Raw genomic sequence first — 72,089 nt, 5'->3', positions numbered from 1 at the left:
GGCTCGCTAACTCTGGTGTCGGCAGTTTCAACCTGAATGTATTCATTTGTGTCCACTGTCTCCAGATGACTCATCAGGATCTTGCGTGCCATACTGATTTCTGCTGCACTGTCTAGCATTGTCTGTGCCCACTCCCCGTTTTTCAACTGTGTCCTCAGTATTCTCGGCATGGTTGATTACTCTAATACTGGCTACCTTCTTTTTCGGAAATTGAGATTTTTTACTCTGAGCAGGTTCCTTGTCTTTGGACTTGGTGTGCTCTCCTGGGTCTGACCGTCCTCTTCTTTCCGATTTCTGCGAAAAAGATCGAGAGGGACGTGTATCAATACTTTGATATCTATCAGGCTTCTTCAAATTATCCCTATTTCTAAGGTTATATCTTTTCTCAGAGGGCTCCCTATGGGGAGACTGGTGTTCTCGAGTCGGAGTTCTTTCCCTCCGTCGAGGAGACGTTCCTCTGGACTGGAAAACTTTTTCTTTGGGAGTGGATTGTTTATTTCCATCCCAGCTCTTTTTTGGAGTGTTCGAATTATTTTTAATAAATAATTTTTCAGGATTTTCGAGCAGTTGGGGCTTTACTGGTTTTCTACCCAAGCTGTCTCTACCTAGTTCTTCATAGCATTTTTCTATGATTCTGGCAAGCTCAATTGGTTGATCTGTTATATCTGTTTCCCTCAACTTCTGGCGGATCGCCACAGATGCTGCTTCTCCTTTTATATTGGCTAGTAATATAGCCGAGACCTGCTTGAAGTCTTTCAGTAATTTCATACCAAGAGTTAAAGCAGGTTCTGGACCGTATTCATTTTGAATCTGTTTTAGCACTTCTGGTATTACCGCCATAGACGGAACAGCATGTGTTTTTGTGTAAATGGAAGCAAAGACTGTACCCCAAGTGTCACAGTCCTCCACGTGTGGTGCGACCCCCATAGGAAGGCAGATGGTCAAGATTCTCTGTTTCTCAATAGGGGCAGTATTCGGAAATACTGCCTCTATTTGAGTAATTTTCTGCGCTAACCAGAAAGGAATTTGTTCCCGTTTTATGGGTGTTTTACCAAGACATGGCTGTATGTTCTTTGGTGTAATTTTATTAGTGTTCCCCTGATGAGGGGTCAGCTGTGGAACATTAACAGCTGTTTGGACTGTAGCAGTCCGCATTACATATTGGACTATTTGCCTATGTATTTTAATTAATGTTTTTAGCTGTGCTAAAAGTTCTTCTCTAGACATTTTATCAATGTCCGGATGTGGTGTGTATCTGGCTAGAACCGGCCACGTTGCTCCTGGTCTACCCAGTGTACCGAGCCTGGTAATATGATCATTGTGTTTTAGGGCGCCATTAAACCAGAGCAGGTGCTCTTGGAATTTTAATGGGATTTCAATCTCCTCGAAAGGAGCGTACTCTCCCGGTGGATCCCCTATTTTATAATAGTGGAACTCATGTGTTGCCGCTGGAAATTTTATCCATGAATAGAATACCTCTGTCTGCCGATATTCGTGTGCCTCTATCACGAAGACGACTGTGCCACCTCGTGTGGTCAGTCCATTTTCTATAAGTTTTAATGTTATAGATTTTCTTAAATGTACAGGGATGATTATCGTACCCGGTTCAGTAGTGCCGTCGGGACCCTGCTGAGTCGCATCTACTGCGGCATCAGTTCCGTTGTTTTCTACTGACATTTTATAAATGCAGGTTTTGCAGAGCAGGTCTCCAAGGAGACAAAGATTAGGTGCACAATATTTTGGAACACTGTATCCTTCAACGTTGAATAAACCAGAGCTTTACATAGGAATCTCTTCCTACTGAGTTCGGGCGGATTTTAACCTTTCACCCACTCCTGATGTCTATTGGAGTATTTACGGGAGAAAGGGGTCTGTGTGAAAAATGCACGACTGAGTTACTCTAACGTCTTGCATTAGTTTATCGCCTTACCAAACGTTTGGGCGCCATGTAGTGTAGTTCCTATTTTCCCAATAGGCCCTGCGCATTGGAATAACATAAACAGTAGTATCGACGTAGAAGTGCAGATCTTCCAGGCCTCTACTGACTATGCTAAACTTAATTGGGTTTGTTACCAACTAGCTCAGAGGTCACTGGAAACTTTCTTGACTAAATAGGAAGTGATCAGCTTCCCTGGCACAGACAAGAAGGGATTCAGTTTTCCAACAACCGTGCAACATGACAACTTTGCTCCTCAGATAAGAGTCAATCTCTAGAGTCGTGTGAAACAATAGACAGTTATTTTACTCAGTCAGTTGTTGTGCAGATTACTTTCACCAAAGTGCAGAGAATAGAGAGACGGGCGTTTTCAATAAAAAGGTATTATTTATTGAACAGTCTTTCTTCTCGTGCAAGAGAAATGAATTGCCACAATTGCAAGACTTGTTATTATAAAAAGTACGTACAGTAAAATGAGTATTGCGAAACAATACTGTAAAAGCATTGATATGGTTTCTTAGCCATACAATGGTTTAAAATGAATAAAACATATATATATTCATATATACATTTAGCTAACGTACTCAACTGGTGCTTCTAACTACGCCTACCCCAGTGTACCTGACCTAAGCCTAATACTTGGGAGTGGAGTAAGTAAGTAGCTTTAGTTAAGTTGGTTTTGCCAAGGTTTGCTTCAAGAATTCTCTCTAAGGGTTTAGTCAACACCATACCTCTGAAATAGAATGTTGGAGGTCTGGTATCTCCTTCCAGGGACTCGATATCCCAGTCACTCGCAAGAGTAGCCTGGCAACGCCGGAGCTGGATTTTCTCGGCAGGAGAAAAGACAGCGTCTCTCTCAGCGCGTCAAAGAGGAGGAGGAGGGGCAGTGTCCGTGGGCAGCTTGCATCTGCTGGGCTCTTGCAGGGGGACAGCTGTTCAGCTCCTATGTTCACCACACCATCGTTCGCTCGGTAGCAGCGATAGCAGTAGCGATAGCAGCGATGGTATCATCAGCAGCAGCTTCAGCATTTGCTTAAGGCAACGTTGGTAATATTTATACCTGAAAGGTGCCTTGTTTGACGTACGTTTTTGGACATAAGACGTCAATAAAGATGTCACTAGGAAGTGATCGTCTATCAGTGCTCATTAGAGTTCTATTACTAATCAAAACATAGCAAGCGGGGCTTTCCCAGGTTGCTGAGTTTTTATCTTGTTGAAGAACTCGGAGTGTTAATCTAGGAATCTTAGATAGCGTCTTCTGCTGTGTCATTTGCACTAATGAGCTGCAAAGGAAGTTGCAGAGGAAGCGATTCTGAAATGTGGCTCTGTCCGTGTGAGGTCAGAGACGAGTTTCTGAATATTGTATTTGATCGGTTATGCCAATATAGGGGTATAAAGGGATTATAGCCGTATAGGGGCATAAGGACACAGTATCGATCAGGGCCCTAGATTAGAACGCGACATAAATGTGTTTGGTGTGTTGTGTGCTGGGGGATAGTTGGTGCTGGTGTGATGGTGGTAGTGATGGTGGAAGTGGTGGTGGAAGTGGTGGTGGTGGTGGTTGTGTGTGTGCTGTGTTCTTTTGCCTCTCCTGTCAGATGTGGTGTATGGCCTTCTCTTCTGGAGTGTTGCAAAGGATTGTGGTCAGTAAAGGGGCTGGTTTTATACTCAGCTGTGTGGGTGTGTCCAAATGGGATTTTGATGTCAGGTGTGTTGCGGGTGTTGTACATGGAACAGTATATATTTTTGGGCATTTGTTTTTTCATTGATATGTGTTTTGGGTAGTTGGAGGTCATGGCTACTTTGATTTGTGCAAACTTTGGCATTGTTGCAGTGTTTTGGCATAGTCCGCCATGTTTTTCGTTCACCATCTGCTGCGGTGGCTATGCTGCAGCTCTTCCGCTGTCTCTCCCATTCACTCCTGTGTGCGACCACGGCGGTCGTAACAGCGGATCGTACCGCGGGACCATCGGGGATATCCTAATTTCCAGTGTGGTGTCTCTGCTTTGATTTCGGCGGGTTGTAGCTTTTCCGAGCCGTTTCTGCTGCGGTCGGTTTTTGGATGTCACCGTACACGTCAGGCGGTTTTGGTTTGCCCGCTACCGCAGCGGACGGTCTTTTTTGGTGGTTGATCCTAATTTGATTTCCGGTTTACCCGCGGTACAGGCGGGCGGTTGTTTCCCGCGTCCATGTCCGTCGGGGTGGTTTTCCGCCCGCTATCCTAATGGGGCCCTTAATTCTTGTGCACTTAAAGTTAGTTTATCACTAGGATTAAACTCCATCCATTTTATTAGTGATTATGGATAAACTTGTCAATCATTGCTTCTTTTGATAAGTAGTTTGAGTTAGGTTATTCTGTTGAATAATTCTATCAGCATATTCCTCACCTTTAGAATATTCCCCAGACTCCAGACTGAATCCAGCCTTTTTACAACAGTGCTCCTGCTAAGTGGAGTCTTCTAGCTCCACTTGCACCTGATTTTGCCCCAGAAATGATGGAGTGAAGTCACATAAAGGCATCAACCCCGTGCGCCAACGTCAATTCCTTTCTTTTCTGCAATCTAAATTACTTGACAAAAATAAAATATCAAGAAAGCTTACCACAATAAGCCACAGAAAGCATCATCATATCAATGAAGATCACAAAATGCCAACAATTACCTCCCATATGGCAGACTGAGCATTATGCCAGACGAGAGAATCATTATGTCAATATTGCCACAGTGTGGCAATATTACAACCATTGCACAGGTGCAAACATTATGGTGATGAGGGTTCAATTATGTCATGGATGTCCACAAATGCAATGCAGAACCCTGTTATGGAGGTGGCAGCATTAGGAAGGGACCGACATGCTTTGGAGAGCAAAAATGAGGCAAGTATGGCCAGCATTATGTCAGGGTGTCTTGAGTGTGCCCATAATATGCCAAAAAGTACTACGGTAATGCCAGCACATATTTGTACCAGTTGTGGGTACTATAATGACAATGATGCCCACAATATAACAGGTATAACAGGTATGCCAACCGTATCGCCAGGTTGCCCATACCGTCCTGAAGAAGACCCGCAGGCTGAGGCTCCCACTCACCCTTGAGCCCCAAGCTGGGTCAAAACATCGACACCTTCCTAAACCTTACCTGGACCACCCTTTTTCTTTCAAAATCGTGCCACATAAGAATCCAATTATGTACTGTATAAAATGCAATCAATGATATTAAATTGATACTGAAACCTAAGTGGCCATGTTCAAATAGGGCTGAGATTTTATGATCAGTAATTTTTCAAACAGTCAATTGTTTCTTCTTCACTACTCTTGAAATCTTCACTTCACTTATTCATCACCCGAGCACCCACCTCCTTGCATGCTCTCTGTCCCCTTGTACCGCAAACTGTTTGTTAAACAGGGGAATGTAATTTTGAAATACGATGGAGTAAATTATTAAACCCCATCTGCAAAAACGTTTTCCCTTTGGTTGTTGCACTTTTTAAAGAAAATTAAGTATTAATACAAGTGAGTCTTAAAAAGTTTTGAGGCTCGGAAGTAGTTCAAATGACGATTATAGGTATATGTTTCAATCATGCATGATCTCCAGTCTAGGACCATTGTTTTTCATACTACTTTCGACAACGCCAGCACGTGGTACCGAAAAAATATACCACAACGAAAATAAACAACCGTCACAAAAACACGGAGTACAAAACAGCGAATCTGCTACACTAAAGAGTGAGTTATGATAAAAGAAATAAGTTGCTGTTTCATTTGGAAATGCGCAAATCAAACTTTGCAAAATACAACGGAAAAGCTAAAACGGAACCACCTAAACAAGCACATCAGAAAAAATATAGTGTACCGGTTAAGAGAAAAAAATGCTACAAGTTGCATAAAAAGGAATAACTTGTGTCATCGTACATTCAGCGCGGGCAGACTCAGTTCAAAGTTCTACTAAACGTTCCCACTATTTTAATTCGACAGGAAAATGATCTAATTTTAGACCCAGAGATACTTTTTTTCCTTTGACTCTTATCCAGTGTTTGGCACGGTTTAAAACAATACTATTTATGAAAGGTTTTTATTTTTTACTTGCTTGTCATTTACTATGGCAAGACACTGCGAGACGAGGTTGACAAGACCACCGAGTGTCGTAATCAAAAATAACTTGTTAAAAAGACTAATGGAGAATCACCAGAGAAGGCACAATAAACGTATCCCCCATTATCGTGTGCCTGGCTGGAAGCTCGTGTGTTTCACACTGGCATTCCCTGTGCAGTGACCTCTCTCTTAGCACTCTAGAAACCCTCATTACCACATGTTAACAAAAGCTATAATTAGCATGTCAGTGACGAGCGGCTGCGCAAGGGTTACACACTTCACAAAACAGAGATAAACACGTTGACCTGAAGCTGGAGTCGTGTTATACTGTAGTTATCATCTTGATAAAAAATAGGACACGCACCCTGTAACAACCAGGTATATGGGCCAGTAGCCATGGGAGGATAAAAACGACAACATGGCGGTACTAAGGAGGGACTAACAAGCCTCATAAAGAATCAGAAGACAGCATTTACAAGGGCGAACACACAAGCCAATAAAAAATAAGGGCGGTGAGTGGGCGAAGCTTCTCTCCGTACTGAACTACCACAGCTCTTCGCAGAGCAGGGCTTGCACGCTGGCTCATGCTCCACCTAAAAACGATCTCACTGTTGGAAAAATGGTTGGATGAGATTTTTAAATGGCTCAATTGAATTTTCTGTCTACTTTCCAAAAAAGATTTGGGCCTGATTTGCCGTGATTTTGCTATGTCTAATCTTGGTGAAACAGGCCCTTACTGTAAACAAAACAAAAATCCTGAAATTAATGTAGCACAGTTTTATGGCCGATTTACTTGTCCATGGGAAGGTGCAACAACAGCCATGTTTTTTAAGATGGTTGTTCAATGAAAGTTCTAATCAAGTCTCAAAGTTGCCCTCTGTGAGTTGGAATGCATTTCTGTCCTTGAGGGCCTATGCTGGCAATGTGCCTGTATGATGACAGGGATATTCCCAGCATGCTGGGCGTAGGTCATGGTAGAAGGTCCAAGTTCACATTTACAAAATCATGCGTTTTCTTCAGTGCATCCTCCATATTAGGATACGCCGGAGCAGTTAAGAAAATGTCCTCTATTAAGGGATGTGGCATTTCTTCCACTCACCCATTATTGTCTAAGCTCAACAAGGTGACCCTACCCAGTGGGGGAGCCGCTGGGGGAGGGCATGTCCACGGTATGGCTAGGGCTGACCCTACATGGGGCAATGCCTCACACTGGCTCCCATCTGTAAATACACCAGAGGAAATTCCTGGCTTTATGATAAACACTAGCGTTTTTTCTGCAGTGTAGTCACTGCCCACCTGCATGGTCTGTGTATATTTAATTGTTGTCACCTTTTCTCATGTCATGAGCTTTAAGATGGTTTTGGTTGTTAACCCAAAAGTTCTCAACAAGTCGTGACTTTTAGGCCCAAACTTGAAAATGAAAAGGCAAAACTGCAGGTCCCAACATGCTACATTCTGCATGCTTTATGCTATTAGCGGGAAAATGAGGACTGGCCTGGTTATATTTATCAGGAAACCCACTTGATGAAAATATGAGCGGGCAGAACACTGTGGTGGTAAAAACCACAAGGATGGGGTGGTTGGAAATCATACAAACAACAACATGTCACGCTAAAATCACCGTCTTCAACTTCTTGGATGTGGTGGGTGCACTCCAAAGTACAATAGTGATTTAGAACTCCCATGTTAGATACCAGATATCTGACAAATTAGCTAGGTCAAGAGGTAAAAAGTGCAGCGTACACAGGTGTGATTCCCTTTAACCTCATCGCTGCGGATGACGAGCTCAGCTTGTCATCCGCCACGGTGGTCGTGTGCGGATACAACGCAGCTTTTTAAAAATTGCCGCACACAGCTGGAAAAGCCGCCACAGCGATGCGGTTAATGTGTGACTCGTAGTATCAGTTGGTCTCTTACTGGCAGGGAGACGGTTAAACTATTCTGTGAACGGATATTAAGATGGGAACAACAAAAAGGAACCCCTGTCCCCAGCGCTTTCCGGGCTAGTTGTCACCAAGGCTGTACCAAAACAAGAAAGAAACGCATTAAAAAGCCACGTGCAGGGAGCTGCCACTTACAATGGATGGTGCCACTGCCAACGTGTACGAATGTAATCTCTGAAGGTAACCCTTGCGTGCTGCCTTTGTAAACACACAACAAGCGTCTGCAATGCAACAGGCCTCGCATTTACGCAAGTTTCACTTATTGGCATTGTAAATGACAATGGATTTTTTTTATCTTTTGGTTTTTGAAACATAAATAAAACGCATTGTCATTTACAATGCCAATAGCTTAAACTTGCGTAAATGAGAGACTTATTGCATTGCAAATGCTTTTTGTTGTTGAAGTTTTTATATAGCGAGCACTCGACCCAAAGGCATCAGAGCGCTTACATGAGCACTATGGGTGGGTGTAGTGTGCGTAGTGGGGCTACGCGAAGCTTTGTGAGGTGGGCAGTAAGCTATGCCCACCCACACACTTCGCGTAGCCCCACTATGCGCCACCCGCCTTCCACCCGCCTCCCTCCCGCCCTCTTCTACATGCCTAATTTTGATTTAAAATAGAGTAAGAGTAAATTCAAATCACTTACCTGATATGCGGCGTCCCGGGGCTCCCTCTTCTGTTTCACGCTGACTACTTCCAACCAAATGCGCATTCACTATATATGCACTATTTTAAATCAAAGTTAGGCATGTAGAAGAGGGCGGGAGGGAGGCGGGTGGCGGGCAACTTCGCTCCGTCCACGGGGTGTGCGTAGTGTTGCCTACTACGCCTACTTTGCGAATAGCGAAGTAGGCAACACTACGTGCCCTCCGTGGACGGAGCGAAGCACTGTGCCCAGGGTTAATGAGCACCAGTTGTGTTACAGACAGACACATTCATTGTCTTAGCAGGGGGAGATTAAGTGACTTGCCCAGAATCACAAGATGTTGAGCTTCCCACCAGACTTGAACCCGGTTCCCAGCTTCGAGGTCGACCGCTACCGCCGTTAGGCCACATCCTTCCTAGAGTGCTACTAAATGTGGAGACATGGTGAGTGTTGTAGATAGCAGACACAGTAGGCTTCTGATTTAACCACACGTCGTTACCAACGCAACACCCCTACATGTCATCGCATGGTCCTTGCGCCGTATCCTTCTTTTCTTCACCCCATCTCCCGCTCACCCCGATGACCACATGTCGCTGATACAAACTACAATTCTCCTACATATTCTCACCCCTGATACACGCCACCCAATGTTACCTCCACTCAGTAGTTACTATAGATGTAGTATTGGTTTTATCGTTATACTTTCCTATCTACCCTTCTGGTGGGCAGGACACATAGCAGCGACTTAAAATGGCCCTGGATTTCGCTGCTACGACTTGGTCCATTCTTAATATGCTTGTACTTTGTTATCAATCGCTTACATTGTTGTAGTTCTCGTATGTACTCGGCTGTTGAAGTTACCTGAAATGCAACAGTACCTATTTATGACTGGTAAGGGATCCCTGGCTGTCCTCGGTCAGCTGTGAGCAGCTCAGCCAGTCCCGTCTTCCTACTTTGCATCCTGGTACTTGAAGTCCGGCGGAATAATCCAATAAGCAAAATACATGCTCCTAAAAACAAAGAATTAAAAAAACGCGGACTGGAACGACTGCTGTTTTGGTTTAAAACAACAATCATCGAATAGATCCAGCAAGTTTGCCTCCCTGATTTTATGGAGTCGCTGGTGGACCTTCGACCTTCCGATGAACTGATTTGTTCTCCTACAGAGTGCAGAGGGCAATGAATCATCAGCTGGGGACGCCTTTCTTTTTCTGTGGCAGCTAGCGCGAGGACGGAGTGACCATTAGAGCCCATCTGCACCAGCACCAGCACCAGCCTACCTCTCGCGGTACCCGCTTCGCGGGTCCCGCTTCGCGCTGGGTGGATTCTGTGCCTTTGACGTGGGACTAGCGTTTGGAGAAGGAGACTGTCAGGCGGGGCTGCGAGTGAAGAGCAGGCGCAGGAGCGGGACTACAGCTCCCAGGAGCGCCTGCCTGCCCAAATTGTGACCACCTGGGCCGCTCTCCCTGTCTGCTCCTCCCCCTCCCTTGGATTTTAAAACTCCTGTGCCCTGGACTCGCATTGGGACGCCTTTCTTTTTCTGTGGCAGCTAGCGCGAGGACGGAGTGACCATTAGAGCCCATCTGCACCAGCACCAGCCTACCTCTCGCGGTACCCGCTTCGCGGGTCCCGCTTCGCGCTGGGTGGATTCTGTGCCTTTGACGTGGGACCAGCGTTTGGAGAAGGAGACTGTCAGGCGGGGCTGCGAGTGAAGAGCAGGCGCAGGAGCGGGACTACAGCTCCCAGGAGCGCCTGCCTGCCCAAATTGTGACCACCTGGGCCGCTCTCCCTGTCTGCTCCTCCCCCTCCCATTACATTGTACATAAATTGACATTGCCATCACCGCTGCGCGGTAGCGCGCGGTAGCGCCGGGAGAAGCCCGGGACAAGGGCGGGACCGTCCAAGGCCGTCATCGGCCGGAGTAGGCCGGGCCCACTCTCTTGGTTTCCCATTTGTGCAGGTATTTATTGGACTTATTAATTTGCTACACCCGCCCTGGGAGGCATAACTGACTGACCCTCCCGGAGCTTAATCATGCCCTCACCGACAAGGGAGAGTACCCCCCAGAAGCCGGGTGGAGTGAAAAGCGGGACTCTTGAAAACTATTTTGCACGGGCTGTGGGGGAGGTGGACAAAGAGGGAAATTTGTCAAGGTTAAGGGCGGAACGGAGACGATCAGTGGACAACTTGAAAAACACCCCCATGGGAGAACAATCTATTACATTAAGGGAGGAGTTAACTCGAATTGAGGATATTCCACTCCTGTTAAGGGAGGGTACGAACACCTCCCCAGTTGAAATTACGAGCACAGCTCTACCTATTAGTTCCAGTCCCGTTAGGGGGATTATGGATTTAACTTCACAACCGCCCACAGCACATAAAGATAGGCAGCCCAAATTGAAAGTAGTCACTACACAAGTAATCCCGGGACCACCCCCAAAAAAACGCAGGAGAAGGGCAAGGGGAGTGCAGGGTGGTAGTAAACCCAAGATTCTACACCTAGACTTTGGTAAATCTCAAAAACATTCTGTATCCACAGTAAAACCACTGGCAGTGTCACCCCCAAAATCTAATGTGCAGGAAGTTATAGTTCCCGCCTTGAGCACAGATGCAGGAACTAGCAGTATTAATGTCCCCCTCTCTGTTGTGCCGCTGGGAAACTTGGAATTTCTCTTAAGGTCACTGTTACTCCCGATCAGTGAAAGCGTAAAAAAGATCGAGATTAGACTAACCATACTGGAGGCCACATTGGGAAGTCTGAAAACTCGCGGTGGCCGACAGGAAAGCGATTTAGCACCCATCACCACCCCTGTTGCCTCGCAAGGGTCAAAACCCAGGGTAGATAACCCAGCGCCAGTTCCATCTCAGGCTGTAAATGGGGTAGTCCCCCAAAAATCCCTAAAATCAAATCCTGTAGCTACCAATTCACTTCATACTAACACGCTTAACTCCCCCCTTGTATCAGTACCTCAGGCACATACGATAGACAATAACATTCCGGACCACCTAAAAATGCCCCCCGCAAGACCCCGTCGCCCTAACCTACCCCCCGAGACTAATGATCTTACAGTAGTTATGGCAGGGGTCCCGCCACTTGATGAAGGAGAAGTAGAGGATTTTTGTGCCCTAAAAACTAGGGTTATTAAGTGGCTAAATAAAAATAGACCCCTCCCGAGACACCTTAACAATGAGATTATAATGGTAAGAAGGGTCCCATGGGTGGGGAGAACCCGGAAATCCATCACAGGGGACTGTGTTCTGGTGAGTTTCAGGGACAGGGGTACGGTGTCGCATATATGCCAAGGGGAAAACATATCAAGGGAATCTACCATCCATACCCTCCGTGTGTCTTTCTTCTTCCCTATTACCCCAGGCCCACATCACCCACCCCCAAATCATGATAGATGGGAGAGAGTCAGAAGTAGTGGGCGTCACCAGGCTTCTCATCCCTGGCCACTCTTGGGTAGACCGGCACCTTTTCTCCCAATTTATAATCGGTTCAACTGTCTAAACGGCCTAGAGGGGGTGGATTGACAAACAGATAAGGCCTCTAAGGTGATCACAGAAAAGGGCGCCCAAGCAGAAACACTAGAGGGGCAAAGACATTCGGCCCTGCAAACCCAAATAGATAGGGCGGAGGATCCTATGCTTGTAGTTAATAAACAACCAACACATACTCAGTCACCGCCTTTAGCTTCCTTAGGGGAGGTGGAACTCACTCCATGTCGGTTCCTTAGCTGGAACGTGGCGGGCACTAGAGCTAAAAGACCAGATCCCACATGGGTAGACTTCATAGCCAGTAACCACGTAATCGCCCTCCAAGAAACATGGGACACCTCACCAACTTTCTGGTTGGATGGGTTCACAAGTTTTACTACACCTGCAACCCCAAGTAGTGCAGGAAGAGCTAAGGGTGGACTAGTTCTCCTCTTCTCACTTAAACTGGCAGGGACGTTTAAACAACTAGAGTCTGGTTCCCCAAACATTTTAATGGTAGAGTGGACTATCTCACCAGGGCGGGTCCTAGTGGTCTCAAATTTCTATAATTCCTGGGTTAGACAAACAGACACAGCCCATGTGGATCACTTGGAAAATGTTCTTAACGATTACAGTCAAAAATCTTGCACTAATTTCGATCTCATAATTTTAGGTGATTTTAACATTCAAAAATGTGTTTTAAAATGTAACTTAGGCAACCTGGAGGGTCAGACTGAAAGTGGCAATCTGCACTTTGTTCACACCAAAGCGGGGGAGGCGCTTGAATTTTTCCTTGCTAGCCTTAATATGTTTGAACCCCTCAGCACTGGTAGTGACGAATCTTTGCCCACTTATAAAGGGTCTGAAAGTGGGTCTGTGATAGATTTCATTTTTGTTTCTCAGGGCTTAACCTCTAAGATGGGGATATATGAGGTAACTGCCTCCCCACATAGTGACCACAATCCAGTCTCTGCACAGGTTCACTGGAGTGACTTATGGAGCAAACACCTGGGTTCTCCTAGGGCTTGCACATCGACGGTGCCCAGTGACCAGGGCAGACGGCTTAAGTGGGGTAAGGCGGTCCAGGAAACCTTCATGGCTTCCCTGTGCCCAAAGATAGAGGAACCCATGTGTATTTGTCTAGACCAAAATGCCACTAGTAAAGAGACTGTTTTAGCTTTTAACTCTATTTGCTCACAAATAGCTAAAGAACTCACAGTTCCCAAATCCAATTTGCCACCCAAGCCTCATAAATGGTTTGACAGAAATTGTTCTAAAGCCCATAAAGACCTGAAAAATGCACTTAAAGCAAAGCCAAGGGATAAAACCTTAATCTCTAAATTAAGACGGGAGTACAAATTGGCTATCAAAAATAGGAAAAACACAATTAAAAAAAATGCCTGGAATGACTTGCTTGACGTGGATATACTACGTAATAGTAAGAGATTCTGGGACATTATAAATAACCAATTCTTCTCTGGGGAGATTAACACTATCTCGGACTGCATTATCAGTGATGAGAAATGGGTTGATCATTTTAAAAACATATACGGCGGTAATGACTCTGTGAATGGAAACGATATAGGACTGACCAGTGGGCTAGCGGCAGTAGAATTCTGCGAGGAGGAGGTATATAAAGCTATAACGGACTCCACGAAGAATAAGGCTCCGGGACCAGATGGAGTCCCGGTAGACTTTTTTATATACGCCCCAACCACCTGGTCTAAAGTCCTCACAAATGTTTTTAGGGCAACAAATGATGGATGTTTTCCAGAAACTTGGAATACATCTGTCATAGTACCCATTTTTAAAAAAGGAGATAGGGAGAATCCGGGATGCTACCGCCCAATTTCTTTAATAGACTCTGCCTTTAAGATCCTGGGCAGAGTACTACTGACCAAATTGAGATCAAACCTGGAGCTCTGTGGGGGCCTCGCAGAGATTCAATATGGCTTTAGGGAAAAACGGGGAACCTTAGAGCAATGCTCAAATTTACATCTCCTAATATCTAAGTACACGGTGGCCGGGGAGGGCTCACTATATTTAGCCTTTATGGACCTCTCCTCGGCCTTCGACTTGGTTAATAGGGCCAAGCTCTGGGCTATACTCCGTGAGCTTGGTATCGAGGACTCCTTGGTGGCCCTCATAGCAAGTTTGCACCAAGGACTTACTGCGAAGGTCCGGGTAACCAGGGAAGGGCGATGTTCTGACAGCTTTAGGTCAAATAAGGGTGTCCGACAAGGCTGCATTTTGGCCCCACTTTTATTCACCATTTATATTAATGATCTAGGAAAGTCCCTGTTAGCAGGCAACGCTGATGTCCCGCGGGTAGGTGGGAAGCAGATTCCGGCTCTCCTATATGCGGATGATGCTGTTCTCATCGCCCGCACGGGCACTGGTCTACAGACCCTTTTGGAGCTTTTTGGTTCCTTTATGGCTAAATTAGATTTAAAAATCAATGTGACCAAATCACACACAATGATCGTGGGTCCACAGAAAAATAAATCACACACAAAAACTTTTTTCTGTAAAGGCGAGGTTCTCTCCAGGGTCCCTGTTTTTCCATACTTAGGGGTCCTGTTTGATGAGAAGGGCTCCTGGGTCCCGCAAATTAAGGCCAAGCATATTTCTTTAGCCCGGTCCACAGCAGCCCTGATGGATTTCACTAAAAGACTAGGGGCTAAACCAATGGAAGCTGTGTTAAAAGTTTACAAAAGTAAATGCATTTCTATAGCCTCATATGGTGCAGCATTGTGGGGTTACACCAACCTGGACAGTATGCAGAGGGTAGAGAATAAGATTATTAGAAGAATCTTGTCGGTTCCAAACTCCACACCTACTTACTCCATACATGAAGAAGTTGGCCTACCCTATATTATAGATGGATTGAAATTGGCCCCTTTCCTTTTTTGGGCCAATACCTGGTTAAATACTGAGCTGTCTTTAAACCATACAATTCTTAAAGATGTGACTGCAAGGGAGGGGGCAATGAACATACCCTGGTTGAGATACATAAAGTCATCATTCACTGCCCTCGGGAGACCTGACCTATATACAACACCGTCAATAATTAGGAAAGCAGACATTGCATGGATTAAGAAGGAATTCCAGGGGAGGACACGCTTAGAGAGAGAGGAGTCTGAAGTTAACAAACCATTAGTAAGAGCACACTTGGTTTTGTCCTCTTCCCCCTCGATGGAACCATACCTGCAATACGTTTCTAAACCCTTGCACAGATTTTTGCTAACCAGATTTAGAATGAACCTGATCCACTATTCACTAGGCACCTTCCCCACGTGGGGTAAACCGGAGCATGCACCACCGTGTGAGTGTGACCAGTTTTCTAATCAGGACACTCTCCATTTTCTGTTTTTTTGTGCATTTCATAACACGGAGAGGAGAAAATATCTAATTCCCCTCCTGAAAATTCTTGGCTTCATACAAGTGAGACCAGCCTTGCTTTATCTTCAGAGATTACCGGATGCACACGTCACTTTTTGTGTAGCAAGTTTTCTAACAGCCGCATACAGAGGAAGAAACAAAAGAATCCCTAGAACTGTACTGTTTTAAACTAAAAACCAATATATTAACTGTAACTTTATTTTATATAGCATGGTGATTAATTAAGTGACTCTTTTACGGACACTGTGTAAAAACAAAATGAATTGTGGGTATTTTTGAAATGTTTTTAATGTATGTATTTCTCTTGTCTTTTATGATTTTAACAAAAATCGAATAAAGTGTATTTTGACTGACTGACTGACTGGTATACACCATTTACATATGATGTTTAAAACATTTTTTAAATAGTCTGAAAAGAAAGAAAGAAAGATGCTTTAAACGTGTTTGGCAATTGCCTGGTAGTGGTGTATTTTGAAAGGTTAGGGGTACAATAGTGAATGGAGCAACGTTCGTGCAGGTGAGAGTGGTGTTATGTGCACAGAGGAGAAATGGGGCTAAGTGAGAGATGGGCCTAGATGACCTCAGAAATCTCAAGTAGGGCAATTCCAGCCCAGTAGCTAAGGTTGCCAGTGTGCAAACAGGCAACTGGGGCTAAATGCACATATGTGAGAGCAAGCAATGTACAGAGGTGAAGCGATGGTGCAAATGAGTGCAGGAACTTAAGGTGCATATCAGTAAGAGGTATTAAGTGAATGCAGGTGATATGAATGGTTGCACGCAGGTAAAAGGGTGAAGGTGTAAAGAGGTTAGGTGCACTCATCATAGGTGAGAGAGTGAGAGAGTGATATATGGGCAGACATAGGAGACAGGGGCAGTGCATGTACACGCATGAAATATGGCTTAATGATTGCAGATGCCAGAGAGCTAGATTCACATGAGATGCAAAAATAATGACATGGTTTGTTGTTTGTACACAAGGTTCAAAGTTGCAAGCAGCAGCTACGTACACACAGATTTTAAAAATAATTAAATGTGTTCTGTGAATAGCACCTATTAATAAAGTTCCAAGAAGCAACTTGGTTTATGGTATGTGCTGCATACTAGGCTAACATATTTGGCACAGATGGATGTGTCTAACACAGTTCCAGGCAGGCCACATCGGGACCATGTTTTTATGATAACCACAAAAACTAAAACGAATTAATCTAAATGTAATTCAGTTATCAGGTCAGAGGTTGTCCTATAAAATCTGCAATAGATCAAACACTCTTGGGACTATATGACATTATTTTAGTGTATATCAAACACAACCATTATGGTTATAATGAATTAGCTAGGTATATGTCACATGAATTATTTAATAAACTAAACTTCTTCTTCCCAAAATAGATGTCAGGGCAATTGCGAAGAAAAAGGGCAAAATATTGGAATTTATGTATATAAGGAATGTCTGTATTTTTGATACAGGGTTTGTTCAGCGTGTGTACACATTGCCTTTAATAAGAAGAGACTAGAGAGCTTCTGTTGAATTGTGATGATGGTCTTACGAGACAATAGTGAGACAGTGAGCATGTGGGGTTAGCCATGGGCCTATGTTGGCTTCGTTTGCCCTACCACATGGTGGTTCTGGCTTGGCCTTTGGGGCTGTATATCATCATTTGAGGCCATGTTTTGCATATTGTGATTGTGGCTAGGCAAACAATTGTTGTGGTTAGCAAATGATGGCTATAGGTGGACATGAGAGGATGTACCAGAGCGTTTGAAGCAATACTTAGGAACATGATGGCCCTAGTTGCCCTATCATGGCTGTACCTATTGTCTATAAAGGTTATTTTCCAGGCTTTATGTGGTTGTGCCCTGGCATATTATGAAAACAGCCTCCGATTACAAAAAAAAAAATTACAGATGCATCCCATTTCTTATGCTCACCTATTACAGATCTTTTAACTTCATTTACTTTGCTTCCAGTAATGCCAAGAGTCAAAGATCACTGAAATCAACCTTCTGTGAAGTCAACAGGCTCAAAGTTAATTTGATGTCACTTCCTGTCATGTCATCTGCCAGGGTGAAAAGGGCAAGTGATGTCAAGTCCGTACCCCTTGCAGATATGTAAATCAACATCCATAGAGGAAGGGAGGGGCTTTTTACCAGGATTGTTTTGGTTCCCCAGTCCAGCCTTGCCTGTTTCTTTGATTTTTCATCGAGCGGCCGCGGATTAAAAACACAGGAAGAGTGCAGATAGATACTCTGCAGGAAACATATTCCTCATTCTGCACAGTGAGGAATTCAAGGATTAAGGAATATTTGTGCTGTATCCAGCACTGCAAGGGGCTTAATAACATTGATCTTAGTGGTAATTGCAATAGGTTGATTATAGTGGCTGGGTCCTACAATGCGTGAAAGCAAGTAATTTCAGCAGGAGAACCGGTGTGGGGTGACTACCAACTAAACTGAGGTGCCAGGAGGAAACTGCAGCGGGGCACTACACGCAGGCTACCTTGCTGAGAGTAGTTTTCAATTGCACTGTCAGCGCCATAGCAATGTCCTTACTTTAATGGAATTAGTATAAAGGAAATTAAAGCGCCCACTGACGTATTTCTATGTTGTGTCAGCATAGAGCGCCGTTTATCTATAAATATGTATTTGACAATGGGAAGTGTTTCTAAATAAATAAAGCAGTAACCCTTATTTGGTACTTCGTGAATCGCCGCACTCTGAAATTCGTTGCACAGTGAGCTAGGGACTGAATCAGAGCTCTGGGCTGATGGAAGACGTGCATTAAATCACATTGCAAAACACACACAGGAAAGCCGACAAACACACACAGAAAGAATCAATGCATGTTCAGCACGTCTTAGGGCATAGACAAGTTAACACAACTGCAAAGACGAACTAAGTGAAGAAAGGCAATATTTTTCTGATGCATTTGAAGAGAATTTGCGTGAAACCTGAAACATACTCCTTGTAGTTGGCAAACTGATATTTAACTTAAATGCCCCAAAGTTCAAATCCATCCAGACTAAATGATTCGACTTTTCGTGTGAAAGAAAGTCTTCATATGTTTGCCAGCTTTGTGAAAAGTCCTCACCTAAATGAGACACGCTGTCAGACCACACTCCCACCCCCTCCGAACACACACAGGGTGCTCTATCCTTCGGACACAGATCCTGGGACAATATTAGCAACAATGGTGCCCACAGATTTCTTGATTTAACACGGCACCCGCTTCGCGCATCCTCCGTGCAGCGGGGTATGGGGAGCATATTTAACGGAAAGCGCGCGTAGGGCGCGTATAAAACAAAAAACTTTAAGGTAAATACAGCGAGCTGTACATATAGAAAGGCATCGCTCGCCTTGAAACTGAAAGCGCGGGTTAGAAAAAATAAATACATTTGATCCCATAATTGGAAAAAAAAACTAGTGGGTGGCACAGCAATCAGAACGGCGGACTCGGGAGGGGGATGGGGGGGGGCAGTATTCGAGTCTTCGCCTTGACTCAACATTCTGTTAATCTGGCAAATCATTTACTCTGATGAAACAACAATAGATAACACTCAGCATGTGCGTTGCTGCTGGTTCCTGAGGCAATACTCCAACTCCATGGCAGTTACCTTGTGAAAAAAGGTGAGACATGCACCGACCATTAACGATCTGAGGCCATCCTTTTTGAATGACACAGACAGCAGCCAGTCCAATGGGTGGGAGGAGTCAGACCCAACAAAGTAAAGGTAACAGATCACCTAACAGCACAAGCGCTGTTTAGAGCGACCTAAAAAGGAGGTGTAACAAATTAAATAGCTAATGCAATGTTCCCAAATTGTATGTGGTGACTGTTTACAATTAAGCAGAACATAACGTATTTGTTACTCAAGCCCCATTTACACCACCTCTTAAAAGATCAGCTAAAAAATAGGATTGTATCATCTACTCTTTTAAAACAAGTTTAAAACTGTGAATAGACATAGAAAGATTACAGACTACATTTTGGCCTAACCTCTTCAATTATGTTGTTCAGATACATCATCCATGCTATATATATAAACGAGTCTATGTAACCTTGACAGTTCTATTCATCACCATGACTTTAGAGAACCATTCACGGCTTTGCAAAAACAGTAGGTGATGAATAAAGAGGTCTATGCTCACAAATTCTAATCAAAGTTGACCGAGGGAGCATGCTTTACCTAGACTGAAAACAAACTTTACACGCCTCGTTGTGGCCTATCCAGACACAGTGCCAGCTTATCTCTAAATGTCAGTATGCCATATAATCAGAGGGGGAACTAATTTAGTCTTAACAATGGTTAATAGAGAAAGGATTGCTGGGTATAGATATTCATGAAAAATGTTCCTAAGAATATTGAACAAAGATAGATTTCAAATTGAGATCATTCAAGAAAGTCTCTAGGTGGCCCTTCTTGTCACACTCCTAGATATTTATATATCAGCTTCTTCTAAACTCATACCAGCCACTGTTCAGCAACAAGTGTTTTCAACCGACCATATGAGAATAATTTGGGTTTATTAACTTTTACTACAAACGATTTGCATGGTTCTTCACATTCATTGCCAATAATGTCCACTGAAAGCCAGTAGCAACAGTGCATAATATGCCAACGTTAATAGCACATGGTAGCAAGGTAAAGGGCTCGTACTCCAGTTTTGCTTGAAAATTATGATACTCTTTATATTATCACCCATTTCTGCTTTTTCTTCGCCATTTTCTTTTAAAAGCCTAAACTAACTAGATAACCACGGTTTGATATAGCATGAACATGGTACATACTACACATATATTACATGTGGTTTAGCCATACGTGCCTCTATCATACTACCCTGCAAGGGAAACAGTCAGAACACCACGGCCTCAGCCACGCATTTTCTGATATCACAAGCACAACCATGCTTATGCTTTAACCATGCATATGCCTCAACCACTCATGCATTGTGAAGGAATGCATGGTTAAGGTACATTCGTGGTTTAGGCTATGTGGTAGAGACATGCGTGGTGTAGCCATGCATTCCTCTATCATACAACCTACACAGGGAAACAGTTGAAACACTGCAGCCTTAGCAACACATGTTCTGACATCGCAAGCGCAGCCATGCTTGCCTTATCCACGCATATGCCTTTTAAAGCAAATCTATCTGCTGGCTGCTGCAGGGACGGAAGAATGGAAGACCATGCCAGGAAGAAAGCTGCAGTGAGGTAAGTGGGGATCGCCTGGGCGAGTAGTTTTCTTAACTGGGGGGATCAGGGGTAGTTTTCTGGGCTGGGGGTGGTTAGGGAGTAGTATTCAGTGCTGGGGGTCAGGGTACATTTTCAGGGCTGGTGGTCGGTCTAGTTTTCAGGGCTGCGGGTCTGGCATTATTTTTCAGTGCTGGGGGATCAGATGGATTTCAGGGCTGGGTCGTCTGTTGTAGTTTACAGGGCTGGCGATGATAGGGGTAGTTCACGGGGCAGGGGTAGGGTTGAGGTAGTTTTGGTTTTTAAATTCAGGGTTAGGGTAATAGGCCTAAGCGCAGTGAAAGTGGTTGGATCGATTTAGGGACAGCACAGGTGTGGGAGAGATTCGGGGAAGTGTATGTTGATATACAGGGTTTTAGGCCTAGGGACAGGGGAAGGGAATGGGTAGCGGGGATAGTTTGTAGGGCTTAGGGGAGGGTGGGGTAATTTTTAGGGTTTGGGGACGGTGGGAGTAGTCTTTTAAAATAGGGTTTTGGGTTTTAGGCATAAGGGCAGTGGAAGGGGTTGGGGCAGTTTTAGGAACAGAGCAAGGGGGTGGGATGGGGTTCTGTTTGTTAAGGGTTGGGGATAGCATGGAGGTTTGGAATGGTCAGGGTATTTTGACCTCTGGGCGGGGGGCAGGTAGGGAGTTTGTAGCCTAGGGCATGGGGAGGGGACTCATTACCTTAGCCATGCATACCACTTTCCCATTCATGCCTTTACCACAAAATTAAGTGGTTTAGGTTGGGTGGTAGATGCATGATTTTTTAGCCATGCGTGTTGCTCTCATATAATCCTTCAAAATGTTTATTGTTTTCTTGTAAAATGTTTGTGTCTTGAACATCCAGCTAATCAAATAAAGGTACACTTTCATGTGTCTAAAAGTGATTCTATAGATGCCTTTCTGCAAGGAACACATTGTCATCCCCTTGAATCCATGAAATTGAAGAGACAATAGGTTGGTCAGGTATTTCTCTCTCCCGCAGTTGACCATAAAGGTGGTGTTGCTATTCTTTGTGACAAATCCTTGAAAATACATGCTGTGTCTACCGAATGTGATACTGCTGAAAGATGGGGCTTGGTCAATGCTATTCTTGAAAACAAGCTAGTTACTTTGCCGGATTGTTACAGACCTGATAAATCAGAATCTGAATTTGTGAACTCCAATAAGGCGAAACTTGCTTTTATCTTTAATTCTAATATCATCTATATGGGTGATGACTTTAAGAAATTGTTGGATCTTTTTACTGACATAAAATCTGAATAAAGTACATAAAGCATTTCATTCAGCAATTACTTCTAGGCCATTATTTGATCATTGGAGGACTTTTAACCTGACAAACTGGAATGTTCTTTCCTTTCTAATGTCCATAATACTAAGTCCCAAATTGATTATATTTTCATCACTAAATCACTTCTCCCTAGTCTCCAATCTGCTGAAATTGGCTCCATCTTCATCTCTGAATATGCTCCAGTATTGACTTCCTTAGATGGCTTTAATGTTAACTTAAATAACTTCTAGTAATATGATACTCGGTTTATTACTGAAGCCAATGCTTTTATTCACAAGTTTTTCCATTTTAACAATCTTAATGACACGTCCTTGCCAATTTTCAAGTTAATTTTAGCCTTTACTATTGCTTATTCAAATAGAAAGAAAAAGGTCTAAATGCTTAGTATGCTCTATTAGTGCAACAAATTAAGATACTTGAACATGCTTACTTTAACACCAAATCTTCGTTCATGTTACATCATTTGATTAAAGCTAAAACAGACCTTCACAAACTTGCTATTGCTGAGGCTTGTAATATCATACTTAAAATGATATATACATTTAATAGGGGGGCATAATAAAGCTGGTACAGTGCTTGCTAATTTTGAAAATGGAGCATACATCTGTTGGATTCATTATCATGAATTGGCTACTTATGGATCTATCTCCAATGCTGACATTTCAAATTCATTTAAAATCATTTATAAAACAATATATACCTTAAAATTTAAATTATTTTCTTTTAGGAACTTACTATAGTCTAATACCCGGGCTACTGTTTTCGCCAATGGTTGTTTTTCTCCCTATTTTGGTATACATAGAGAGACCAGACAATGTTGTCCTCTCTCGCCTTTATTATTTGTCCTATGTTAGGAACCTTTTCTGGAATTAATTAGTTGTAATCCTCTCATATCTGGCTTCAAACATGGTTCATGGAAGCTGAGTTATCGGCATATGTGGAAGATAACCTTAAGCATATATGTAAATTCCCCTAACTTTTTACAGTCAGTTTTTACAAGAAACATCCTTATTATCTTATCCTGTCTCGAGATATAAACTTAATCTCAATAAAACTGAGATTTTACCCCCCTGTTTGCTAATACTAAATATACATGGTGTTCCTCAAAGATTAAATATTTTAGTATTTCGATTTCCACTACCATCGAGAAACACTTTGTCACAACTTTGCTCTGTTAAAAATCCAAAGTTCGGGTTTTGGTATCAACCTGGACTCTTTATATCTCTCATGATGGGGAAGACTCATCACTATTAAAATGATGACTGTACCGCACATTCTCTACACTATTTCCTTACCCTTTAAACATCCTAACTACTGTTTTAAGCAATTTGACTCTATTTGAACGAAACTTATGTGGAATAATAAAAATCTGTATATTGCTATTGCTAAACTCAAATGCCCAAAACCTGAGTTGATGTTAGATTCCCAGATTGTAACTTATCTCATTCCTCTTTTTTCAGCAGTTTTGTGCTATGGTTAATGATTCTCAGTATCAACTGACACCAATGTAGATTCTGTTTAAAGATTCTTTATTTCTGAATTTATATTTTAAAGATATTTTTCCTATGTCACACTGTACCTTTGTGTCCAAAATACAATTTTAAAATACTTCAATTTTTAATGAAATAAAATAGTCTTTGGTAAGTTTACATTTAAGCACTGTTTCTTGTATTGCTCCGTTTGGAACAATACATTTCTTAAACTTATAAATATAATCAATTACCTGATTCCCTTTTAGAGGAAAATAAATTATGTTTCTCCTCTAGTCAGTCTTTTTTCTCCAAGTTCCAAATTCATTACTACCTATCAAATCTGTACCTCTCGATAATGTTCTCTGTGACACTATTGCTAAAGCTGCCCTCATTTACAAAACCTTATTTCGTTTGGAGTTGGTATGGAAAAAGGATTTATTAATCTTATTCTCTCCCAAATTTTGTAATACATTTTGGCTTAAAATATTCACAACCTCTAAAGCTGCATGTATTACATAGTCAGTCTTTTTATCTATTGCAGCGCTCTTGCTACACCAGAAACTATTGCCAAATTTGATGCCTATATTTCTCCTCTATGCTGGCCTTGTTCTAAATATAATGGCTCTTTAATTCAGATGATATATCTGTTCTCACGTCAAAATGTTTTAACTCGTTTTGACTTAATGTTAAAAAATGTACACTGTCATATTTCTTTAAACCTATAGCACATTTTCTGTAGGTTTTACAAGCACCTAAAATGCATTTCTTTACTTATCAAGCCTCTACTGTTAGATTTTCTCATTGCACTTGCTTTTAAAGCAGTTGCTTTAAAAGAACATTTTTCTAAGTTATCTGTATTTAAATGGTGGAATTTTGTCTGTGATGAACATAAAAATGCACGGTATCATTTTATAACTTACATCAAAATTTAATTCTGATTTATATTGGCTACCATTTACTTCTTTTCTTTCATTGCACTCCTAGTTTCTTAAACTATTTTTCTCACATCTATACCTTTCTCTTTTCTTCTTTCTCCTTTTTTCCATTCTTTCTGTTCCCTTTCTCACTCTTTTTCACCTTTTGTTTTATATAACAATAACAAATTGTCAGATTATTTTAATATTTTTTCTTCACTTGAAATTCTTTCAATACGAATCACATTATTTTGTTGTCATTCTAATGTTACAATTGCATTGAGGAGGAACCGCTGGCTCCGGACAGCATGGTACACAATTTGGGGGTTCTGATTGATGACAATCTTCAAATGGAGTCACAGGCAAATAAGACCGCCAGCGTGTTCTTCTCCCTGATGCGCATGTTACATCATATACTCCCAGTATTACCAAAAGACTTGCGCTCCCTTGTAGTGAGAAGCACAGTGATAAACATGCTGCACTATTGCAACTCCCTGTATCTGGGAGCACCACAGTACATCTTTCGGGGGTTTCAAAAAAGGACAGGGAGGTCTCCTTTTAAACCAATGCGGGACAAGGAGTAATGAACTGTGAAAATATGGAGCTTAGGACACTATATAACTTCCTTGATAGTGTACAGGACTTATCAATTAGGAGTGCTGAAAAACGAAGAGTTTCAAGAGGAGCAGGGAGGCCGACTTGAAGCTTGAAGCACACGATAAGGCGTGAGGCACACTGGAGTGAAGTTAAGCCAATTCAAAAAAGGCAATGAACAAACGGTACAAGTATTGAGGCATTCAACCATATGCTGCAACGACTGGCCCAATTCCCCATATTTGAGGGTTAATTTTTTAACCATTCATTCAACTTCGGTGGCTCCCTTGACTCTAAAAGAGCACTCCTAATTGATAAGTCCTGTACACTATCAAGTAAGTTATATAGTGTCCTAAGCTCCACATCAAGGAAGAGTTTGGATTCACTATTAAACAATGTGGAGGTAACTTGGTACCTTCCACGTAACACTAACTCTATAAGAACCTTGTCCTGATGAAGGTCCAATCGATATACCGAAACGCTGCGTCGACAACTTTTGTAACAAATGTGCTTTTTAATGTCTTGCAAATGTAATGATACTTTTTTTAAAATTGTGTGTTTGTGGCACTCAAACATTTTTAAAGTAAAAGGATTTTATGATTGTATCATCTTCTAAATAAATTGTACAATTTTTCTAGTATATGTTCTTCTATTATTGTTTTATTTCTTATTGAATGTTCATTTGTGATTCATTATTCATGTGGCTATGGTCTGTTTCTTAGGGCAACTAGAATCTCCTCTCCCAAAGTATATGCTTTGTTTTGCCTACCCCATGGCAAGTTAGGGACTCATACACATCATCTTTCAGGGGTTGCAAAGAGTCTAATATGCAGCAGCAAAACTGGTGCTAAATATGCAGCATCGTTCATCTACCACCCAGGCCTTGAGAGATTTACACTGGCTGCCGGTCAAGGAAAGGGTCCATTTGAAATTACTCTGCTTGATGTACAGAGCTGTACACGATCTGGTTCCAATCCCACTGCAGGAAAAATTTACCTGGTACCAGCCCAAGAGGCCGCTTCACTCCTTTAGCGCCAGTCTGCTGGCAATTCCCAGATTTAAACGTTCTAGGATGGGAGGGAGGGCACTTAATGTGGCTGGTGCCCGTCTGTGGAACGAGTTACCCCAGAGTATCAGACAAATTAACTCCCTGACCGAGTTTGGAAAGAATCTTAAAACCTGGCTCTTTCCTAGGGTTTGATCTCCTTCTCCCTCTGATATCCTGATTTATTTATACTCTGGTACATTTTCTCAGTCTAAAGCTCCAGGATACGTGTAGGGTGGCAGTCTGCGCTATATAAGAATCTCTTTCATTTCATTTCATTTCAAATTACAACCAAAACAATATTAAAAGCCTAAACTGATAGCAGAATTATTTCACTTGGAAAACCCAGGACTGGCTTCTCATTCTGAACATCTCTCACCAGAAAAACTAGGGTGGCAGTAAACTAAACAGCTATAAATGGCTCAGAAGAGGTGCAATCTCTCAAAGTGCAATCTCTGTGTCTTGAACGAGAGATAAACTCTATTTGCCTCACTAGGAGTCCTGAATATGTAACACACTCTGCCAGGTCTCAAACGGCTGCCATGATTCACTTCTCAATCAAAACCCCATTTAAGCAGTGCAATCTGTCATTGTTAAGACACATACCGTATGTATGAATGTCACTGGAAATGGTAAAGAAGTACTGCAATTTGTGTGTGCTCTACTTCCTGATTAATACAGAGAACCTTCCAGGCATATAGGCAGCCTAAAAAGGATGAGCAGATTCATTATCTATTTTTGCTAAAGCCCTTAAATATACATCTCAGCTATAGGCAAGGTTAAGATGTCCTGGAGAATTCATAGATGACTTACACAATTATAGATCAGTTGTATGATAGAGGCACACATGCCTAGACTACAAATGTGTCTTAACCACGCAATCCTTTACCATGCATGCCATTGTGGTAAAGGCATGAATTGTAAAGGGGTATGTGTGGCTAAGGTCATGACCCCCTCCCCTACCATAAGCTACAAACTCCCTACCAGCCTGCCTGCTCTCAGGTCCAAATACTCTGACCCCTCCCTCACCCCACGCTGTCCCTAACACTTAACAAACACTACCCCTATGCTGTTGCTAAAAGTCCCCCAACTCCTTCCACTGTCCTTGGCCCTAAAACCCAAACCCCTGTTTTAAAAAAACTACCCGACCCTCCCTCCCCTAAGCCCTAGAAAACTACCCCGACTACCCATTCCCCTTCCCTGTCCTGAGCCCTGAAACTCTTGCCCTTAACATACACTACTCCATCCATCCCGACCCGCAACAAGCCCTGTAAACTACCCCGACCCCACTAGTCCTAAAAACTACCCGGACCCCCAGCCCTAAAAACCTATCCCTGAAAACTATCCCGACCCCCAGCCCCGAACGATGTCCCTGACCCAAGCCCTGAAAACTACTCATGATCCCCAAACCCAGAAAACTACCCTTAACTCCCCCAGCCCTGAACCCTACCCCTGATCCTGAGCCCTGAAAACTACTCCCGATCCACTAGCCCAGAAAACGACCATTTACTCCCCTTGCCCAGACAACTATCCCCAACCCCCATCCCCAAAAACGACATCCCTGCCCAGCCCCACTTACCTCACCACAGCTCTCTTCCTGGCGAGGTCTTCCTGCTTTCGTCCCTGCAGCAGCCAACAGCTAGACCGTGCCATGCCTTAACCACACATATGCGTAGTTAAGGCATATGCATGGTTAAGGTAAGCTCGGTTACGCTTCTGATGCCAGAACATGCGTGGCTGAGGTTGTGGTGTTCCAGCTGTTTTCCATATTGAAGACATGGGGAGAAAACTGCAGAAACATGTGGGAGCGAAAGCATCCCTATAGAAGTCTATAAAGAACTTACTGTGCAACTTCTACCTTTTTTGATAGAATTGTTTAATCAAATACTGGAGACTTTAGAGGTTTCTAAATCCTTCACTAAGCACTAATAGTCATTTATTTTAAAAAAAAAAAGTTACCTCTGGATGTTAGCTTATATAAACCTTCTAGTTTATTAAACTTTGACTACAAGCCTTTTTACTACAGTGATGGCATCACGATTTATGCCAGTGGTGCAAATAATGATTGGGAAAGACCAAAATGGATTTATATTAAACAGATTAATGAAGGAAAATACAAGCTACCTGATTCAGGCAATTGATTATTTTTCTATGAATAATCTTAAAGTAGGGCGATTTTAATTGATGCTGGGAAAGCCTTCAATGTTGTTACCTGAAAGCATTGTTTGCCATTTTATCTACATTTGGTTTAAGCAAGAATTTTTAAACAATTCTTCACAATGTTTACCAGAAGGCAGAAGTTAGGATTCTAGTTAATGTGGAAGACATCCACGAAGTATCAATCAGGAGGGGTACCCGCCAGGGTTGCCCAATGTCTCTGCTTCTGTTTACTTTCTTTATCGAGCGCTTGTTAAGCTACAAAATGCATCTTTGATCTATACATCTGTAGATAGAATGGCGAAAACTAAACTCTTCTCAGATGATAACGTTTTATATCAAGTCGCGATCAAAAGAACATCCAAGGAGTGCTCAGTTTAGTTTCCGAATTTCACTACTACATTAACCACACAAATTCAGACATTCCACTGTTTCAGGCAGAAGCAAGTAATATTCCCCAATGTTTGCAGCAACAGTTGGATATGAAGGGTCCAGTATTGTATTCGGGATTTTTTGCCACCTGAAACTTTGCAGACCTGTTTCATTTAAATTATGTGCTTATACGGAGAAAAATTAAGGATTTGCTAAATAGATAGGATTTACTTCCACTTTCAATAATAGGTCTAGTTTCTCTGATAAAATAGAAATTCTACTTTTCTTTATTTTTTTTGGCTAATATTCAAATTAGAATGAATATTTCGTATTTTTATTAAATAGACTCACTTTTTAGTAAGTTTATTTTGATGTATAAGCGGTTGAGAATCTGCTTGGCTGCATTGAAACTCAATCAGGACAGGAACAAGAGGAACTAATGATATCCCAGCTACTGAATTATCATCTTATTTATTTTTATTTATTTTATTTATTTACTTCAAAGGTTTTATATTGCGCTACTGGACCCAGGAGTATCAGAGCGCTTTATAGACAGATAAACATCATGATGCAAATTAAACCAATTACAAAGAGTGAGTAACAACTCGCAATGGGAAAAACTGTCTTTAGTTAGACGAGGGAACTGAGGAAAGAGAGTAATTAGGTATGAATGAGGGAGAAGGGGAACGGATAGAAGATAGGAGAGAGAGGGGTAGAGGGAGAGACAGGTCTGCTGACCATTTTGAAAACTACTAAACTACCAAAAGAAACTGATACAAGGTGGTTCATGATATGCTTTGAAGTGGACAGTTTCTTAAAAAATGTAATGCTCCGTTCTATTGCCAAGCATTTATAACATTAAAGGAGTGTAAGTATATGGGTTTAAAGATTCCTTGTACTCTTTTGGAAAAATGGACCGTTGGTGGGTTTCTTCTAGTCTGACATTTCTTCGCTAACCAGAGACTGAAATCCTGGGCCAAATTTGAATTAGAGTTAGAGACCAGTGAGAATACTTAATCCTTTATCCACAGGATTTTACAAATAAAAAACTTTTAGAACAATAAATGTTCGATAGTGAATGAGGGCCATTTTATGTTGGTAAAGTTAGTGTTAAGAACAGGTTTTTAGGGGTGGGAAATTGGAACAGAGTCCTACAGCAAAATTGTAAGTTTCCCAGCATCCTATATCGAATCTCAAAGAATATTAGATGTATTATTACACTTGAGGAATGGCGGTCAACAGCAGAAATGGGGCATAAAACTCAGTGAGCATCCAATTTTTAGAGAATGGCTTTTTTGTCTAGGTTGCATGCATACTACGCTTCTAGCATTCTGCACAAGATAAATCCTGGGGTTTCAGACAAGAGCTTTAGGTGCCAGCGCAATGATCCAGGGGATTGACCCCATATGTTCTTTACTTATCAGATTTCTGAGATCAGATTTTCTACAGATTAAGTAAAATAGTTTGAGTGAACATTCAGCCAGACACTACCTTGGCCCTATTTGGTTTGTCTAAACAGACTAAAGCATTTCCCGGGGCAGGCCTGTGTTGTATTAGAATGCACATCCTTTTGGTACTTCATGCTCTGCCAGACTGGTTTAACTGCCTGGTTTTGAGTGAGGGAAGCAGGTTACACCCTACCATAATACACTACTTGTCATTTCAAATTAGGGAAGCTGTTAGACCTAGGGTGGTCTTTCCTTAGACTTTTTTTTTCTTCCACCTCCTATTTTTGCAGATTTTTTGCTGGCCTTAGAACTCTGAACACTTTACCACTGCCAACCGGTTAATGTTAGGAGGAGTGGACGAAGAATTCCGCTCCCCCTGCGGAGTTTTTTTCTCGAAGGGCTCATCAACGGTAAATTGACGAATGCTTGTGTGAAAACATAAAGCACCTCACCTCCTCCTGGTGAGATTTCTCATTGGAGAAGTGTAGTAATTTGACAATACACCAACAGTTAAGTCTCAAGTTTTGTTTATTGTTTCAGTGAGAAAACGGAGGTCTTTGCTGATCACGACTGCTTGCACTGAGAAATCTGCCATTTGTTTTGAGGAATCTGCCACTTGAGTAGAGTGTCTACTCGAGCGGTAGAAACCGCAGCGCCCTCTGGCATGATGCGTAGTGATGTTCACGCTGATTTTGCAATGTTGGAAAAACTCCTGGTGATAAAAATCAGTGCGAGCAGCATAATTCAACAGACTCCACTGCTGGCAGGACTCTGTGGAGTGTAGCGGAATTTTTTGGCAAATTAAAACTCTGTGAACTTCGCCCAGGCTTAGTTAACGTGCATGTGCTTCTCCCATAAACATGGTGATATTGGTGTCAGAGACTTCACCTGCCCATCAGCCACAGAAAACTCAATCCCTCCCTCACAGGAACTCTGCGTCTCCCTTGCCAACCACGTCCACAACAAGATAGCACCCATATACAGAAACTTTGATCCCCAACCCTTCAACCTGTTCTGCAACCCTTCAACCACAACCACAACCACCAGCTCATCTCATGGAAACAGCCAGGTCACCAATAACTACTACCCTGATTAACTCCATCCTTTCAGGAGCACCCACCGACCTATGCCCTCACCAACTCTTCAACCTTGGTAGCAATGACATCAGCCACCAGCTCACCACCATTGTCAATGCCACTATAACCACAGACACCTTTCCCGATGCATGGAACCATGCAGCGGTCAGACCCCTTCCTCAAGAAACCCTCGGGAGACTCCAGAAAATTGCTGAGATATCATCTGCTCATCAACCTCTTATTCCCTGCCAAAGTCCTGGAGAAGGATATCAACCTCCAACTCACTGACCATCTGTAAAGAAACAAGCTGCTGGAACAATCAAAATCAGGTTTCAGAGCCAGCCACAGCACTGACACAACCCTGACCGCAGCAACAGACAACTTCCACACCCTACTCGACAGAGGAGAATCAGCCGCCCTGGTCCTCCTGTATATCTTTGCAGCCTTCAACACCATCTCCCATCACACACTCATCGTTCGACTTCAGCAGATTGGAATCGCAGACAATGCAGTTAAATAAATGGGAGAGCTCCTCACAGGATGTACCCAGAAAGTGTGCCTCCTTCCCTTTACCTTGCAAATCAAACACACCTTTCTGCTCTGTGTGCCTGAAAGCCTGTCTCCTATGCACTTCTGAGGTGGGTGACGGCTACACTTTGTGCATTCCCTCTAGAGAGCCCCAACACAGTAAGGGTAGGTGTGTCTGAATACCCATCTACACACATTTGCATTCTGATGGCCTTGCCTGGGCAGGATTAAAGGGGGGGCTAACACTTCACTTGAATAGGCTGTGTACTGTCCCCACACGAAGGACTGATTACCCCCCACAGATAGCCTGGCATACAGGACTAGGTTGAAAGCGATACTTGTGCACTTCAGAGAGCTGCTTTGAAGTTACCTGCACATCAAATGCAATTTTGGGTATAATGAGTGGGTCTCTGAAACCCTAACATCAGACACTACTGGATTTGTAACTGAATCTCTGCCAGAAGAACTGTTGTGCTGTTTAAAGCACTCAACTGGACTGCTGGTCTGGACGGCCTGCTTTTCTGTTTGTTGTACTGCTGCCTGCTCTTCTCTGAATCTTCTAAAGGAGAGCTGGACTCCAAGTGCTTGTTGGTTTGCTTCCTGCTATTTGAGGCTCACGCATATCAAAATCTCTACCCCTGCTCCTTTGCGTGGCTCACTGGAAGGGGCATAAGTACTTTAAAAAATGTTGAAGCAACTCCTGTCTGCGAACGATCAACCCGGCTGTGAAAGTGAAAACGCTTTGCACAATGAGATTGACGAAACAGACAGCATATCACCACCGCTGCAGGTTGGTGAGAGTAACGCTTCCCCTCGACTGCATCGCACAATCCGGCGCATCGCTCAGTGCCTCTTGATTGGTTCTCTGAACTGACACATTGCCTTCCCTGCATGAACAAGTTTGACGCATCCTACACCTGCAAGCCTTGACATTGTTGCATCTCGCCGTTTGTGACTAGGAAAGGTACTTTGTTCTGCGGGGCCTGCGTGTGTCCTGTAGCTAACCGGTGCTCCATCGCAGTCGGCCAAAACTGTGACTTTGTCCTGGTCACGTGTGGTCTAAAGTATCCTTTTAGTAATACTAGCTTCAAAGCGCTTTACTGCATTTATGACTTTAAAATTCTGTGTCTCCGCTTCTATATTTTGGATTTTTGTTGTTTCAATCTCGCTTTGTTCAGAATATAATAATCTATGTTTCTAAACCTGTGTGGGGTCTTTTTGTAGCGTACTCATTGTGGTACTGTGTGAGTGTTTTGCAAAAATACTTTACACTTTGCCTCTTTGTAAAAGCCTGACTGCTCTGTGCCAAGCTACCAGTGAGTAAGCACAGGTTCTCTCTTAATGTCTATCTAGTTTACCCTGACAAGAGTGTTGTTTCCAGCCTGGCATGGGTGCATCCCTTAGTCAACCAGGAATCCCATTTCTAACAGAACCCATCCTGTTAACACTTACACCCCAGTGCACTACCTGTCAAAAAATGTTATTAAGGGAAGTGCCTCTTGCCCTGGATTCAGGTCTACTACAGACAGTGCAACCTGTCTGACCTTTCAAGTTAAGGAAGAGCATTCTGTCAGCACTTAAATTCCTCACAGAGTGGGCTATCTGTCTATCATTTCAAAAGAAGAAAGTCCAGTCTGTCAACAAGTCCTCTTCTGGAAGACTGTGCTCATGCCTCGCATTTTAGGTGAGAAAAGAAGAGAAACGCCTGCCAGATGTTCCTACCAGGTGCTATGTGCCTTGTATTCGAACCAAAGGAAGCTCATCATCTCAGTGCTTCAGCACCCACCAAACCCTGCCATTTGCATGATATTTGAAGCAAGGTTTGCACTTTTTACCTGTGTTTCACTCCCTGACATCCCTGTAGTTTATGCCCTGGCAGACTACACTCTGTCTGGTATTTCAAATGATGGAAGTGCATCCTGCCAAAGCTTCCTGCCTGACAAATTATGTGATTTGTGTGGAATGTCAAGCAAAGGAAACACACTTTGGCATCCTCTGACAGACAGCACTACCTGCTTAGCATTTCTGGTGAGCATATCAGAGCTTCACCTTCTGACAAACTGTGCACACTCCCTAACATTACAGACGAGGGAAGCATACTCTGTTAGACGTTCACATCCTAACAAGCTATGCAGGCTGACAAGCTATGCTCGATGTCTGGCATGTCAAGAAAGGGAATTGCATCCTGTCAGCAGAACACACCTATCAGACTGCAGTACCAGCCTGATATTTCAAGCAAAGGAAGAGCATCCTTTCAGATGGTCACTCACATTTTGACTGTTCTTCCTGCCTGTCATTTCAAGCTAGGAAAACACAACCTTTCAGATATTCACACTCAAAATAACAGGGCTAACTGCCAGGATTTTTAAGCCAGCAATTCATGGTCCAAAGTCTGTGCTTCCTGCTTGGACCTTCCACCGAGGGACATACATTCTGTCAGTATCTCATGCCCCGAACGGCCATGCTCCATGACTGGATTTAATTCAGAAGAAAAGGTGGACCCGGTCACTGTTTTTTGTTCTGCTATCTTTTTTATTTAGAGCAGAATCATACACTAAGGTGTTTAATCCTTAGATGCATATTTTGTTTGGATAGTTCAGAAAAATACACCGATTTTTACATAATTATGACAGTCCGAAGATATACTTGCTGTCCTACACCTAGACACATATATTTACAAGTGACTACAAGCATACATTACTGTGAAAACAAGAAAGAAATTGAACATTTGTAACAATTCAAAACAAAAACATTCAACAAACAATTACATTTTTGTGAAAGTAGTGAAAGTATAGCGCAAAGGCAAGTATCGCAAAAACATTCAATTATGTTTGGTTGTTTGAAAGAAGGCCTTATGCGCAACAAAAAAACATTCGGAATTAAGACGAAGGAATAATAATAAGCCAATGAGCCGACGAGTTTCTGAGCCTGTCTCTCTAATTTTTCAGGCTCTTCTTCAGGGCTTCGGGGCTGGGTACCTGTGTGAATATAAGTGAAGGGCATATTTAGTTTGGGACCCTTACCTATGTTGTCACTAGCTTAGTTAAGCGTCTGCATTGTTTTTACCTTATTTTCAGGTTAACAATTATCTTGATCGTGTTTCTGATTTCTTGGAGGACTCGTTGTATTCTGCAAGGGAAACAGTGGTATAATGTCTGTTTCCTAGTGGTATTATGTAACACTATTTAGTAAGAATCATGGTACGCTTCACTCACGTGATTTCCAGGCAGAGCGTTTTCGACTAAGTTGTAGATTTCGGTTTGTTAGGTTGACTGTCGCTAAGGCTGCAAAGTTAACAAACATGTTTTTTAAAAATAATCGATTTTCTTTGGAGCGAGAACTTCACAATGATCGACAGGCAACTGCTTTTGTCAGCACTTACTTCTTGGTGTTCAGTTAGGCGCGGAGCACCTGGCTTATCAAACGTGGGACGCCACCTCTTGTCTTTTAAATGGTGTTTGTGCTGAAAAGTTTAAATTAAGTTGCGTTTTAATAGGACATATATCTAATCGTCCTGTGTATCCAGCGTTTTTTGATAGAGTAAAAACACCTACTTGGTCTCTGTTTCAGGGCGTGCCGGACGCCAAGCCTTTGCTGAACAGGGTGTTACTCGTTTTCTTGTTTGTTCCGTAAGGGCCGTTAGTGCTACAAGTAATAAACGGAACATGAGTATTAGGATTTTGGTTGCCACGTTTTTGAATACTATCTGATTGAGGCGCATGAAGCCATTTACCTGTGGAGTCATTGTGAGACGCTGCTGTCTGCTTCGTAGTTCCTCAAGTGAGTGAATGTTCAAGTCACGAGGGGGTTTAAAGCTTGAACATGTGACTTAGTGCTTCTGGGACTTGTAGTCCAGAGCATGCGTAATGATTGTTAGATTTATGCGGTGGTCTATGCTACATTCAACCCAGTTACTGGTTCTGGCATTCAGTGTGTTCGTTCAATCCAGCACCCACGCAGTCATATTTTAAAATTTGATACGCTTCCCTTTTTGATAACAGTGCTTCTACATTACCCTCTCTTGCAGGGACCTTGATTTTCGATAACACTGACCACTTCAATTCTTTTTCTGTGTGACCAAGGTCTATGCAGTGTTGTACCATTGGTGCATTGAGAACCTTTTGTTTTATCCTAGATCTGTGCTGAGCCAATCTTTGTGAGACCTGTTGTGTAGTTTTTCCGATGTAAAGCTTGTCGCATGGACTCGTTTAGACAATTGGTCACACAGTGTCTCTGCATGTATTGTATAGTCCTCTTTCCTCGAGCAATTGCGCCTGACTCGTAACAATTGGCTGTAGGGTAAGTTGGCTTTCAGGCTTTTAGGATGGAAGCTTTGGTAATGCAGAATTGTGTTTTTGTCAGTCTGTTTTCGGTATAGGGTGGTGGCTAGCTCACCTTCTTGTTGGAACACTTCTACGTCTAAAAAGGTTAAGCGGGTGTTACTGCTGGTCATGCTGAATTTTATGTCAGGGTGTCTGTTGTTCAGCCATTCATAAAATTCATTTAGTTGTACCTCAGTTCCTCTCCACTGACACCAGATGTCATCGATATAGCGATACCATCTAATGATGTGTATGCTATATGGGTTTTGATGGTAAATGAATCGTTCTTCATACAGTGCCATGAAGAGCACCGCCATTTCTGGGGCATAAGGACACCCCATGGCGGTGCCCTTCACTTGCATGTAAAAAGTGTCCATAAATCTGAAGTAGTTGCGTTTGAGTGCCAAGCTTGCCAATTCTATGATGAATTTGGTTGGAACTCTATGGGGTCTGGGCCGTGTTTCTAGAAAAAATTCTATGGCTTCTAATCCCTCCTCCTCGGGGATTTGTGTGTATAAAGAGTTGACGTCAAAGGTGACCATCAACTCTTTCTTGTCGTCAAACAGAGTGGTTTCTATTTTAGTGATGAAATCAGTTGTGTCTTTTATGTATGACTTCACCTCACACATGAATGGTTTTAGGAACACGTCGACGTATTTGGCCAGCGGTTCCAGGATCGAATCACACCCGAGACTATCGGTCTTCCGGGTGGATGTAGTAGGTTTTTATGAACTTTCGGTAAGAAATAGATTACCGGAGTTCGGGGATTTCGCTTATTCAAATAGTCGAATTCTTTTGGGCCCAGAATTCCATCATCTAATCCCTGTTTAATTTTGTTTGAATTTCATTTTGGATTGTCAAAGTGGGATCTTCTGTTAGTTTCCTGTACCATTCTGTGTTTCCAATCTGACTGTTTGCCTCATCAATGTATTTTTCTTTTTGCCACAACACTAGGGCTCCCCCCTTGTCGGCCGGCTTGACCACTATAGTTGTGTCAGTGCTGAGTTGTTTAATGGCTGACTGTTGTTCTTTTGTGATATTTCGTCTGAGATAGTTCTCCTGTTTGCCCAACTGCGTGAGTGATGACAGAACGACTTGTTCGAATGCCAAAACTTGTTTGGCTACCATTTGGGATGTAGGGGTAAAAGACGACTTATTTGATAGATTGGATGGTTCTGGAGTTCGATTGTTTTCTCTATCATGAAAGAAAGCCTTTAATCTCACCTTTCTGAAAAGGTCTTGTGCCTCTATTTTTAGGTTGACTATGTTTGTATTTACACTAGGTACAAATTTAATCCCAAGCTCCAAGACTGATCGTTCATGGGTGGTTAATATTTTGGGAGAGAGGTTAATTATGGATGACTCTTCTATTGTTTGTAGTAGTTTTTGTTGCGGGTTCTCATGTCCCATGTTGGTGCTGGGGGTTTGAACCTGACTCTGCCTCTCCCTTCGCCTTTCTCTAAAAAAGGATTTTGGCGTTTAGATGTTCCTTCTCTTGGATCTGATTCGCCCCAGGTCTCAGAGGATGAACTTTCTGAAAATGTCAGAAAACGATTTTTAGATCTTCCCTGATACTGTGACAGGGCACGGTGGGATTCTTGTTGAGTGTAATAGTCTTCCCTTAAATATGGATATACTGTTTCTATGTTAAACAATTTCAGGTCTTTCTCAAATTTATTAACTCTATAGTTGATTGTATTGTCCTTGAAAGTTTGAAGATCTTTCTCTATTTTTTCTAGTTGGTCTTTTGCTTCCTGGCTATTATGATTGTCGTTAATGGCCTTGGTCAAAGCGTCTATTTACTCCTTTTCTTTTGCACAAATCCTTTGGGCTGTTTCAACAGTATGGACCATCAGGTCCCGACTGCATTTTGTGGCTATAAAGCTGAAACCTTTTTTGTAGACTGGGTCGTCTGTAAAGACCACCGGTACGTTTTTCACTTGGAGTCCCCAAGGTATTGTTCCTGTTTTTAAATGCAGGAACAAAAAATGTCCGTGTAGTTCAGTGCGAACGTTTTTTTTGCTCAAGCGCATTAACTTGTCTGTTTCATTTTGTTGTTGAGCATTGGTGCTCAATTTTAGTGACGCGAAGGGTGAGGGTCCTGCGGTTAGGTTTTTAATATATGCCTCTGTGAAGGACAGGGTTTCTTCTTCGGACATATCTAAACAGACTGTGGAACAGTCTGTTATCAGAGTTAATCGGTGCTTTTATTTTGTTGCACTTATTTAGGTGTTGTGACCCTCGCAGAGAGATTACCTCTCATGAAACTCTTTTACAAGTGGGGTTTTGTCCGATACTATGGCCGGGTAGGACAATGTTTAATTCAGAAGAAAAGGAGGACCCGGTCACTGTTTTTTGTTCTGCTATCTTTTTTATTTAGAGCAGAATCATACACTAAGGTGTTTAATCCTTAGATGTATATTTTGTTTGGATAGTTCAGAAAAATACACCGATTTTTACATAATTATGACAGTCTGACTGGATTTAGACATCTCAGTAGGTAAGAGAAGGCAATTTTACTATTGAGACTCCACAGATGCCTGATTCAATACTGTAATATGATGGTTATGATACCTCACCGACCGTAAATTAAAAACTTCAAAACAAAGAGATATTTTGACCAAAATGTCCTGGTCCCAGAATATGGCTTGCAGCCTTTTTACCATCTAGACTACAACCCAGGACATTTTGCCACCTGCACCACGCCGACTATAAACATAATGCAGCAATAGCAAGCGGCCTCATATGAGATGCCAAAGCGCAAGGGAATGGAGAGGACAAACATCCCCAGTAAAAAATAGAAGGGTCATGGGAGACACTCCCCCTCAAAAGAAAACAAATTCAGACCACTGAAGCCTGATGGAACCTCTACGGTGCGGTCCATAAAGAAAATGTAGAAACAAAAAAGCTGTTGTTCCAGTGAAAACCAGGAAGGGTAAATTGAGAAATTGAGGAGGGAAGCAGAAATGGTGACTGAAATAGAGAAATCTCCTAGGACAATCGCCAGCAGTAAGAGTGAATCGGTGTGAACTCAGTCCTGCCAAGTAGCAGGCATCAAGTATTAGACTAACACATTTTAGTGTGGTGGTCTGCATCATTGCACTAAAATTAACTAGTCATGCATTTTAGCACTTTGAAATCAACTGTGCACTGTGAGAGAGAAGCTGTGAGTGACTGCAAGTGTTAAATAGGAACTGCATGAACAGCAGCGTGGTCTGCGAGTGCTGTGCTAACCCTTCAGCAAGAATCATACTGGCCTCATTCAATCAGGTCTGTGAGTAAAAATTCACTTTGAACATTAGCAGCCTGCGCTCACCTCGGCCCAGAGTGCCGTGGGTTGGGCTCAGCTGACAGCATGATTTGTGAAGAGCTGAGACTTGCCGTGGCTCTCTCAGAGGCGGGACCATGTCATCTGGCTTGTAGTGCCATCTTGCCAGTAGAAGTGAGTGTTGCCAGCCGTTAAAGTGAATCTAGGGGGTAGCGCCACCCCACCTGCCGTTACTGCCACTGACGCCTTTTGGCAGCCGCAGCTGAATTATAAGTAGATGATCATGGGCACCGACTGATTTTCACTCCTCGGGGCCGGGACAAACTCTGTCTCACTATAATGCTATAGGATCCTGCAGCATGATACTTTTTTATTTCAGTTTTCTGCCCATAGACCTCAGCCCCCAGGAATTGTTATGCTCAGTAAAATTATAGGACAACCTGTCCTCCCTGACCTCGTTACACATGCTATTGCCCTGTCGATTATGCGTATGTAGGGGTGGGGGGCCCGTGGGGTAAATCTGTGCCCGGCCACAGTCAGAGCAGAGCCATTGATTGCCTTTGAAAGGCACATGGTACAGCTCTTAAGTCAAGACAGCAGTGCTAACACTCCATGGGCTTCTCACTACGACATACTTCAATCGTGACATCTACAGCAGCTGTCTGCAGTCGTGTCTCACTGAAACTACAGTGGCAGTTTGAGGCAGCATGCAGCCGCAGCACAAAGTTGTCATTCTGAGAAACCCAGTACGTTAAATAATGCGGGTGAAAATAATGTTCCTAATGAGAGAGGTCGATGTTTTGTCTACTTGCAGTTTTGACTCACGAGCAGGGCTAGTGCTGAGGGTTAATTATCCTGAAACCTTGACAGCTATGTGATGTCTATTAATCCAAGAATAGAGTGGACATACAAACATAAAATGTCAGACAAGTCCCATAGGGCTTTAAGAGATGTTACCCAGCATACCATACTACGTTTCCCAATACTGTAGCCATATTCAACTGCCCAAACCTCAATTGATATATTTGCCTTCCCTCACAAGGAGACTAGATCTAGACTAAACACCTTGCAAAGACTCTTCACAAAACATACATTCATCGAACCTCCGGAACAAACTAGCGACTTTTAAAACATAAGAAAGAATAACATACTTTGTAATAGTTATATAGATTCAGGAATGTAAATACAAATGTTGGTGGCTGCTTCCATATGGAAAATCCTGATTCACAGGATAAGAATTTCTGAGTGGAAAAATACTGAAACAAGTGCAAATGTCTGCACAGCCAGATGATTTTTCCACCTCCATATAAAGATCACATGCTTTGAGACTGACGTTCTATCTCTGAGTTTGAACTCCAGTTTCGGAGGAACATTTTCAAACAGAAAACAACAGGGTTAACCACAGGTTAATTTAGTGAGTGTTGTGCTTCAACCTGCTTAGGATTGTGGCAGTTGTTTGAGAAGGGCTGACACCCAGTGAACCAGCAACCAAATTTCTCAAAGCACTGTAGGCGAAAGTTGTGCTGACCCTAAATTAAGAAGACAATTTGTGAGGGAGAAAAACTCGCTCCCCCAAAACTATGAGAACTGTAGTTTTACAAGAGTAATGTATGGCTGCGAGATGTAGGATAAACAGAATTCTAAGACCAGCTGAAAAGGAAGACTCCAAGTACCACAGATAAGTGGACATGTAGATTTAATCATCTGACGACACCGGGAGTCGACAGCAACTGCCAGCCCCCCAGCATGCAACCAGCATCGCATGTCGGCATGCCGTACAGACATGTTCTGGAATGTAACACGCGATCCGCAGATGTCCCCTTCCCTTATAATAAATGCAAAATATTATAAACAATACAGTTTACAAAAGTACAAAGTTCAGATGATAATAAACAACACACTGCAACAAAGAAAGATCCAGCGTGCAATGAATGTCAAAAGAAAGAAGAAACAAATGTCACAAGCACATAAATCAAAGCCACACATCTACTTGTGTACCACATAATCAAACTTTTTAGTTACAGATCACCTCCTTACTGATGCAGAACGACAAACATCTGTGTTCTCAAGTTGCATGAAACTCATCAAACTCCTGGGAGCTTCCTTCGCCATTTTTCCACACACATAGCTCACTTTAGAGTTAGGCACGACTACCAAACACGCTCTTGTTTCACACCTTACCATTCTCCAACACCACTGCGTGATCCTTTACCTCATGCAACAACAAGGAAAGCGATAATCTCAACTTTCCCATACGAACATGATGAGGAACAACAACTCTCACAACATCACCTTAACAAACATCAATTTTCCTCCTGGATCCAACATCACACATAGGGACATACTTCTCCTGAGCACGACTCTGCACATCCAACACTCTTCCTACTTTTTCACAATCCAAACTTTTCCTACCCATCCATTGTTCAAATGCATACCCACAACTCTGCCTCTCATCAAAGAGAAGGGAGCCATACCAGTGCTGACATGGGGAGTAACTCTCATAACCCACAACATGTCCTGAATGCCCTTTTCCCAGTCCAATCCATTGACTAATGCTAATCCTTAATAAAAACGGTTGACTATCTCCACAACATCATTGCTATGGGGATTGTACAAAGAAGTCTTTACATGTTTGATGCCATTCTTCTCCAGAAAATCACTCTTTTCTGTGGACACCAATTGGGTGCCATTATATGTCACCAAAACCTCCAGAAAGCTGTCACTAATGAAATTCTACCAAACAATGTTATGACAACCCTCAGTCTACTTAGACCTATAATCAATTAATACCAGGGCATATTTGGGTGTCAACCCTAGAATTCCAAATGGTCTAGATATGTAGAACATCAATGTATGCCATGGTATTCCACTACTGACCACCTCTAATACAGGAGAAGGCACTGTAACCTGTGATTTCTCCTTTAAAACACACTCCTTATGTTCTCTCACAAAATGTTCAATTGACCTGTTCACCCAAGGCCACCAGAAATCCTCTCTGACCCTGTGCTTCTTCGCTCGCATTCCAATTTGTCCTTTTTTAGTATGTTCAAGAATCATGGACTTCATACTCCCAGGAACCACAAACCGCTCACCCCTCAATAAGATTCCATTGATGATAAACAAATCATTAACCTGCCTCCAAAAGGGAACCATGCCCTCACTCAACTCCTGTACCCATGGGTGATGTCCCATCACATACTTGAGCCCCTGCTGTAGGACTTTATCACCCTTGACAGCTGCACACCATGCCACTTCTGATAACACCCCATCAGAAACTGCATCAACTGCACAAACAAAATTCAAAACTTTTGTCACATTCAACATCCGCATCCCCATCAACCCCTAACAGCAATAGTGACAATCAGCTGCACAATTTCGAACACCAAGAACAAATTATAACTTATACTGAAAATCCTGCATGCAGTATTGCCACTTAACAATGCACAAGGTTGCCCTAGCACCATTGCTAGTACTGAATACATCCACCAATGATTTGTGATCAGTATGGATGATGAATTGATTTCCCCACACAAAATTCCTGAAATAATGAAAACCTCACCACAATCCCATAGTTTCTTTCTCTATGGTGGAGTAATTTGGCTCAGCTCCATGTAGTGCTCTAGATGCAAAAGCAATACTCTCCTCTTTACCACTACTTCTTCTCTGCATACACACTGCACCTAAACCATGGGATTTGCGGAAATAATCTAAATATTGATCATATCAAAAACTCCTTGACACTCCTCAGTCCAGACATACTTAGTGCTTTTTTTCAACAATTTGAACAAACATGCAGTTGTTCCTGCAAACTTCATCACAAATTTCACACAGTACTTGGCCAGACCCAGGAAAGACCATTCCGATCCCTCGATTGGTTCTACTTGCATAACTTATCCAATTCTGACTTCAGCTCGTTCCTCAGGTTGATTGGTACTCATCTCACGTTATGCACCTTAGGTACTGCATTTTCTTTTACCACAATGGGATGCCTAAATCCTATCAAATTCCCAGGAGTTTTGGTGAAAACATTAGGATATTTAGATACCCACCTACACTCATCCACGTTGCACATATCATTATTATTCCATTCTAACAGGCGTTGATTTGACTTGGGATTTATATAGCGCATGGCTACCCTAAGGCTTCCCCGTGCTGATGATGAGAGCTGTGGTAAGAGACAGAGCCCATTAGTGGTTTACAGGAAATAGGCAGGTCTTCGGTTTTTTTCTGAATGCCAGTGCATTTTGCAACCCTCTTAGGTCCAGAGGTAGCTCATTCCACAGTTTAGGAATCAGGTGTGAAAAGGATCTGCCTTCACATCTAGATTTTTTTATTCTGGTGGTACGGAGGAGGTGTGAATGGGAAGAGATTAATAGCCTGATGATGGGGGCATGTGCAGAAATCAGATGTCTGAGTTTTTCTGGGCCTCTATTATTTCAGCCATCAGGGTGGAGGGTCAAGGGGTGCTCAGGTATGAGGAAAGGGAGATAGAGAAAGCCTTCAAAGAGTTCTTCCAGACATTATGCACAGAGGAGGCAAATGTGTCAAATTAGAAGTAGAGAGGTATTTACAAGACATGCATATACCTATATTGTCAGAGGAGCAGAGGAAATGGTTAAATGCCAAAATAACAATGGAAGAGGTAGCAAGTTCAATAGGAAAGTTGAGAATGGGCAAGGCAGCTGGCCCACATTCTCTTCCAAACGAGATTTACCTGTCCATTAGTGAAGAGATTTCACCCTTCTTGACAGGTATGTTTAATTTAATTTTGCTTGGTGGTGAGAATATTCCAACATCCTGGGAGGAAGCCACCACCTGCCTATTACATAATACAGGAAAAGACCCCGAGCTCTGAGAGTCTTATAGACCTACCTCATTATTGAATACAGACTACATGATTTTCACCCAGATTTTGGCAACGAGATTAGGGGTGGTTGTAGGAGATTTAATTCATCTGGATCAGAAGGGTTTCGTTAGGGGCAGGTAGTTGTAGGAGTTAACACATGAACTGTAGATATGGCAACACAGAATGTCCTCCCTTTGGCAATTATAACCTTAGGGGTGCAAAGGCGTTTGATAGGGTTAGGTGGTTCTTCCTGCATAGAGCTACAGAGAGGTGCTGTCTGAGTACAGCTTTTTGTAGAGTTCTGGAAACAATCCATAAGTACCCTTCTGCCAGGATATTGGTGAATGGGAATCTCACTCAAAAGATAGCTATCTCAAGAGGAACAAGGCAGGGGTGTCCCCTCTCCCCTCTCATTTTTTAAATATACATTGAGTCTCTTGCAAATAAACTCAGAGCTAGACAAGGAATTTCCCCTTTTATATTTCAGGGATCGGAGAAGAGGGTAGCTCTTTATGCAGATGACTTGATGGTATTCACAACTAATTTGGCGATCTCACTACCAACAATTTTGGAGATTATGGGGAAATTCGGTGAGGTCTCTGCCTATCAGATTAATTGGCAGAAAACGGAGGTGAGGGAGTGGAATTCATGGAGTAATAATTCCTTGGTAAAAAACTCAATGAAATATTTAGGCATTATGGTGTACAATAATCTCGAAGAAGTACCATGCCTGAATATTGAGAAGGCAGTGGGTGAGATTAAGAAGCTACTAAGATTTTGGGAAGGACTCCCGCTCTCCTTCTTAGGTAGGTCAAACATCTTTAAGATGTCCATATTACCCAATTTTACCTTCCTTTTTGCATCCATACCCCTAGAATTCAAGAAGCCTCGGTTTGATAAATTACAGCGGGCGCTGATCAGCTTTATCTGGGCCTCTAAGACTCATAGAATGCATGGAAGAAGCTTCACAGGGGGAAATATTGGGGGAATGTCTAGCCCAGACATGCTTCAGTACTGTAAGGCCTTTCAATTTAAAACAATGAGAGTTCTAATGAAGGACTACTGTAAGTACCCCAGGTATTTACAAGCCATAACTAAGGCAGAGGGGGATGGATTACTATTTAAATTTGGTCACCCGAAATATTTAAAAAAAATTAAAACTTAAGATCCTGCTGAAGCTAGTAAGCTAGGGTATCGAATTAGAAGGGCAGCACGGATTTCCTACTATAGCCGCTACGCTCCAATCTGGGCCTCCCCAGGAACTCCTGAGTGCCCAAGAGATAAACTCTCAACCTCATTGGCAGAAGCAGGGATAACAAGATGGAACCAGCTACATGATGGGCAAATTTTGGTGGACTGGAAACAAATATCAGCTCTGACAAATGGGAACATTTCCAGATTTAAGTTTTATCAATTGACTAGCTGGTAAAATTTGCTGACAGAAGGAGAGGTAGGAAACATAGACCTCAAAAAGAAATTCTTACAGAATCCTGGACAAAAAGGAGGTGTAGGAGTGGTTATTGCTGTTCATTCTAGCGGGAGAGGAGGAATTTTTTCTTCTCAAGAAAATTTGGAGGACAGAGTTTCATCAGGAGACTTACAGACCCTCTGGAAAGTATCAATGTCTACGCTATGGCATGTTGTTAGTGCTGCCCCTTTTTTTTACAATACATAGGGCCTACTGGTCACCAAAAAAGCTGACAAGGATGAACAGGCAAGTGATCAAATGTTGTCACAGGTGCGCGGAGAAAGAAGCAGATGATCTCCATATGATTTTCAGCTGCGAAAGCCTTCAGGTATTCAGGCATGATATAACTTTGGTCCTCACAACAACCTTGGGAATAAATCTGGAGGTGAGCATGTCTTTATGTATTTTTGGGGTTCTGAATGAGGATGAGAAGGTAAGGGTTAGCTTGGAAAGGAAACAGAAACATCTACTATTCATGTTGATACTTTTAGCTAGGTGGGAGATCTGTACCAAGTGCATAACTCCACTTTTCCCATCCAAGAGTGAATGGCTGGATTCAATACAGAGGATGCGAAAGCTGGATACGAACCGGGTGGGACTAAAGAGGCTTGTTTTTTGGGACATATGGGATCTGGTATTTTAGTTTAGTTAACTTTCACAGGTGGTTTAAGATACTTAATTTGTGTATGATCAGTCTCAAAATGTCCAATGATTAAGCAACTCCACAATAATTCCCGGATCCATGGAGTGGGTTTGGAGCTCCCGGTGTTCCCTCTTCAACTCCATAACTGATAGGATTCCAAGGGACAGTAAGTTTGGGTGAGCGTGTTTCGCCAAGAAAAATCCTGAGTGGGAAACTTGAAAACCCTCTCATGTTCTTCCTAGTAAATTATTGCACAAATGAGGACAAAAAAAAACACACAAAAAAAGAGACGGAGCCCATTAGTGGTTTCCAGGAAATCGGCAGGTCTTCATTTTTTTTCTGAATGCAAGTACATTTTGCAGCCCTCTTGGGTCCAGAGGTACGTCATTCCACAGTTTAGGAATCAGGTGTGAAAAGGATCTGCCTCCCCATCTAGTTTTTTAATTCTGGTGGTACCAAGGAGGTGTGAATGGGAGGAGCTTAGTAGCCTGATGGGTGCATGTGCAGAAATCGGATATCTGAGTTTTTCTGGGCCTTTATTATTTACTGTCCTGTGAGCGATGCAATGGGATTTGAACTTTACTCTCGCAGCAATTGGCAGCCAGTGTATTTGTTTCAGGGATTCTCTTGCTGAAGTGTGTCTATGGAGCTTGAGCAGGAGCCTAGCCGCCATGTTCTGCACCATCCTGGAGCCTCTTAATCGCATACTTAGGTGAGCCCAAGTAGAGAGAGTTCCCATAGTCCAGACGGGAGACTATCAAAGACTGCATGGCGGTTTTCCTAAGCTGCTCCGGGATAAGTTTCAGTATCTTTCTGAGCATTCTCATAAGTCCAAAGCAGATACCAGATAATTTGTTTGTCTGTTGGTTCATTGAGAGGGAGCGATCCATCAATCAATCAATCAATCTAAGCATTTATATAGCGCACTACTCACCCAGAGGGTCTCAAGGCGTTGGGGGAGGGGGGTCCGCTACTGCTCGAACAGCCAGGTCTTGAGTTGCTTCCTGAAGGCGAGTTTGTCCTGGTTCAGGCGGAGGTGGGTCGGGAGGGAGTTCCATGTCTTGGCGGCGAGGTAGGAGAAGGACCGTCCCCCTGTGGTGGATCATCGGATGCGGGGGACGGCGGCGAGGGCGTGGCCGGTCGATCTAAGCTGGCGTTTGGGAGCGTAGAAGTTGAGGCAGCTGTTGAGGTATCCTGGGCCTTAGTTGTGTAGGGCTTTGTGTGCGTGGGTGAGGAGTCGGAAGGTGATTCTCTTGTTGACCGGGAGCCAGTGCAGGTCTCTCAGGTGTCCGGATATGTGGCTGCGACGGGGGATGTCCAGGATGAGTCGTGCTGAGGCGTTCTGGATCCGCTGGAGTCTCTTCTGGAGTTTGGCGGTGGTTCCGGCGTAGAGGGAGTTGCCGTAGTCCAGCCGGCTCGTGACGAGGGCCTGGGTGACCGTCTTCCTGGTCTCGGTGGGGATCCACCGGAAGATCTTACGTAGCATGCGCAGGATGTTGAAGCACGACGAGGAGACGGCGTTGACTTGTCTGGTCATGGAGAGGGAGGAGTCCAGGATGAAGCCCAGGTTGCGTGCGTGGTCTGTTGGTTTGGGTGCGCTGCCTAGGGCGGGGTGCCACCAGGAGTCGTCCCAGGCGGAGGGTGAGGATCCCAGGATGAGGACTTCCGTCTTGTCCGAGTTCAGTTTCAGGCGGCTGTTCTTCATCCATTTGGCTACCTCTTTCATCCCTTCGTGAAGGTTGGCTCTGGCGGTGGCGGGGTCGTTGGTGAGGGAGAGAATCAGCTGGGGGTCGTCGGCGTAGGAGATGATGTTGAGGTTGTGCTGGCGTGCGATGTCTGCGAGGGGGCTCATGTAGACTTTGAAGAGGGTTGGACTGAGCGAGGAGCCTTGAGAAACCCCGCAGATGACTTCGGTGGCTTCAGATCTGAACGGGGGGAGGCGGACTCTCTGTTTCCTTCCGGCATCCAGATGCCTACATTTTTTACCACCAGTTTAGGAACTGGTGGGTCTCCTGTACAGATGGCCACTTATTCAGTGGCCTGGGAATGGCCCTATTCCCTAGAATCAGGAGCTCTGTCCTTTCACTGTTCAGTTTTAGGTAACAGTTTGACATCAAGTGGGCCAGTTTGTTCAGGCAGGACCCAATTGAATGTTACTTAGGTTGTGATCTTGGGACAGAGAAATGGTCAGCTGGGTGTTGTTAGCATACAATACCACTAGGATGCCAAACTCCTGCATGATAGTGGCTAGATGTCGTACATATATATTGAATTGGGTGGGGCTAAGGTAGGAGCCCTGTGGCACTCTGAATTTTATAGGCAGGCTATCTTAGAGACAGTCCTGCTCCATCACTTGGAGGGAATGGTCATCCAGAAAGGAGCAAAGCCACTCGATTGCTTTGTCCCAGATACCTATTTCCCTCAATCAATTATTTAGTATGGCGTGATTAACGGTATCAAAAGCCGCACTAAGATATAGCAGTATGATGGCGGCTGACCTTTTGTTGTCTAGTATGGCTTTAAGTTCCTCAGTGATTACCATCAGTGCTGTGTCTGTGCTCCGAAGGGCAAGGAAACCCATCTGCATAGGATGGAGTAGCTTGTTCTCCTCCAGATAGTTGACTAAAGTATGATTGACATGCCTTTCCAGGAGCTTGCCAAGGAGAGGGAGAAGGGATATGGGTCATAGGTTGCCAAGTATGTCAGGATCAGGATAGGATATATTTAGGAGTGGTCTTATTATGGCATGCTTCCAGGCTAGGGGAACCAACCCTGACTCGAGTGACTTATTAAGAATCTTCACTAGACAGAGAAGTATAGCCTCAGTCATCTTGAGAATAGCGTGCAGAGGTGCAGAGTCTAACAGGGAGCCTAATTTGATGGACTTGAGCAGCTTGAGGGTAGCTTCTTCCTCAAGCCCAGGGAATTGTGTTAGACTAGGGGCAGAAGCTGGTACAAGGGCTCTTCTTGAGCAGGCTGAGTGGCGTTCTGAAAGAGACCATAAATCTCTTTCACTTTCTTGTGAAATGAAAGAAACTATTTGGTTGCATCTTTCCATCATGGCCTTCAGAGAACCGTTCGTTTCTTGGGGATTAGTCAAAATTTTGACTACTCTGAAGAATTCCTTTGGGGAGTTGAGTGCCTGGTTGATTTTCTCCTCGTAGTATTCAGCCAATTTTAGTTCTTTATAATAGAATCTGATAGAGGTTTTGTAATTGATTTTTTTCAGGGTTGAACTCTTTTCTCCAATCCCATTCCAATCTCTTGCAGTGCTTCTTTAATGATAGCAAACATTTATTGAGCCATTGGGCTTTTCTGGTCTGATGTTTTTGTTGAGGCATTTTTTTCAGTGGGGCACAAATCTCCGGCAACCCACTGATCCAGTTTTCCCATAGCTTAAAGTCCTCCTATGGACTGTCGTCAAGGTTGGGCAATCTGTTTCTCGGGCCTCCCACTTGGAGAACTCTAGCCTGGCGCTGACGGAGGGAAGCGCTGATCCCACGGCGCTTTGGAGGGATGCGGTTGTGGGAGGTTTGTAGACTGCCTTCTCTCCCACTCTTGCCCCCGAACGCACTGGATCGGTGGGGTGGCCACGAACAATTGAACTGGCCGCCCCACTATCGGCGTTTAGGGATAGCGTGGCAACGCTGGCCGCGACGCTGAAGCTATTGCTCCCTGCGGACTGCCTGCACCCAGCAAGAGGGCTATTACCGCGTTACCAGTGGAGAGTGGGGGGGGGGCTTGCACGAGTCTTGGGACAGACTGCTGTCTTGCAGCAAGCCTAGAATCTTCTGGCTGCATATGCTATAATTCTGGTTTAGGGAGAACACCATTGGGAGCCATTCTGTGGAGGGGAAGGCTGTGCAGTGAAGCAGGGGACACTGCCTGTGAAACCCCATTCCAGGAGACGGTGGAAAGGCTGATCTTCACTGCGGCAGAGGTGAGGAGAGAGGCAACCTCCTACGGGACCGACACTCCCTGGATAGTTTGATGCCCCCTCCACATGAAAGACGAAGAGCAGGCTGCACCAACTAGCATTGCGCTGCAACAGGCACACATCGGCACTGGTGTGTGACAGAACTCATGCCCTGGAAGCCTGATAATAGGACTGCTTGGTAGGAGTGAATTGATCTCCCTGGTTGGTCTCGATGACTGGGAGTGAGGCTAGATCGCTATAGATTGGACTGGGGGACCACGCCATCTGAGCGCTGCTACAGCACTCTGCCTACAGACACTGGGGATGGAGCAGTACCGGAGGTGACCACGCGATCGCCTTGCACTGTGAAGAGTGTTGGGAGCCTGAAGGATGCACGTCTCTGTAATAACAGACCTGGAGGCAAGATGGGCACGCCTGACACCAGGCAGCCGAAACACAACTTTGAAGCAGTCGGGAAAAAAGGTGCCCTAAGCAGGCAGGAAGACCAGGAACAGTCTGGGCGGAATGAAGCCCAGGAAGGGGCTGCAGGACAGTCTACTGATGTGCAGGATATCCTCCGAGAAGTCCGGCAGGGGTTTGCCACTATAGTGGACAAAGTTGGTAGACTGTCGTCCAGGATGGATGCTATTGCGCACAAACTGAAGGGCCATGAGGACAGGATCAAAGAGGTGGAGAGGCACATCTCTGACTCTGAGGACGTGACCACTGGTCGCACAACATAACTAGCCCATATGGATAATCTCTTGAGGGTCGTAGCCGCCAGAAATGAGGATTTGGAAGCGCGCAGCAGGTGCAATAATATACGCATTTCAGGCATACCAGAGTAGACTAACACTGGGCGGATGGAGGAATATGTGGAGAAAATGCTGCTGACCGCAATTAGTTCTGAATCCTTCTCTAATCAATTTATTGTTGAGCCTGCACACAGATAATTGGGGCCGCGTCCTCAGCCTGGCAATACTCCGAGACCCATAATAGCGAGGCTCCTGAATTATAGGGACTGTGATGTGGCCCTAAGATCAGCGAGGACCAAGCAGACCCTGACGTTTGACGGTAACTCATTTTCCATCCACCCAGACTTCACGCCTTTGGTACAGGAAGAACGGAGGAAATTCTTGAACGTCAAGGCGAAATTGCGAAAGGCACAAATTGACTATGCGCTTTTATATCCTGCTCGACTGAGGGTCACGCACCAAGGCAGACAAAGGTTCTCCACTAAACCGCAACAGGTGGAAGATTTTCTTGAACAGGTAAAAAAGATTAACAGATCGGAGGGTGGTGTAGCGAACTCTTAGCGGTCCCTAATGGATGGAGCTGATGGTGGCTCCCAATGAGTCTATAACAGCGGACTATGGACACTCTAACTATATGTTGGGATACGTGAGTTGTGTAATTATGGGCAGTGCTACAGGAGAATGTTTATGTTAATTGCATGATGACCCATACTGTGCTATAGTGATAGCTTGCCGGGCACCCTCTGCCCTGACTGGCCTAGTGGCTCTGGCTGCTAGGGGCTCTATGGGTGGAGGGTTGCTGTGACGCCACCTATACTTGGTCCCCAAAGGGAAAGACCCCATGATTGTCCACTGCATGCAGAATGCAGGGACTGTAATGGTTCTATTGTTGATAGGGGGGATGGGGAGGTGTGGTCAGGTACACATTTCTGGCGATTTAGCGATGTTTCAGTGGGGGAGTGGAGGTTCTAGGGGTATGTTTTGTTCTCTGTATGCCGAGTTTTCAGAAGCATGCTATCTTTTTTGATGTAGTGAGATTGCTAAACAATTTGGTGATTGAGCACCCTCGGAGCTACCTAGTGGCAGACAATATAGAGGAGCGTTACCTACACCACGCTAGTTGGATGGTAGGCACATTGATGACTGACATCCAGGGGTATGGCTAATTGCGAGGTAGGGAAACTGAATATACTCACATGAAATGCCAGGGGCTTAGGGGATGCGAGGAAAAAGCGGCACATTCTGACTTATCTAGAGAGACAAGGGATGCACATTGCTATGCTACAGGAAACACACTTCTCCCCACAAAGCACCAATACCTTTGTGAGTAAATGGGCAGCGCACAGAATTTTCTCCTCATACTCCACCTATGCAAGGGGGACAGCAATACTGATTAAAAAACAGGTGCCATTGCACTTGGCGGGGGCGTCAGGGGACGCGCATGGCCGTTACTGTCTGGTGTGGGAGAGAATGGGATCTGTGTCCATTACGCTGGCCTACTGCTATGGACCCAATATTGATGACCTGCATTTCTACACTACACTCTGGGCTAAGATATTTGAAGCTGGTTCCAGTCACGTCATCTGGGGTGGTGATTTTAATGTAACACTTAACCTAGGTCTGGATAGATCATACCCGGCCCATCATCATTACTCTAGAGCCCGCAAAACATTGGAGGGCACTATTACCAACTTTCAATTGATAGATGCTTGGTGACACACCCATCCACACCTGCGGGAAGGTACACATTACACGGCGCATGCTGCGCCATGGGCAAGGTTGGACGACTATTGGCTGCTGTACCGTGGGTTGGGCCCGACAATAGACCAAGTGCCGCATTTGGCCAGGATGTACTCGGATCATGCCTCAGTCAAGCTCACCCTGTTCTCATCTGACTTTAATGTGCTGCGTAGTCCTTGGTGTCTGCACGCCCCATGCTTGTTGGATGCTGCATTTCAGGAAGAATTCTTTTCAAGCAATAAAGGACTGGTAAATAATGTAGAAAACATATGGGTGCCCTTTAAGGTAACACTCTGTGGTTTCCGCACAGCTAAGGGGTTAGGGGTGCTTAAGGACATCACCAGCCAAGTATGAAGGCTTGAGGCAGAACTTAAGTTGTTGGAAGCTGACCTAGGCGCGGTACCGACCAATGCTGCCCAAATCAAGCTTAGCGAGGCGCTCACAGAATACATGGACGCAGCCCAGAGTGAAGCGTGGTTTCGGTGTAAACACTGGGTGGCACGAAGCTATGGTGAGGGGGAACGGCCGGGTAAGATGTTGGCGCATATGGCCAGGAACCCTTGCTATGCTAATTTTATACTGGAGATTGAGGACCTAGAGGGGAGGGTATACCGGGACACAGCCAATATACTGAATGCCCTTACAAGGCATTACCACTGGGGTGAATGAATTAGATCTAGAAGACTACCTGGAGGATGTGGCACTGGGATGGCTCAGTGATGTGAAAAGAACCTTTTTAAGTGCCTCATTTGAGCTGGACGAGGTCAGGGAAGCCCTTATGAATATGCAATCAGGGAAAGCCACGGGAACGGATGGAATCCCGATAGAATTTTACAAAACATATATTGACCACATGGCCCCTATTTTGCGAGTAGTGTACGACAAAGCTCTAGTAGTTGGCTGCCTCCCTGCCTCTATGAGGGAAGCTCTGATTATCTCATTATTGAAGCCGGGGAAACCGCCCCAGCACTGTGACTCCTACAGGCCCCTCTCCCTCCTAAATTGTGATGCCAAGATCTTGGCCAAGCTGATGGCTACCCGACTGAGCCTTTTGATGGAAAACCTGATCCTTCCCGATCAGTCGGGCTTAGTGCCTGGACGAGCTCCGTCCCACAACCTGAGAACACTTTTTACAGCCCTGAGTAATATATTGCCCAAACTTCCTATGGCTGCTATCTTTTTAGATGCCACTAAGGATTTTGATTCCATTGAATGGGATTACATATTTGGAGTGCTGCTGAGAATGGGATTTTCCCCTCTCTTCCTCTCATGGATTCAGTTGCTGTACGAAATGCTAGTGGCCAAAGTGTTCGTTAATGGGTGAACGTCTCGGGTGAATCCTATTACTCGGAGCACTTGACAGGGGTGCCCTTTGTCCCCCCTGCTTTTTGCAAGTGCGATCGAACATCTGGTGGCAAAACTAATACAGCGCCACAACAACAAGGTCCTACAGTGTAACATGTAGCAGGTACTCGTGCCCCTCTATGCGGATGATATCACACTCTGTATCCGGAACCCGCAGGAAAATCTGAATCAGATCCTAGGGGAGTTTATTGTATTCGGGAAGCTATCAGGAATCCAAATTAATTGGGGAAAATCTTGTTTCTTTCCACTGACGGCGGTTACAGTTCAGTTCCCGCTGGATTATCCCCTGGGGTGGTCCGAGGACGACCTGCGTTACTTGGGGATTCACGTAACCAGGGACAGGGAAGAACATATGTGATTGAATTATGGCACTGCGATGACTCGAATAGCAGATTCGGTGACACGCTGGATTGCATTGCCCCTGTCTCCGGCAGGCCGGGCCTCATTGATCAAAATGGTGATCCTACCAAAACTACTTTACTTGTTTTTAAATATCCCTTATCACCCGAGAATATTTTTTTTCAAGACACTCAGATCGGAAATGACGTGTCTAGTTTGGGGGGGAAACAGCCGAGGTTCCAATCGAATATACTTACCAAGTCATATGCCCAGGGAGGGTTCGGCATACCAAACTTCGAACTTTACTACCTCAGCGCACAAGCACATTATGCATGGTTCTGGGTTAAGCAGCCGAGGTATATGCCGCAGGTTGCGGCGGAATATTGGCTCTCACACCCACTTCCCTTGGATGGAGTTATTCATGAACCACCCAGCCGTAGGGAATGAATGCCGACCACGGGTACATGCACAGTGGCGGCATGGAATCGCATAGGGAGCATATTACAATTACCTTTGCCATACTCCTCATTGATTCCACTCACATATCACCTGAGAATTCCCCTTCTCCAGGAAACACTGTTCCACGACTTCAGAAAACGCACTCACATCCACACATGGGGGGATCTATATCATGTAGGTTAACTCCGCACGATGGAACAGATATTTCAAGGATTGAGACAAACCTCCCTTGATGTCTTTTTGTATATCCGTCTCAGGCAGGGCCTTAGATCTCTCACCCCAAACTTCCCTGAGGGACCACAGGAATTAGCCCCATTACAATTGCAACTCGAGACCACGACAGCTAGACGCACACAGAGAAAAGTGCCGAAAGCACCTGCTCGCGCGCGATGGGGTGAGGAACTGGGCCGCGCCTTAAGGGACGATAGTGGGAATATTGTTGCCTACAAACTGAGAGAGTGTCGTCCAGTAGTAGGCTCCATATCATACATTATAAATTCCTACATTGGCTATATTATACACCAGCTAGAATGCACCAATACCATTTGAGAGACTCAGATAGATGTGACAGGTGTAAAGCACCTGGAGCGGACTTTCTACATCTTGCCTGGGCCTGTCCGGGAGTGGGAGGATATTGGACAAAGGTATTTGAGGTGCTGACGTTAATGATAAATACTCTCTTGGAACCCACATCACTGACGGCTGTGCTTGGCTATGTCCAGACAGTACAGACGGTACACTGCAAATATTTGGCACTTGCTCTGCTGGTTGCTAAGAGACGGGTGGCATGCCAGTGGGGCAGGGGCAGGTGCCCAAATTCAAGGACTGGATTGCTGATCTGGTGAACTGCCAGGAGAATCTTAACACATACGCTGAAATGCTACCCAGCGCCTTGAGGCCTAGGGACATTTGGGCACGCTGACCTGCTATTTACTAGAACACCCACAGGAGGAAGGGACAGATGGCATGGAGGCCACCATGCATTAGCAGCACTGAGGCGCACATGTTAGGTGATAGTGATGAGTACAGGCCTCAGCAAGGCCTGCAAATGCAAAGGGTTCGCCCTTCTGTGCACGGAGTCCTCAGACTGCACAAGGAATTTGGCACGGAAACTGGAAATACAAAGACATAGTTTAATAAACCTTTAAAGGTGGTACTACATCCCACACAACACTCTACAGTATTGTACAAGGTAGCACAAAGAACTCAGACACACAGTCCCCTTTTATACACAAAGAATGGGCTCATAAATAGACGGATGCAACTCAAGACATGATTTACAACCATATATGGACATTTCTTCAACATGATCGATACATGGGTGGAGTTGACGGTTCTTGAGACCCGCCGAAATACACATTCCTATCTACGCTAATCAAAGACAGATGTGACTCCTACTGACCATGCGCTAGATGCACAAAGAACTATTTATAGCTTGTTGCTGGGCAAACTTCAGAGGTGACTAGCAGAGAGGTAGGACTCGCCACATGTCGGGCACATGGCAATGTATGGCACACAAGATGGAGGCCCGAAAACAAAATGGAGTCTGGCCGTATTTAAAGTACGAGCGGGAAAATGAGCAAAAAGACACAATATAATGTCTTCAGCTAATGCTTAATACTATCGCTGTTTTATTTACAACAATAGGATGCCCTTCGCTGTGTAGGGGGTAAAGGGTGAGAGAGATCTGATGTTGCATATGGTAGTGTTAGCTCTGGGATACTTGCAAATTGGCGGAGATACTGATGCGCGATGTGACAAACTTGATAAGAACTACTACTAGAGATGACAGCACTAATCTCCACCAACTTTGGTGGAACACTCCAGCAAAATACCAAGTAAGCGCACACTGCAAACTGCATTTACCATAATGCTAAGGGGCGAACTGTGCTGGGAGGTCAGCAGTGTGCTCCCACCCTTTCCTGTTTCAAAAGACTTCCTTGAGCCATGTAGCTGACACGCTAGTGGAGATGCACCTGTGCACCTCTGAGAGGTACTGATACCTGTAAGAATTGTGGCAGCTTGCTCAGCAACCCCATAATAGAGATGATAGCACTAATCTGCACCAACTTGGGTGGAACACTCCAGCAAAATACCAAGTAAGCGCGCACTGCAAACTGCATTTACCATAATGCTAAGGGGCAAACTGTGCTGGGTGGTCAGCAGTGTGCTCCTACCCCTTCCCCTTACTGCATGCCAAGAGCCGCAACCCTTTGTACAAGAGCATGTATTGGCAATCCAGCATGTGAAGGGCGCTTTTCCCTTTGAGATATTGCATACACGCAGTGTAATGCTGAAGTAATGTACAATTGACATCCTTGTGACAACTACCAAATAAGCAAGAGTAATGACTGTATATAGAATATGTATGTAATTAAAATGTAGCTGTTTTTTTGTTTGAAAAATCAATAAACAGACTTTAAAAAAAAAAGTATTTTGAGCACACTTCTGCCTTCCGCACCCAGATTATATACAAGTAAGGCTCTTTTCTTTTTAGAAGGAAATGTATCCCCATCAATGGATTCCAAATAAGCTTCAAGTGCTACACACAATCGTTCCAATGCCATGGATGGAGTGTCAGGAACAGAGAAAAATGATGGAAGTGTGAAACTTTTTCCATATTGCGCCGTAAACTTACCAAAGAGATCAGTAACCCTTTAATAACCTGCAGTTATGATGATGCCACTAACCTTGCCACTCTATTAGATACCTGCAAATTTCTTTGAAAAAGTTCCTACTCCATGAACGATGTCCAGAAGTCCATGAGGTGTGCCTGTCACTGTGAAGACAAACACCCAAAATCGCCATCTGATTATGATTCTGTACAAAACGACATAGTCACCAATGTACAAACACTGAGGACGCACTTCATCCCAACTACTCGCCATGGTACTCGTAAACACAGAACTACTGCTGCTCGCTCCACACCAGTCACGGACCTCGCTCAACAGAATAGCTACCACTCACACCACAACAGTGGCACCACCAAAAACCAGCCTCACCAATGCTGAAGGGAAGGAGGGAAATCTGACACCTAGCCACTGGTCAAAGCGGTACACCTCCTATGTGATGCACCATGAACTGCTGCAATAACAGTTCACATATCACGGTTCTCCAGAAACTTGCCACCCGGAGCACAGGCAAAATGGAATACCGCTAATGGGTAGGTACCTTGGTGTCATCCCATCACAACTAAAATGGAAGAATCTAAGTACAACAGGTAAGTGAGCATGAAAACGCATTCATCCGACAACACTGGACGCCACCAGCACGTAACCAGCATCGCGATTCAGAATTCCATCCAGATACATTTTGAATTGTAACACGCAATCCCTACACTAGCATGGACTGCAATCATTTTTGTTTTTTTAAATCAAACTAGATTGTTTTTTAGAGGTTACTGATGAAGAAGGCATGCAATAACCTAGAAGTAATAATTAAGAACATATTTTGTTCCTTCAAGTGACCCATGTGGATCTAAATGATTGCTGCAATCCTTTCCCACCTCAGTCTGCAAATTGAACTTACCTACCTACCAGAAAAAAAAGATGTGCCAGACCCACAGGCGGCCTTCAGCATTTTGAACAGATGCAGCACCAATGCTCAGAATTCAATACACCTGGGGTCATATTACCAACAGGTGTTTGCGCTCGCTTTGCGTGCCCCTGTGGCACTTTGGGATTACAGAATGGGCCATAGACTCTTCTGCGTCCCCTTCTGTAATGCCAATAGCGCTGGCACACATAATGCTCCAGTGCTATCATCAGAGGGCCTGGCCCCATGCAAATGAGGGAATCCCTTTATCTCTGTGCCCATGCCATATTACAGAAATGGGCGCCAGCAGTGGCTGAGCCAAAATAAAATGGTGGGCAGCGCATGGGCAAGCAGCAAAAAGAACACACTTACCTGCTTCTCCCGCTGCCACTCAGTCTGCTGGATGCCTCGTGCTCCTCTTCTGATAAGTCCTGGTGCAGCTCAGGCTCCCAGACTCCCTACCCAATCCAGACTCTGCTCTCATGCTGTGAGAGCAGCTCCTGGACTGATCCTCCTTGATTGGTCTGAGAGGCCTGGTTAGGCGCTCACAAAGGGACTGGGAGCCTGTGCCAAATTCTAAGCATGCATGTCTGTTTGGCTGGTCTAAAATGGCCGGCCGAACAGACATGCGCACTTACAAGTGCTCAGAGTCAGAGAAGCTGTCAGGAGGCAGACTGACTGCGCCACCTTAAAGGTGGTTACTGTTAGTTTGCACCTAGATGGCAGCCCCCTGGAGGCCGGAAAGAGGGTTGCATGGACCCCGAGACACCCTCTTGCAGGTGTGTGTAGTCACTCACTGCACCCGCCTGCAAGGGGATCTCTAATCCCCCTTCAAAGTGCAGGCGTGCTGCCACCTGCAAAGTGAAATGCAGAGCGGCTTCAAAGCAGCTTCTCCATTTGTCACCTGAATGCACGGCCTACGGGGAATCGGGAGTTTGTGGCTGCCCTGGGTCCAGCTCATTAACTACAATAAGGCACATTTTCCTGGTTAGCGCTGGGCTCGCCTTAAGAAAGGAAAATGTGCCCCATACGGAATACGGTTCCTGGTGAGCATGCACTTAATACCTTTTCGAAAAGGTTGCCACCTGTGTGCCTGTGTAGCCTAGGCCATCAGCCGTTCAATCTGCACGGGGATATATAGCTGCACTTTAATGCAGCACAACGGACGCTCCAACAGTAACACAAAATCACTGTCAAGGTTTCTGCAGGCGGATAAGTGTGATAAGGAATGCACCACTTGTCATTTAGAAGCATTCGCTTCTAAATTTACAGGATGCTCACAATTTTTATCCTACAGATAAACCATGCAGCGCTCAAGATCCATTTGCTGTAACTCAAATCAGCAAGCTGAAATATATATTTTGCCCCAGTGTAGAAGACATGAGAGAAGTGCAGAATGTTCACTAAATTTTTCCTCTCAAGGGCTCCTTGTTAAAAAGCCTATTTGGAGTTTGGTTTTACTCTATCTATAATACAAATCTATCAAGGGTTGGGCTGCAAATGAGTTTGCCATTTATAATTAGGAATAGACAATCTCTCTTTGATTCCAGACCGGATTACCTTGACCTGATCAATATCTGTCGGTTGGGGTCAGAGATAGCCAAGGTCACGGCAGCGGTTTTAACCCGTGGGTCATTTCCTTTTTATCATCCGGAGATAAAGCCCACTCGGATGGACAGAGCACATCTCACATCGTACTAACATCTTGCGTTTTCACAAAAGCAAACCTTATATTCATACCAGAAGAGATTCCACACATAAAAGGTTTCTCAAAAATTAGCAAAAGAACATAGATGTAAGGGCTTTGACCACTATGCATCATATTTTAAAATGAAATAGCGTCTTCCGAGAAAGCCAATGGGGGATAAAACATAACAGAAGAAAACATGTCTTAAGTTAGGAGCTGGATGTGATGTGCAGTATATTGCAGTACGCAACGTGGCATATCTAGAATCGAATTTTTAAAAACTGGTATGGCCAAATATAACTGACAAACTTTAAGAGTGTCTCCTCGAGAGTGTGCCCATGTGTGTATTCCTTTCTATTTCCTGTTTCTTTGTGTATTGCTCTAAAGTCCCACCTCTTCCAGCAGGCTTAGCAAAACTGATCTTATCCTGCTTTCTGTTGTCTTTTTGAAGTGTTCTTTGCTTTGCCTCAATGACATGGTGTCAGGGCACAAAGGGGGTGGCAGTAGGAGGAATTCTGCTGGGGCATAGGGCACTAGTAGCCTCACAAGGCCAACTGGCTCCATCCTCGTGAGGCTACTGGTGTTCAGTGCTAAAGACATCGATTGAAGACGCTGGAAAGAACGCTTATTAACCAGACAAGATAAAACATTGATGGATCGCGGCAACAAAAATGCAAGTAAACTATGAGTAATGCTTTCATCAGCAAAGCAATACATGAATTTAACACTTCTATGTGTCACTTTCAGGTAAGAGAAAACATTTGAGTAATTTCTAATTATAAGTGGTAATAAAGCTTAGTGGGGAGCAGAGATGTGAAAGTCAATGGCATGGTGGTGTAATGCTTACATTCTTTTCTCTGCCACACAATCCGAAAAATCTAAAGTAAAAATCGTCTGAGCAGACCATAAAACAGAACCTCAAAATGCCCAAAAAACTGGCCCACACAGTGACCTTTCATAACAGTCCATCGGGCAACGCCTGAGTGCTAGGTCTGGGCAGTGAACTCCTCACTGCTCGCTGAGTTTTCCACACTCAGCGTTACGCAGAGATCATGGAGTTTTTTTCCTCGCTTGCATTCACCAACGCCAAGTTGGTTGGCGTGGGCGAGGACAATCAACTTCCTGGTGAGATTTTTTTTCAATTGCGATTGTCAACATCAAGTTGGTGAGCGTGTTAAATAAACCTCCCAGTGAGATTTCTTAACACGGGAGGGTCAAGTTTTTTATTGCGAGTGGTTGCGTATGCTCACGATCGCTCGCGTTGAGTTACTGCCTGTTTGCATTGAGAAAGCTGCAGCTGAGTAAAAATCAACTTGAGCGGCAGAAAAGGAAACCCTGCGCTGTGCATGGTGCCATTCATAATAATCGCACAGTGCGGACAAGCATCCAACACTGTGCAATCACCGAGAACAGTATTTTTCTATCAAACTCCAAGGAGATCCGCGTAGTGCAGCAGAGTTTTTTTACTACTTCCCAGAGTTTCACGTAGCGCAACTCCGCGAACTCCTCCCAGGGTTACCGATTGCCCTATAGGCATGTCCGACCCTGCGCACATTCAGTACCGCTTTGTTACGTAAAAGTAGCTCTAAACTTTGAGGTATCAACGCTTCCCATATCTCAGTTTTTTATAACCTGGAAAAAAGCGATGTGGGCAGTGCACACACTCTATATTTGGTCAAAACCATTGACAGTACCAATGATGGACATTGTATGATGGTGTGAGGAAAAAATATAGAGTTTTAAATATTATGAGACATTAATACTGTTAAAAAAAGATATAATTGCTACAGAATTTTGCAGCATAGAATATTGGTGGCAAGAATATTGCGCTACCTAAGGTTTATGCTGTCAGTTCGCTAGATAGGGATGAAGGAAAAGGGGGGGGGCATAGATATTATCTACTGAGATCACCTAAAGATGCGGGAGGAAGAAACCTCAGTTCTACCAGTGGAGGCGAAGCATTTTTGTATAAAACTTAATAATCTCTCGACCTTTCAGGGGATACTCATATAACGTCCACCAGTGCCCAGAGTGGCTTTTTCCCAAGCTCTTTTGACGCTCTTGGAGTCCTATACGGACTCCAAATCTTACACAATTCTGCGTGATTTTAACTATCATCTAAAACTAATAAATAATTCGGATACTACCAGCCTGCAGGATAATCTTGCAGCATTCAGCTTAAACCAATTAGCAGTCGAACCCACCCATGTGGCGGGTCACACTTTGGATGGCATTTTTACTAATTATTCTGATATTAACTTGATTACAATATCCACTCTTCCATGGACTGACCGTAAGTGTGGTCCATTTTACTATCAAGGTCATGCATCACAACCACTGCACCCAAAGTAAGCCATCCAATATAAAAATGCGACCTTGGAACAAAATTCCAGGCAACAACCTAGAGCGGGCCCTTGGCCACCTCCCCTCTCCGCTAGCAAATGATAATAATGAAGAAGCCTCCCTGTTTAATGGTTGGCTACTGGCAGCCGCCGAGCAGGTGGCGCCTGAAAAATTGGTGACAGTAAAAAGATCTAAGAATTCATCACCTTGGTTAAGTCCGGAACTCAAGTCCATAAAAGTTTACTGCAGGAGAACAGAGCGTCTTTGGAGACAGGAATATGGCAACAAAAGAAAATAATCTATAATATAGCTATCCAACAGTATAAGGACCCAGATATTGCTGCAAAACAGCTTTCCTTAACAACTAAGATAGAAAATGCTCTAAACTCCACAAAGGAACATTTTAAATCTGTCAAACTGCTGGCCAATCCGCAGCAGGACAACATTTTCAAACCAGATCATGCCATGTGTAATAAACTGGCCATATATTTTCAGAATATGGTGAAAGTGATCTATAGTGATCTTTTGAGCGGTCAGGAGACCCAAGATAAGCAAAGTCAACTGCCTGGTAAGGGTCTATCAACCCACTGTAGATTATCCTGTTTCCCGACAATCACTAATGACGGGGTATTAAAAATTCACCTCACTATAAAATCCGTCTCACCTATAGACCTCTGCCCTCAGTCCATTATGCACCTTGCTGCTGGAAAGATATATGGATAGTAACCACCCTTGTTAACCAAGTTCTGGAATGGGGTAATTACCCAGCTATTTGGATAAAATAATCCATTAGGCCAATTCTCAAAAAGCCGACCCTGGAATCCACTGAACCAAAGAACTATCACCCAATTTCTGGTTTGCCGATAGTAGCAAAAATACTGGAGAAGTCAGTAATTAAGGTGTTGACAACCTATCTGAATGTTAATAATGTACTGGATCCCACACGGCACGGTTTTCGGTCTTGCCACTCTACCTAATCAGCTCTGATTACTGCAACAGAAGAGATTCGTAGAGTAGTGGACGGGGGCGGTGTACTACTAGATCTATCGGCTGCATTTGACACTTTCTGGAAGAGAGCCATATTTTCTGACTCCTCTATTTTAGAGGCAAAAAGAACCCTGGTCAATTTGTGTTATGTTTTTGACTTCGAGTACTTTGCTTTGACTTCGTCATTTACTATTGCCTTTGGTTGAGCCGTATTCTCATTCTCTTTACTAATTTTTTATGAATATATTTTTGCCTTCTGTATTGCATCCTGAATCATTTTAATAAACCTCCATGGTTTTTATTTTACTGTTTAAATTGGATTATTAAAATGCCCTTTTCTTGGGCATTGACAAGTTCCAGCTGAGAAAACTGCACTCATTGCAGAATGCTGCAGCAAGACTACTTCTAAACATTCCTAAAGGACAATCTACCTCGGCAGGAATCAAGTCACTGCACTGGCTTCCTATCCAACAGCGGCTGGAATTCATGGCCTTATGCCTGGTGTGCAAAGCACTTCATGGTGGAGGTGCAGAGACTATCTAAAGAATGTTTCCACCTTACATTCCCTCACGTGCCCGTAGATCTGCCACCTAGGGTCTTTTTACAACTACTAAGATCAGACGAGCAAGATGGGGTGGTAGAACTATATCGCACTGTGGGCCAAAGCTTTGGAACACAATGCCTATTGCTATGAAATTTCAACATAGTCGGCAGCTTTTCAGGAAGGATTTGAAAACATAGTTGTTCACTACCATATAGTCCTTTCCGTAACTACTGGTCATACTTCTTTTCCTCATACATTAGCGCCAAGATACCATGGCAATCAAGCGCTCTATAAACATATATCCTATCCTATCCTATCCTAATAAGATTGAGCGTTAGAGCCAGAGATGCCAACTTAGGAACTGGCAACAAGGTTTGTGTCTCGAAGTTGACTCAACATCCTCTGATTCTGGGCAAATCACATGAGCCTGACATAGGGCCTTGTTAGACCTGGCATCATTGGCGTGAGTCTCCCTTCCATTTTGCCGGATAGCCTCCTCTGTTTTGATATGTTTTGCTTGTTATATGCTTTGGGCACTGTGTCACTGCTAATCAGTGCCACAGTGCAAGTGCTCCCTATGTTAGATGATGTACTAATTGGTGATTCCATGATTGGGTTATTTGATTTAACTGTCAGCCCCTAATACAGTGCACCATGTGTGCTCAGGGCTTGTAAATAAAATGCTGCTAGTGGGTTTGCAGCACTGGTTGTGCCACCCACAGAAGCAGCGGTAAAGTGTGTCTCAGGCCTGCCATTGCAAGGCCTGTGTGCAGTCTAGTACTGCCATGTCGACTTGGCAAGTGCACCCACTTGCCAGTACCTAAACTTTCCTTTGCTTCATATTAGACACCCCCATGGTAGGCCCAAGGGCAGGATGCATTGTAAGTATAAGGTAGGACATGCTCTGATGTGAGAAGCATGTCCTAATAGTGAATTACAGCCATTTTCGCTTTTCACTATTGCAATCCTACCTGTTCTCCATATGCTAGCACGGGCAGTTATATTATTACATTCTTATAATTCTAATCGACTCAAGGAACTTGGTAGAAATTCGAATTTAATATGCCTGAACTCAGGATTATAAAATACATCTTTTAGTAAAGTTAGTTTTAATATTCTGTGTTTGAAAATACCACTTTCAGAAAGTAGGTATTTTCTTGCCTAGTCCAGGCCTGCCTTGGCTAGGTTGTGTATTCCTTGTCTGGGTTTGTGAGTGACAGGGCTGGGGGATTCAAGGAGACAGGCTGGGGCAGCCCGGTGGTGAATAGAGATATTTGCATCTAGATGGGAGGGAGGAGTTGCGCCTGGAACCTGAATAGGGCTGGGCCTTCCCTCAACAATGCTGGCTCCACCACCTGTGTCTTGTCTGATGTCTCTGCCCTGCACTGTGAAAGGAGAGAAGGAATCATGTCAACAAAGTGCTCCAGAGCGGTACCTTCCCTCCCCGGTGCTGGCTCCCCATCCTGTGGAGTGTCTGATGCCTATGCCCTGCACAATGAAAGGAAGGAGAGAGTCATGTAAGCAAAGTGCTCAGGAACTGGATTGGACTAGGCAGAGGCCTCTCTGCCTTCCGAGAACAAAGGATTCCAGGGTATAAATATTGAGACCCTGATCCCAAGAAATTAGATCACTTCTGGAACAAGAATCCTTTTGCCAAGGAAAAGAATCATGGAAGCTGCAGGAGTTTGACTGCCCTTCTGCCAGTGTGCTGTTTGCTAGGTTGGCCTGCAGTGGTTGCATCATTGCCAAGGAAAGGAGAAGGAACTTTTTAAGAACTTTCATCATCTACAGAATATTCTCCAAGGGCTTGAACTGTGCTTGCCTCCTGCTGAAGTCTCAAGGACAAAAGACTACATCTCCAGCTCTCCCTCTGAATTTCCTTGCTGGGAATTCTATCTACAGACATTTGCGTGTGCTGTTCATCGAAGCTGCCGGCTATCGCATCACCGGAGAAGCATGACGCCATCGAGAGAGTCGCCATTGCATCACCAGAGAAGGTGTTTCGTAGGGCCTGTTGCTGCTCCAAAGTACAGAGTCGCCGCAAGGCTGCCTGGGCGCATACGCATCATCATCGGAGCATCATCGCATCGTCGCATCAAGGGCGCCATCTTCTCGCTTCACAACCGGATCATCGCATCGCTTCAATGTGCCATCTTACGCACCGCAACAGGCCCGCAGCCGGAGAATACACTCATCACTTCCGCACCGGTAAGGATCACGACGCATCCCATACCCTGCGCAAGCATTGAGGCACAACGCATCATTTCCCCCGGATCACGGAACCGAAGCATCTCCCCTTTTGCGGGCCTTTTATTTACTTTGTGTTACGCATCCAGGTACTTTGTTGAGAACTTTGTCGCATTTATCATCAACTTGAAATAAGTAACATTTACCATCTTTAAAGCAATCTAATCATGGGCTGAAAATTCGTTCCGCTACCGGAATTTGCGGATTTTCCGTGATTTCGTGATCCGCGAATCTCGCGAAATCGCGGTAAAATCCGCGAATCAGCGGGGACGAGTTTTCAGCCAAGCACTTACAGGGTTACAGCAGCAGGTGCAAAAGTTGAAGCTAATTTTTTGTATCCTTTTACCAAAGGGTTACAAAGAAATTAACTTCAACTTGGGCATCTGCTGCTGTAAGCCTGTAAGTGCTTCCTGGTGCCCCGTTGCCTACTTGCAACTATTCTCTGACCCTGCTCTGACCCTTGAAGCAGGGTCAGAGAATAGTTACAAGTAGGCAATGAGGCGCCTGTCACGAAAATTAAACCTCAACAGGAAGCACTGACAGATATAAAAACAAGCATTTGCAATGCAATAGGTCTCGCATTAGGAAAGTTTGAGCTATTGGTTTTGTAAATGACAATTTTTTTTATTTATGTGTTGGTTTTGTAAATAGCTAAATTAATAGCTTTGTCATTTACAATGCCAATAGTTATAACTTTCACAAATGTGACACCTATAGCATTTGTAATGCAACATGTTTTGAATTTACGTGACTTAGATGTATTGATATTACAAATTACAATGGCTTTTAATTTTTTTAAATAATTAATACTTAAATAAAAGTGATTTTAATTTATAATAGCAATAGCTTAAACTTTTGTAAATAACTTTTGTGAACCTTATGTTCATTGTATTTTATTGTGACGAAAATCCAAGAACAGAAGTGACATATTAACATCTTTTTGTGACATTTGTAATAAAGCTTGAAACATTGAGAGAACATATTTGAACCAGTTGTTGAATGGTTGCGCAGATTGATGCTGGGGTGGCGCTGAGTGGTGCTGTGGTGGTGCTGAGTGGTGCTGTGGTAGTGTTGAGTGATTCTGTGGTGGTGCTGAGTGATGCTGTGGTGGTACTGAGTGGTGCTGTGGTGGTGCTGAGTGATATTGTGGTGGTGCTGAGTGATAATGTGGTGGTGCTGAGTGATGCTGGGGTAGCGCTGAGTGATGATGTGGTGATGCAGAGGGCAGAAAGGCACAAAAAGCAGTCTAACAAAGGGCAGAAGGGCAGAAAAACAAGGGAAAATCGAGGCTTACAGAGGGCAGAAGGGAACAAAAGCAAGGGAATAACAGAGGGCAGAAGGGCACAAAAAACGAGTCAAACAGAGGACAGAAGGTCAGAAAAACAAGGGAAAAATTAGTCTAACAGAGGGCAGAAAGGCAGAAAAAACGAGTCCAACAAGGGGCAGAAGGGCAGAAAAACAAGGGAAAAACGAGTCTAACAGAGGGCAGCAGGGCAGATAAACAAGGGAAAAACGAGTCTAACAGAGGGCAGAAGGGCACAAAAAATGAGTCTAACAGGGGGCAGAATGAATCCCGCCCTGCGTGTTTGTCCACGAAGATGCTACCTTTTTGTGCAATGCCTCTACTCAACTGGAGAACTTTCTACTGTCTAATCAGTAAGTGCTTCCTCGTTGGCTAAATGTATAGGGGCAGATTTACAATAACTGGCGCATCCCCAGGGATGCGCCAGTTATTGTGCGCCGCAGCTCCGCCACGCACGGTGCGCCGCATTTACAATGCGGCGCACCATGTGGCAAAAACAGCACAGATGCATCACGCATCTGTGCCGTAAAAGCAGCGCATTGCTGGTGCTGCTTCCCAAGCACGACACAGCTCCAGCAATGCTCTGGGGGGCCCTATCTCCCCAACGTTGCGTCAAGCCTTGCCCCTGCTTTAAGTAGGCGCAGGGTTTTGACGCAGCATTGGCCTAAAAGGATTTTTTTGCAATTTCGCGGGGAAATCCGCGAATTCGCGGAATGCGAATTCGCACATTTCACCCATGCTTAAAGTAATCTTAAGTGTAGTATTGTGGATTTTTATCGTTTGTGGTCTTGTGTTAAGTCTTAATAAAGAATAACTATTTTTATAAAAACTGTGTTGTGTCCATCTGAAGTGTTTTCACTGTATTACTGTGTATATTCACAGATGCTTAACACACTGCCTCGAGATAAGACTGTCTGCTCTTGCCAAGCTACCAAGTGGGTGTGCAGGGGTTATTAAGGAGTGTAATCCCCTTATCCTGACTTAGAAGTAAGGGTGCCTATTTGGACAAAAGTGAATACAATTGCCAACTAGAGACCCCCAGATCTAACAGGCCTGATTATGAGTTTGGCGGTCTATGGAACTGCCAAACCTGTGGTGGTGGTCCATGGATTGCCAGACTGGTGGTCCACCCACCGTATTGCAATTAGGGCAGTTGGACCACAACTGGACTGCTGTTACCACGGATCATGCAGTAGTGGCACAGCTGGGTAAGGCGGACGTCACTGGCGGTGCTACTGCAGCACCCCTGAGCATATAACAAGTTGCCTCAAGGCTACCCTTTCCACGCTGGTGACCCCTGCCATGGAATGTATGACTGTGAGGGAACTCAGGGGACATAGAATGCTCCCTGAAGCCTGTGCGTATGGGGATGCATACAGGATGGCGCATGGTGCACCCCTTGTTACTGCATGGAAAGAAATCCACAATATTGTTCATATCTATCCATGCAGGAATGGGCTGCAGCGCTCCAGGCTCTCCTATGAGCCTTAGAGAAAGGCACTGCAGTGAGACTACCGCTGCAGGACCGCCCGCCTGGATTATATATGTATTCCGGCAGGTGGTCAGACTACGCCTTTGGCGGACTCGCTGCAGGGCACTGGCGTGGCAGCCCCCTGTCAGACCTCCAAACACATAGTTCAGGCCCTAAATCATGAGGTAAAATCTTTGGCCCAAATGACCATTATGATATATTGACCTGTAGTTCATCACTTTTTGCAGTCATACCTCAGACCCAAAATGTAACTTCTGATTTGCACTCAGTGGTGGCTCCTACACTAAGGCGGAGGAGTGCCGCCCCACTACATTTTCTACAGTGGAAAACGGAAAAATAAAATTAAAAAAACACTATGTTATTATCATTTTATTTTCCCTTTGTCGTGCAGCTTTATGGGGCGTAGTGGTGCTTGGCTGTCATCTCAGCCAGCAAGAGAAGGATTGGTTGGCACTCAGATGAGCAAGACGGTTTGTCCCGCCCTCGTGAGCCGGTCAAAGATTCCTGTGCACTTTGCATATTCCCCACCTGGCTGCATTATGCAGCCTGGTAAGAAACATGCACAGGCTCCAATTTCCCATCCGAGCGCTGATCTGTGGCGCTCAGATCAATCTCAATGCTTCATTACAGCGTCGGGATTGGCTTAGGGGAGGGAGCCTGCGCTTCATGGTTCAGAGGGCGAAGCTAGGTGAGGTGGCGGTCCGGCTGTAAGGTAAGTCTATTCTCATTTATTTTTCGATCTCCCCTTCCAGTCTCACCCCACCCATGCTACTCAGTGGCAGCCACCACTGTTGGCACTTTACTTTTTATTGGCCCTTCATGTCTTCATTCTTCAATAAATCATATCTCTAAATCTCGTTATTATATATTCGTCATTTTGCTGATTAAATGTGTTTCTATTTCTAGAAATCGGTTTGGGGAATTGTTTTCTGCTGTGTTGCGACTTTAAATAGTTTTGTTGCTGCTAAACACTTTACTCATGTTCAGTTAAGCCTGTCTGCTCTGTGCGATAGCTACTAGGAAGTTGAGCCCATATTTCATGTTATTGAATCTGCACTTTACCTTGACAAGTTTTTGCCCTTATTCCTTGTGGTGGACGACATTCCTACCCATTAATATCCCACTTTGTTACACTGTGGAAATGTGTTTGTCTGGATGACAGCATCTATGCAGTAGCCATAACAATGCACTTCAAATTCTTTGTTCTAACATTAAGCCCTCTGTCATTTGTATGGCATAACAACGCGGGCTTTTACCTCGCGTGCCATTACAACGCTGTTTTTACAACGCAAGTCGTTACAACGACTTGCGCTGTAAGCGCTGGATAGTGGAATAGTTTAATTTTCTATTCCAACTCCAGCCCACGTTACAGTAGGGAAGGTGTTGGAATAGAAAATTAAAGTATTCCCTATCTAATAGCGCCCTCCAGCGCAAGTCGTTGTAACGACTTGCATTGTAATAGCATGATTGCAATGGTAGCGCGTGGTAATACCCGCATTGTAAAGGCTGTTCCCCCCCTCTGTCTGACTGAGCTGGTAACTTTGGCTACTAATACCGCTTGAGGAAAATACCAATAAAACACAATTGTAGTATTATCCCTTGCTGTTTAAATGGCTGATTCGAGTGGGGTGAAAGTATGACATTGTTCTGCATTCGGTCCATTAATTGTTATTTTAGCATTTGTCTCCCCGAGTGGGACAGGTATGCCAGATATGGGTCCTGTGCTCTCCATGCCACTGGATTCACTCTATCCTGGATGATCAAGGGTGAACCCCCGAAACCGGTCCTAAGATGCTTGTTTCCAGTTTAGGGAGGATCTGGCCTGGCAGTTTTGGCTGGACTGTTCCCATTGGGTGCCGGGCGATCACTGATTTGCAGATGGCTGGGCTCAAACTGGCACGGTATGGGGAGCAAAAAAATCATGGATTTAGGCCCAGATCTGTGTACAGGGGTGAATGTTTGACATTGTTCTACATTCTGTCCATCAATTGTTCTTTTTTATTCTAATGTGGGATAGTTTGCAATTACATGTTGCCAATGAGTAAAGCTGCATGCTTCTCCTCCTTTCCACTAGGCAATAATGGAATGAAGTTAGGGTTGTCTCAAGCTGAGTGCTAAATTTCGATCCCTGCCCTAATGCTGTTAGCACATGGATCAAAATTACAAGTTGTATCATAATTATCATATTTTCACTTTTTCCAGCAGGTCATATCTGAGGAACTTTATAGACTGAGAAAGGCATGTGAAAAGGCAAAACATGCAGCTTGTGGTGTGGTATTTACTGATAGAGAGCTGATTAAGATTTAATAAATGTATGATTGGCATTGTAAACTGTATGGACAGTTCTGCATTGAAATTATAACACTACACCTAACAAAACTGTATTTTTCAGTGTTTTGACACAACTAGGCCAAAAGTAGGACCCAGGCCCATTTTTATTTCTAAAGCAGCCATAATGATGTGTGTTTTGATTGTTCAGTTCATAGCACATAACTAAAATGTTGCACTGATAATGCTTTGTATTGACATGCTGTTCACGAGGAATCACAGCGGAAACCTTTGCAATATTTAAGGCTTTCCTGAACACAACAATCACTGGTATAACTTCCAGTGTTTTGTAACTAGTTTGTACTGTCACATACGAAGACATTTCGGTTAGAAAAGAGCACATTAATATGCAGTTATGTGTTAGTGTTAGAATGGTGCCATTAGCTGACGCTGTATAATTCTGCACAGTGATTTGTCAATTTATTGTCCGCTTATGTGCAATTTGTATTGTAAATAGGCTATACAATGATGTCTTTCTGGAAGAGAGCCATGTTTTCTGACTCCCCTATTTTAGAGGTAGAAAGAACCCGGGTCAAATTGTGTTTTGCTTTTGACTTCGAGTATTTTGCTTGACTTCGTCTATTACAGCTGCCTTTGGTTGAGCCATACTCGAATTCCCTTTACTAATGTATTATGAATATATGCTTACCTTCTGTATTGCATCCTGAATCATTTTAATAAACCTCCATGGTTTTCATTTTACTCCTGACTTAAGTGGATTTAGTTCCTTGAAACGCTATTTATTGAATTTGTGCTTGCGATCTGTCTAGGGACACATTTTTGCCTCATACGTGTTTGAGGTTTAACACCGTCCTCGATCCTGCAGGATTTATTTGGCAGGATAGCGTCAACATTACAGATCCTGCCCATTATGCGTCATTTG

The sequence above is a fragment of the Lissotriton vulgaris genome, chromosome 5, assembly GCF_964263255.1.
Source record: "Lissotriton vulgaris chromosome 5, aLisVul1.2, whole genome shotgun sequence".
Taxonomy (NCBI): domain Eukaryota; kingdom Metazoa; phylum Chordata; class Amphibia; order Caudata; family Salamandridae; genus Lissotriton; species Lissotriton vulgaris.
The sequence above is the reverse complement of the archived record's forward strand: the minus strand, read 5'-3'. Positions refer to the sequence as shown.